Raw genomic sequence first — 72089 nt, 5'->3', positions numbered from 1 at the left:
TATTCAGTACAGTATCTATGGCTCTGTACAGACAGGTAACAATGTGCTGTGAGCTGGTATGTGACCATGGACCACATTTTGAGTAGCACTAGTCCAAAGAGGGCAAACAACAGGTAAAGAGGTCCCAAAGTCATGAGGATCCATTTCATCAGGTGGATGACACAAGGATTCCTGTGTCATTTCTGACTCAAGTCCTGCTGCTGATTCAGGGTACAGCCCCAGGGATGGTATCCCAAAGATATTGCCCACCTAGACTCGGCCCACCACCTTGGTGAGGGCCAGTCAGAGAGCAGGAAACTTGAGGCTGTCTGAGTCAAGGAGCCAAGAAGGCCTCTGAACAAGGCTCATAAATGAATATCGCATCAGGACAGTAACCGCTAGTTCATGGATCCATGGGGCACTTGAAACATGGTTAGTGCCAAGTGTTGAAATGGCAGTATTTTGAATATATTGTGTTAAACAAAAATATTATTAAAAATCAATTTCAATTGTTCTTTGAATTTTTAATGTAACCGCTAGAAAGTCTGAAATTACCTATGTGGCCTAGGGTATAGCTTGAGGGTAGCACACTTGCCTAACACGTGCAAGACCCTGGATTCATCCCAGCACCACAAAACAAACAAACAAATTATTGAAATTAGCTATGTGGTGCCCACTCTGTTTCTCTTGGACAGTGCTGCTCTGGGCTTGGCCCGTCTCCTCTCCCACTGCCAGCTGCCTAGAACTCTAGTCCACCCACACCATGTTCCTGCAGCTCTGCAGAAATGTCCAGCTACTCTGTGCTATTTTGAGAAGCTTTCTCTGTAGAAAGCATCTCCTCCTCCAGGAAGTCTCCCAGCAACCTTCCCACAGCCACCCTTCTTCCCTCCCCTACCTCCCATCCATGGTCATTCCTTACGAAGCCCTCCTAGACCACCATGACCCTTGCAGTTCTCTTATTATACAAGATAGGAGACTTCTAAGCCTAAAGACAAGATTCTAACAATCTCTGCATCTCTGGCACCAAAAGCACTGTCTGCCTAGTAGATAAGTGAAAACAGGTTGACTTATTTCATAAGTGAATGAGTTAGTCAGTGAATGAATCTAGTCCTAGAACTTAAAACTCCTGCATCTAGGGAGGAGCAGACTGTCAGACAGATTATCAAGACTAGAACCTGGGAACAAAGAAGCTCAGCAATGAGAACTAGGTGCCAGATGACAGGCTAGGCTCAGTCACCTGCTCCAGCAGTGAGTCCCTCCCTTTTACCAACCTTGCTGAGCACTCACTCCCAAACCAGGCTTCAGTAAAATCAGACACGGCAACATGAACGTCTGGGGTTACTTACACTACAACTACCTACCCAGGACCACCAAGGACATGCCACTGGGCCACCTCCTCCAGAGGATGCAAACTCGACTAGCCAGACAAACCATGACTGCAGATACAGCTGCATAGAGTCCAGGGGAGGCAGTGGCTGTGGGAAGTTAGAGAGGTAGGACATGCCCAGCCAAAAGGACAGTGGCTGCAGCCAACTCAGGCACCTACCATCCCAATCCTGTGATTTATTTGTTTGTTTGCTTTTATTTAGAGTTGAGGGTTTCACTGTTTTTTCCAGGCTGACCTTGAAATTGCAGGCTCAATCAATCCTCCTGCTTTAGCCTCCCAAGGAGCTGAGACTATAGGCATGAGCCATCATGCCCAGCCCCATGATTTTTAAAGAGTAGCCAGAAATCTAGAATTTATTGTAATGTTTCCCAACTTTTGTAATTCCATACATCATGCTTCTTGAAACTTACCCAAAGAAAATGAAAATTTACATACATAAACCTGCACACAGATGTTTATAGCAGCTTTACTAATAATTGTCAAAACTTAGAAGCAACCAAGATGTCCTTCAGTGGGTGAATGGATAAACTGTGGAATATCCAGGCAATGGGATTTCCATTCGGTGCTAAAAAGAAATGAGCTATCAAACCATGAAAAGACATGGGGGAACATTAAAGGCATATTACCAAGCGAGAGAAGCCAATCTGGAAAGGCAACAAAAGATTCCAACTATATGACATTATGAAACTTTGGAGACAGAACCAGGCTTGGTGGTGCATGCCTGTAATCTCAGTGTCTCAGGAGGCTGAGGCAGAAGGACCACAGGTTCAAGGCCAGTCTCAGCAACTTAGCAAGACCCTGTCTCAAAAAACAAAGTTCTCTACTTTCTCAGCACACTTAACTTACATTGAATTAATAATTTAAAAAAACTAAAGAGACAGTAAAGAAAAATAGTGAGGTTGGGAAGAGAATGAAAGGGTGGAGCAGGGAATTTTTAGGGCAGTGAAACTACTTTATATGATGCTGCAATAGGGGATACATGACATTCTCCAAACTCATGAATGCACAACACCAAGAGCAAACTCTAATATAAACCATGGACTTCAGGGATCAGTGTGGGTTCACTGATTGTAACTGCTCCAGCAGTGTACCCAGCCCCCACCTCATGCAGTTTTTGTCGTTCTTTTGAAAATGGAGTCACACTGTGTTGCCTGCACTGGTCTCATCATACTCCTGGGTACAAGTGAGTCTCCTGTCTCAGCCTCCCAACTAATTGAGACCATAAGCTATGGGGACTTTCAGGGATGTACCAAATTGACAAACTTCATGACCACTGATTAGGAGTCAGGAGGTCAAGCTCAGTCACCACATCATGTGTGACCATGGCTGTATCACCTCTTCTGAGCTACCTCTTCCACAAATATAAAAAACAAGAAAGCTGGCTGCTCTCTGAGGTCTTTTCTAAACCTAGCATGCTGTGCTTCTCTGGGAAGATCCATTGCTGCCCTCTGGTAGGGGCGGCCAGACTAGTGCAAACCAAAAGGAGAATCGGGGAGTCAATGGAAATGGGCTGTCCCTAGGGCTGCTTGGGGATAAGAAGAAATCCCAGGCTGGAGAGATGAGGGGAGGCTTCTGGAAGGAGCAGCCAGTAAGGATGCTGTGGTGGGGAGAGAAGCTGCAGACTGGCTGGGTGAAGGCTTTTGCTGGAACAGGAGGAGCCTAGAGGGAAGGGGAAAGAGCAGGACCCCAGACCAGCTCACCCTGCCCCGCTGTCTCTGGGCCCCTCCTGCCTCTAGTTAAAGCAAACCCACCTGCCTGAAAGAAAGTAAACAGCTGTGGGGCAAGGAGCAAGCACTTCCACCCAGCCCAGCCAAGGTGAACGGTCTGCAAGCTGTTGACAGAGAAAAAGTCATCAATTTTTCATTACCCAGCTAAGGCAACAGAGTGTCTCGGATGTCAACAGTTTCCAGGCAACAAAGACAAACCAAATACACAGTCCCCTCACCTGAAAAGATGCTTCCTTTACAAGCACCTCTGGGATGGGGGTGGGGGAAGTGACAGGCAGAAGCAGGTGAAGCCACTGGGCAGCTGTAGCACCTGGGGCCTGTGGGCATCTGCAATGACCCCATTAGCAGATCTTGTCTGATGATGACTCAAGGCAGAACCTGCCTTTGGGGAGGCTTCAGGCCTGAGATATCAGAGCAAGAATGGAGAAGGGCAAGGCTTACTCATTCATTTAAACAAACATTCTTGAGCGAGCACCAGACATGGGCTCAGGCCACAGCCTTGGCCTAGCTGGGGAGATGAGTGTGCAGATGACTTCCCCTCAATGTATGGATGAGAAACTGAAAGGCAGAGAGAGGAAGTGGCTGTCCCAAGATCACACAGCCACTTAGAGCCAACTTGTACATGAACCCACAGCCCAAGGTACCATGAGACTGAACCATAATGGTCCCCCAAAAGTCACAGGACCATGCACATGGAAGGAGCCTCCTCAAGTGGCTGACACAAACATGGTCTTGTCCAGAACTAACACAGGGGGCTTTCTAGAGACCTTCAGAAAAAAAATGTTCAGTTGCTGAGTCCAAAAACTGAAAGGAGATCGTTACAACCTCTTCTGGTGCATATGTTATTGTTGTTTTTAACTCTCAGGTGATTCTAACCAAAACAGAAAGGCCCTTGCCAGAGTTCTGTTCCCGGTGCAGTGTCAGGCCCCAGCTCTGAGGATGTCTCCTGTGTTTGTGTTAACGTTTCCCAGTGAATGTCAATGGAGGCTCAAGAATAAGTCAACACAGGTCTCCCCATAAATGCCAAGGCTTGTTAGCAGAGTAAACCGTGTGCTTAGCCTGTCTTAAAAGAATCTTTGCTGAGTAAACAGAAGAAAGGCTTTACTTGAGAGTAAACAGAGAAAGGAGCTGAAGCAGCCCCACAGGCGGAAGGTGACTCCACTGGCACAGGCCACAGAGAGCGAAGCCAGGATTGGTCGTGCAGGAGCCAGAGCGTCCTTGAAAGCCCTTCATGCCAAGGCAAGAAAACCAGGGGCAGAGAGGGCCTGAGGTTTGTCTAATGTCACACAGCTCACTGAAGCAGAGCCAGGCCTCTCTTCCCAGATAGCTTCTGCCCTCCCCAGAAGCCACTTCTCTTGGTGAGCAGGCAAAAACCCAGAGTCCAAAAGAATCAGCAGAAAGCAAGACCCATGATCATATCCTTTGCTCTGAAATTTTCAGAAACTGATGTCTTGATCTCCCCAGGGCAAATTTGTATTTAAAGAAGACTTCAAGGAAATGAAGCTCTAATTATGGCATGTCCAAAATGAAAGCAGTCAAGAGAATATTTTTGTTTCCAATAGGTCACCAACTTTTTGTCTCTAATGTTCAAGCTGATCCAATATTATCCTTGGTGGTGACAGATAAGAAAACAAGCCTTAGTAGGTTCTGATCTTTGAACACACCCCACAACTTCCTTGATGGCCTTATTTACATGAGCTTCTCATTTTCCCAAGTAAAGAAGCATCATGGTCTAAAATCTTTGACCCATAAACTTGTTAGGCTCAAAAATAACTTGGGTACAATCACTGACTTAAAATCATGTCAAATAACTTTTTTTTATGTCACACACACACACACACACACACACACACACAAAATTCTTCAACTATACTACTTTTAATTTAATCCATGGATTCCTTTCCTCTTCTAAAAAGTATTTGAGGGCATAGATCAAAGTACAAATATGCAGTAAAATCAATAAAAGAGCCACAGAATTTTTTAAAAAATCAGTACCAAATAGGGAAGGAGGAGGCAGATACATTATCCATTTGGGTTAGTTTAAATGCCTGGATCAGGCAACAAGCTAGGTGCTGATTTTCTCAGGATTTGAAACAGAGAGGAAAGTGCAACATGTGGTGGAGCTCTCCTGTTATCACAAAGAAGGATGACAAACAGGGGACAGACTTCCCCTGGGCCTCAATTTCATAAGAATTTTCCACACAAGACCTTATTTAGGGGACACAACAGCCTCCACAAAGTTTTGCAGCAAAAGTATTCATGTGGCCATTTCTTCCAACAACCTTGGAGGAAAGCCAAGGCTTCTCCAGATCACACAATGGCTCAGTGACATCCTTCTTTGTTTTTAGACAAGAAATGAACTTGAATGTATTAAGAGAAGTCAAGTGTGCTAAGTAAATGCCAAGGGAAGCAAGACCATGTTAAAGTGCACTTGGTTTTCCTCTTGTCTGGGTCACAGATAGGTATGCAAACATGCCTCTCCTTCTCAAGGTGTGGCTTACACTCACTCTTTGGCCACACAGCTGCCCAGTCCTGATTGCACAACTCACACCCCAGCCCAGGCACACTCTCAGTAAAGAGGCTAATCCTAGCTGCCATTCTCATGTCTGGCCACTATATGGCAGCACTGAGTCAGGATCTGGAAGACAAATTCCTTTTGTAAGCAAAGCTGTCCAGCATGTACACATTTCTGCCAATCTACTCATTTCATTAATCCTGAAAACCCAATATTTGACCTTCCTCATAAATATTTAAAAGGTGTAAAAATAAAACAGCTCCTCTAATAGTAAGAATTACTTCTGTGATTCCTTTTTTAATTTTTATGACAGCAGAGAAATACTAACTTTTTGTTGCTGTTTTGTCCTGCCAGACTGAACCCAGGAACTCAAGACTAGCCTGAGCAACACAGAGAGACCCTGTCTCAAAACAAACAAATAAGCAAACAAAAAAAGAAATTCAAAAAATTCAAGAGTCAGTGCACAAGTCAATCTTGAATTTGTGCACTTAAGTGATTCTTGTGCTTCAGCATCCTGAGCAGCCGAGACTACAGGCAGGTGCTATCTGGCTATAACACTTTTTGAACAAGAATTGTGTAAGTGCTGGGCATGGTGGCACATGCCTGTAACCCCAGATACTGAGGAGGCTGAGGCAAGAGAATGGCAAGTGTGAGCCCAGTCTCAGCAACACAGTGAGACCCAACCTCAAAACTTAAAAATTACAAAGGGCTTGGTGGGAGGTAGTTCAGTGGTAGCTCATTCCTGGTTCAATCCCCAATGTTTCCAAAAATAAAAAATAAAAATAAAAAAATAAGAAACAAGAATTTTACATGTATCATCCCATTTAATCCTACCAGAGCTGTTATACAGATGCTGTTATTATCCCACTGTACACAGGACAAACCTGAGGCAGAGAGAGGAAAATCCACAAAGTCCTATTTAGTGACAGTGGGATTTGAGTCAACCCAAACAGTCTGACACTAGAGCATTTAACTCCACATTCCAAAAGATCTATAGGATCTCATAGCCAGAAGAGATATTGCTATGGTTTGAATATGGTTTATCCCCCAGAGGTTCAAGTCCTTAAGTTTGGTCTTCAGCGTAGCCATGGTAAGTAGGTGGAATCTCTAAGAAGTAAGTGAATTGTCATGTCCACAGCCCAGTGTGCCAGGGAAGGGGGCAAATTGCTGAAAGGCCAAAGAAAGTGTCCAGTGATAACATGCAAAACATGATTTATTGAAGAAAGTTTACAAGAGATCAGTGGCTGCTCCAAGTAAAGTTCAGTGGTGACAGAAGAAACAGCTAGCACCTCTGTCCCTCACGGCATTTCCCCAAGCAGTGCCTCCATCCCTCTTGGCATTTTGTCCAGTGGCAGCCAGCAGGACAAGTAACAAGTATCTTTTCCACAGTGTCCCCAGTTCCACACCAGTCTCAAAGAGGGGTTTTACATGTTAGGCTATAGAATCAGTGATGCCATCAGCATTGCTTGCTTAGTTTGCTTATGTGACCAGATCCCAAGGAACAACCTTCCTGGTGTATGTGCAAGAACAGAGCTGCCTACGTATAACACTAACTTGCCCTAGCTGCTGGCGTGCATAAGAGAAGACAGTGTCCTTCAAGATCGTGTGTATCTGGGCTTTCCAGCCCAGGGCTCTCTTTGTTGGCTTAATTTGGCTGGGCTTTTAGAAACAGAAGGGGGGCATTCAGGGACATGGAGCTTTACTGTCCTCCTTTTCTCTAAAGAGGTGACAGTAGTGGAAGGTGATTGGATCACTGGACACCACCCTTACAGATCTTAGTAGAGTCCATTCCCAAGAGAATGGATTCTAACAACGTGGCCTGGTACTTCCCTGAATCTCTCTTCTACTTGCACTGCTCACATGTCATCCATGTCATCATACAAGCTACCGTATTATGATGTAGCCAGAAGGTCCTCACCAGAGCAGAACAGATGGAGCACCCAATCTTGGACTTCCAGGCTCCAAAACAGTGAGCTAAGGAAACCTCTTTTTTTAATGCTATCCAGCATCAGTTATTTTGTTGTAGCAACAGAAAAACAGACTGACACAGGCATGTAGTCATGTAGTCTACACTGCATCTCAAAGCATTGTCTTCCCTATCCCAGTCTCAGCCTAATATCAGGCAAATTTCTTTCTTGTTTTTTCTTGAGTTAAAACTGTCTCAAAATCAATCACATTCTTCCTTCTAGAACGGCCTGGAAGTTGTCTCTCTTCCATATGAAATCCTGTCCAACTTTTTTAACTATTAAAATTATTCTTATAAGAAATGCAGGGTTACCGTTTTTGAAAATTTAAGCAATATGGAAAAGATAAATTGAAAGGTAAAAATATTCCTCCCATCCTATTTAATCCCTATCCTCAGAGGTAATCACTGCTACTTATTTCTGAATCCTCCCAGAAATCTTTCTACTACAAACTTATGCATTTGAATCTTTTCTTCTTCTTGTTGTTTCCTTTTGTTTTGTTTTCTTACTAAATAGGACCATATTAAGCATTCTGGTAGTAACTTGCCTTTTTCATCTCACTGGCCCTCCTGGTTATCTTTCCACAGTAGTGTTCATGTAAATACATGAAGGCATCAACATTTACTCAACCTATCAGGTACTTTTTTTTTTTCTGCTACAATAATGCTTCGGTGAAATTGTACATAGGATGTATTCATACAATTAAAATCCTGAGTGGAAGCTAAAGTTGAAAGAAGATCAAATTGTCGGGCGCAGTGGCACACTCCTGTAATCCCAGCGGCTGGGGAGACTGAAGCAGGAGGATCATGAGTTCAAAGCCAGCCTCAGCAAAGGCAGGAGCTAAGCAGCTCAGTGTGATCCTATCTCTAAATAAAATACAAAATAGGGCTGGGGATATGGCTCAGTGGTGTAGAGTTCCCCTGAGTTCAATCCCCGGTACACACACACACACACACACACACGTTCAAATTATCCTCCTTAAAAAGTAATTTATACTTAAACCAACAGTCCGTTTCCCCAGTTTTGTCAACGTGGCCTGGTATACAACTGTTAAATCCTCTTTCAATATTGGAAGATCAGCACCAGAAACTGCACCACCATACAAAGCTAGACTTGGAAACTGTTACTCCCAGAACTGGCAACGAGCATACGCAAACGCCCGACAATAGAGAGACGCCCCTTGTGGTTCGCAGGCGCAGCTCAATCAAAACTTCGGCTTCCTTCGACACAATCGGCTTCTAGCCCCGCCTCCTACCCCGCCCTTTCCTTCCAGCGCGGACGTTGGTTGGCCAGCGGCAGGGCTATAAAAACATGAACGCATGCACGGGTCCTTTGTACCTAGGCCGGGAGTAGGCAAGCTTGTGGCTCTTCGGAGAGGTGAGAATGCCTCATCTAGTCGCCTAGCCCTGGGTGTCTAAGCCTTTCTCCATCTTTTCTCTCATCTGGGTCAATGTGGACATGAAGGAGAGACGATAGGTCACCATGAGCATGGGACCCCATTTCCTGAAGATTGCTGGCTCCCTGATGCCACCACACCTTTGAACCTGATAGAATTCCTTGTTGGCCCCCACAGCCTGACTCGGGCATCACCAGGAGAAATCTTCCCTGAGGCCCAGAGGGCTCTAGGCTTCTAAGATGTTCCAGTATAGTCGCCGAGTTGACTTGCGGGTTTGGGCATAAAGGAATGTGTCAATCCAGACAGCCTTCCAACCTCATCTGGGAGTGACTTTCCACATCAGGGCCTAATTACCCATACCTGGACCTGGCACCCTGTTAGGTGCTTACTGTGAATTTAAATGAATAAGGCTGTGGGGGACGGGTGTCAGGTCTGACACAGTGGAAAGATCATTTGCGATTTGAATTCCAGTTCTAGCTGTTAATCCATTGGTGCTGAACAAGTTCCTCCTATCAGGGTCCTTATTTTCTCACGTTAAATAAGAGCTTAACTCTGTAATAAATATATATTGAAGGTCAACAATGAGCCAGGCATTGGGATAAGGATTGGAGATTCAGGTGAGCAAAGCAGACAGCCAGATCCCCAGAGCATGTGGTAGCAGGAGAAAGATACTCAACCACCAACTAACTGTAATTACACATCTGTTTTAAGAAGCTGTAATAAAGGGAACTTAAAGCAGGAAATTTAATCTGTCCTGGTGTGGGCTTTCTCAGGCCTGAGGTAGTGGTATTAACTGGAGTATGTAGGCAGTATCACAGAGAGGATAGCAAGTTCAAAGATCTGAAGGGTGAAAAGGCACACATTTCTTACTTTAATTGGATATTATAATCCTGAAGTGTAGAAGCTTCAGGTGAAATTGAGTAAGGCTGGGCTTGGAGGCCCACAATTATTTGAAGCAGTTCTATGAAAATATGTGAAGGCCCCTGGCCCTGCATTCTGATTTAAGTATTCCAGAAGACTAGTGATCTGTGTTGAACAGTCCAAGACTTGAACATGCATGCTTTATCGTGTCCATGATCTGACCTTGAGGGATATCTCCTTGCCCTGTTTCAAAAGAACTAAAAATATCAATGTTCTCTTTAAAGCAACTCATGATCTCAAAACTGAATTATCCAGGCTTAGGTGCAAAGACGAGGAGATGAGAGAAATGACTTGTAAAGTAATAGAAAAATCAAGGCTGGTCAATGAATCTTACAAAATCATGTGTAGTGGGACACCTTGTCAGGGTAGAAGAAATTCTGGATTAAGGCAATGAGGTGTCAGGCCCAACTTTATTCTACACTAGCTAGCTCTGTGAACCCAGCAGGTTCCCAACCACTCTGAGCAAGTTTTTTAAAACAGAGCTAATAAAGTTCTCCCAATATGGTAAAGCTCAGAATGGGCAAACACATAATAAAAATTCTTTTTAAACTATAAAGTGTTACACCAAGTCAATCAACTGGATCAGAATTTTATGCATGCTCATTATGGCAGCACATATACCAAAACCGGAACAATAAGAAAATAGCATGGCCCCTTTGCAAGGATGACATGCAAATTCATGAAGCACTCCACATTTAAAAACTTTTCTACTATATGCATTCACTCAAAAATTATGGGGAAGAATGACATACTATTTGAATATGTAGCAATACAGATTTGTTTTGCTGCATTATTTTAATTCTTTTAATGAATGCTCATTTCCAAAATGTAGTTTTAAAATTTAAAATGTTTCTCTAAGCCATTTTCAGGGGTGAAAAAAGAGATTAAAGTTCATAGGCACTTTGGATGGCTACTCACTCCATTGTTCAACACATTCAGTGAAAATATATTTTTGTCGTGGTTCTTACGTGGCTCATTAGTGAGGACAATTCTATAGAACATGAGTCTTTTGTCTGAGTCTGGATGCCTGCTGATACATAGGATCATTAAAGTGTTGAGGGACCAGCTGTGGACCTAGGTATTTTTCTAGTATGGACAGGAGAAATGTGAACACAATTGAGAATGATGGATCTACTTAAAAATGGTTCAGGATACATATAGTTCAGTGGTAGAGTTCTTGCCTTTCATGTACAAGGCCCTGTATTTGATTCCAGCACTTCAGAAAGGAAAAATGTTTGGTACAGTAGCATATACCTGTAATCAGGATGCCTAGCATGAGCCTTGGCAACTCAGCAAAAATCTTATCTCATAAAATAAGGGGATATAGACATAGCTCAGTGGTAAAGCATCCCCAGGGGTCAATCCTCAGTACTATGATGGGGGTGGGGGGTGAGCAAGGTGTAAGCTTGGTGAAAAATCAGGAGTATGAAACAATGAGAAACCAAACTTGCTTGATTGGAAAGGATGGGATGGGATGGGGGAAGGTTGAGAACCACAAGATTTGGGCCTCAAGACTCTGGATACATCTGTTTTTTCTGACATGCACAAAGGACATAAAATCAGTGCCAACAAGCACTGATGGACATGTTGACTTACCTCTAGTTCATTCTCAATATGAAGTAGGTATTACCATTTTTCAGAGTAATTTTGAGGCTCAAAACTAAAACAGGTTAAACTTGCTTTTATATCAAGTGAATAAAGGTTATTTTTTATGTGGCTCTCCTAATTTGACTTCAGATTCTGAACTATAAAGGTCTTTAAAGCCAAACCAACCAGTGAGGCCACACACACTTTTGAATCTTGCTAGAGTACATTTTGATTGTACTGTTTTTTGGGTTTTTTTTATATTTATTTTTCAGTTTTTGGCGAATACAACATCTTTGTTTGTATGTGGGCTGAGGATCGAACCCGGGCCGCACTACCACTTGAGCCACATCCCCAACCCGATTGTACTGTTTGGTAGTTACATTCATAGTTTACCACTTCCTCCTTCCTGACATTTGCTGAGTACAAGGAATTCCTGACGTTGTCTCCTCTTCAGCTCTGAGTAGTATCAGCATTACAAAGGACACTTGATGGAGGAACCTGGGGCCATGCTGTCCAGAACTAGTCAGAGCTAGGATTTTATCTGTCACTCAGTAATTTTGAATTTCTACTTCCCCATCTGAAGTGAGATCTTACCACCAGTCTTCATTGGCCTTTTTTAGTATAACATTGTATACCTTTATATTCCTCCCTCCCATAATCCCATTTCAAAGTTCTAAATGGCTTACCATCCCATGTCATTTATCAGATATGCATGGCTCTTTTGTTTTGTGGAAAGTATAATGTGGTCACACAAACTACTACAGGTTTAAAATATAACCAACGTGAGGTGCAGGATTTCTAGGCTGGTGGTGGTGGCGAGATGACCAAGCTCCGGGCCTTCACGTGCGACCACCTGTTTTGCTTCAACATTAACTTGGACCCACTTACAGAGTACCTCGCACACTGGCCATAGTATTTCATTGTTGCAGAAGCACCTGGTGGAGAATTAATGGGTTATATTATGGGTAAAGCAGAAGGCTAAGTAGCCAGGTAAGAATGGCATGGGCACTTCACAGCTCTGTATGTTGCCCCTGAATTTCGACGCCTTGGTTTGGCTACTAAACTTATGGAATTAATAGAGATTTCAGAAAGAAAAGATGGATTTTTTTGTTGATCTTTTGTAAGAGTATCTAACCAAGTTGCAGTCAACATGCACAAGCAATTGGGCTACAGTGTGTTTAGGATGGTCATATAAGACAGTCATAGAGTACTATTCAGCCAGCAACGGGGAGCCCGATGATACTGCTTATGATATGAGGAAGGCACTTTCCAGGCACACAAAGAAATCCATCATACCAGGGCTGGGATTGTGGCTCAGTGGTAGAGCACTTGCCTAGCACAGCACCACATAAAAAAATATATAAAGGCATTCTGTTGTGTCTATCTACACCTAAAAAAATATTTTTAAAAAACATGCAGAGCCAAACTTCAGTAAGGGGCACATGTGATGACTGCAGTGAACACATGCCCTGCATAGGTCGAAAAAAAAAATTAAAAAAAAAAAAAAAAAAAAAAAAAAGAAATCCATTCCTGTGAGGCCTGAAGATACTGAATAACCATAGGCAGTGGTTCTTAGGCAGTTGTTCCAAATAGTTTATGGACAATATTATTTCCATTGGATGATCTTAGAGCACTATTAGGAGAAAAGTAATCATTTAAGACTTTAATACAGGATATAAACATATTTTCAATCTCATTGTTTCCATTTAGCAATATCACGTCTTAAAAGCTGTTTGCTCAAATAAAATTCAATCAAGGCAGCTAGGTCAGAAGGAAGCTTTCCACTATCATGATTCAAAATGTCTGCTATATGCCAGGAAGAGACTTATCCCAGCCTCTTAAATTCTGTGCCTGAGAACCACTGCTCTATATATATGGTATTGAACTATTTAAGCTTTAAAAGCATATATGAAATGTATAAATCTAAGATATATAATAAAATACATTGTTGATTCTATGAAAAAAAAATAAAATCTAACCAAACCACAGCCTAATCATTGGTGGCCTATCACTAGTAACCCCTCTTTAAAAAAAAAAATCTCTGCTTCTAACATTTCTGATAGTCTATGTAGTTTATTTTGGGTAATAACCTCATATTTGGGAAATAATTATTTTCTCAAATGGTTGTAGCACTATACACAAGGGCCATTCATTAGCACTGGACATCCTACTTATTACTAGTGACCTCATGTCCTCCTTTATTAAATTGACACAGATGTGGGTCTAGGATCATTCATTTTTATATGCCTGGCACTTTGAACAATAATCATGTTTGTAAATCTGTCATTGGGTGCCTAGCATCTTGAAATATGAATTTCCAGGGGCTGGAGTTCTAGCTCAATTGCAGAGCACTTGCTTAGCATGTGTGAGGCACTGGGTTCAATTGCCAGCACCATATATAAATAAATGAAATAAAGGTATGCTATCCACCTACAACTACAAAAAAAATTTAAAAATAAATAAATGAATTCCTAGCTGGGCATGGAAGTGTATACCTGAAATCCCAGCAGCTCGGGAGGCTGAGGCAGGAGGATTGCGAGTTAAGACAGCCTCAGCACTTAGCAAGAGCTTGTGTCTAAATAAAACAAAATAGGGATGGGGATGTAACTCAGTGGCCAAGTTACCAAGTTCAATCCCTGGTTCCAAAAAAAGGAATTTCTATTTCATATTACTGTTTAATGGGTAGGGGCCATATTTGTCAGCTTCTCAAAGAGGTTTGAATTCTGGTTTTGCCTGCTTTGAGTAACTGAGGACTAATCCACCCACTCGGTATTTACTAAGGACAAATCCTGTAATTATGAAATTACAAGGCATCTACTCTGATCCTTTTCTCACCCCCAGTGTTCAATATTAGGTGCCTTCCTAGTGTCAAGGCTTGTATAAGATTTCCCACTTGGTAATGGTGACAGAGGAAAAAACCTAGCTCATGTTGTGACTGAAAAGCAAAGGGCAAAAGCCAGCATAGCATTACAGAAGATTAAGTTTGTAGAAATTTCCAAACTATCAGCAAAGATTTAGGTTTTTTTTTTAATTATTTAACATGTTAAAAGAATTTAGTCAAAAAGACCAAAACCCATGTCATCATCAGACTCCTCGGATTCTTCTTTCTTTGCTTCCACTTTCTTCTCCTCAGCTGGGGCAGCTGCTGTGGAGGGTGCAGGACCTCCTGCGGGTGCTGCACCAGCTGCTGGAGCAGGCCCACCAGCCCCTACGTTGCAAATGAGGCTCCCAATGTTGACATTGGCCAGGGCCTGCAACACATGGGTAAAGGCTTAGTCCTCTTTTTTGTATAGCACTCATACAGCCAAAAAATAAAAATAAAAGTACCCCTCATTTCAATATAACAGTGACCAATCCCCAATATACTTTTCTTCCTGCTATACTGGAGATTTCCTTTCATTGTGTGTCAGTAACATCTAACTTTTCAACCCCAAGACTGACTTTTCTCAGAACAATGCATACTATTATATAAATGACATACTGTTCAACTTTAAATCTCATACAGTATTTACATTGCTGTATAGGTAGAAAGATACAGCTAGCTGAACATCTTCCTTTATGAATGAGATAACTGACCCAAAATAATTTGTTGGGAGAAAATTAAAGGTTCATGAAACACTCAAATGAAGATTCTTTCCAGTCAAATGACTCCCCTTAACAGTGCAGGCTGCTAAGGTAATTTAGGATTTTTATTTACTGGCATAGCTATAACATTTCCAATCTTTCCAAACTCTGTGGAGGACACAGCCCTAAGAGATGCTATTATTAGTTTCACTTGCCAGATATTAAGTAACCTGTACATGTAAGTCAGCCAGTTAAGTTCCTTGGGCAAGAACCTGTCATTTCTATCCCAACACATATTAAGTAGTCAATTAAAAGCAACTAAACTACCAAAAAAAAAAAAAAAAACCCTACCATTATACTGTAAGGATTTCCATGGAATAACATGAATATTATCTCATTGAGAGGATTAACTGGTTAAGAACTTTTTCACTATTTCAGAACAAAAGGAATGGGAAACCAGTTAAAATCACAAGTTAAAAAAACAAAAGGGGTGCTCATTAGCTCCTAAAGATAGAAACATGTCAAGATACTTAAAGGAGGTACATTGACATGTATACCTACCTGACCTAACAAATTAGTAGGCCTTCCCAAACATTTGTCATCAGCAACTTACCTTTGCAAACAAACCAGGCCAAAAAGGTTCAACATTTACACCAGCTGCTTTAATGAGGGCATTGATTTTATCCTCCTGAAACAAATAAAACGCCAATCCATCAGACAGCAAAGTGTAGGTAAATGTCTCGAAAATACTGCCCAGTTAAACTGAAGTCACTTAAAAACTCATCTTCACAACCAGTTCGGATGTTCTGTATTTCGTGAATGCTTCTTCTTAAAAGGTTTTTCCTTACACTACGGTTACTACCAGCCAAAGAAAAGCGCACTCGGCGCCTAGCCACGCGGCGAGCCCATGGCCACAGTTCGCATGCTGGGCCTTGCCCGAGTCACAGACATTTTGTGTCAGGAGACCAGGGAGCGCTCCTGCCCCGCCTCACAGGCCTATTACGACAGAAGGGTTTCAAGGCAAACGGATCATCTAAAGCAAAAATTTTTGTGTGCGCGTTGGAAGACAAGTGTGGCGCAGAATGCCCAAGCGCCGCAGAACAGGGATTCTATGGACTCAAAGCCGATGCGCCCAAACGCAGGCACACTCCGGGCCCGCACGTGGCCGAGACCACAGACCGGCCGGCACTGCGCCGGCCATGCTGCGCAAGATGTCGGCGGCCTGGGCAGGCCTTAAGCACCAGGCCTGTCCACGTGGAGAACTGGGAACCGGTCGTTCTGCCTAATACCGGGAGACGGCGAGGGTGGCCGCGACCCGACCGGAAGAGCTAGGCCTGACCGCCAGGAGGGCGAAATACGGGGCTGTACTCACCGTGACGGTCACCTCGTCATCGTGCAGGATGAGGGCAGAGTAGATGCAGGCCAGCTCGGAAACAGAGGCCATGGTGCTGACTGTCGGGCGCGGTGCTAGTCGCCGGATGAAGTGAGGGCCTCACCCCAACGCGGCCTTAGCTTCTCGGAAGGACCGAGCACCTTGGCGGCACCTGAGGAAAGAAGGTAGCGCGCTTGCGCGAAGTCTCTTATACAGCCGCGCGAACCAATCCGCACCCGCGCTGGGCGGAAGAGGCGGGGCCAGGGACGCTTGGAGGAGTCGGCGGGTTCTGTTTCCCAGTGCCTGTTTGGGCAGGCTTCCTTGATTTGTGGGGATCGTAGAGCTCGCGGACGGTAGGAAAAGTTCACCTAGGGAAACCCGCCGTGGTACTATAGAGCCTAGGCTCCTTGGCTTGGCGGAGCTCTACAATATTTATATGACGCTATTTGGGCAATCACTTATGTCTCCAGCCTACTCCAGCCAGTAGTGATCTACAGGGCAGGAGCTAGCTGACTTTCGGGAGGTCCAGGGACTTAACCCATCTTTCTGATAAACTAGATAAATATAGGAAGAAAGGATCTAAAATAAAATATTAGTCGGAATCCAGAACTGAATATAAAAATGTGGGATATCACAACTAAACAGAGTAGTTCATCGTAAGAAAACCTAAAAATAACTTAATCACGGAGGAAAATTTATATAGAGAGAGAATTCTTACAGACTTAAGAAACCACTTGATAAATAACTATTCACATAGACACTTAGAAAACTGGAATACAAGTTAACTTCCATATCCTGATAAAGGGTATCTTCCAAAATCCTTAAGCAAACACTATACTTAATAGTGAAATATTCTTGGGCTGTGGATATAGCTCGGTTGAGTGCTTGCCTGGCATACACAAGGCCTTGGGTTCAATCCCCAGTACCACCACAAAAAAAAAAAAGAAAAGAAAAATACTCAAAATGTTCTTTTCAAAATCAGGAACAAACATGCCTTGTTTCTATTTCAGTTTCTGTTTAAAGTTTAGACATCTCTGTAAGACAAGAAAAAAGTATGAAATTTTGAAAGGTATGGACTGTCATTATTCATTGATAATACGTTTACCCTGAAATTCCAAGAGCCCATGGACATACAGTTCAAACTTTTAAGTAAATGAGCAAAGTTGCTAGATTCAAGATTGATATACCAAACCCATAATTCCTGTATTCAGTCAATTGTAAGATGCAATATTAAAAATATGCCTCTGCTTAGAGTGGAGCTTACTGGTAGAGTGCTTGCCCAACATGTAGAAGGCCCTGAGTTTCATCCCCAGCATGGAAAAAAAAAAAAAAAAAAAAAACAACTTACATAATAACAATAAAAACAAAGTGAATTCTAGAAATAAGTCTTAACAAGATGTGAGTGACTTTTTTTCTTTTTTGCATGCTAAGTAAGCATTTTACCACAGAGCTGTACCCCCAGCTGTGACCAGTATTTTTAAACTCATAAAACTTAATGCAATATCAAAGGCAACTTAGAGCAATATGCAGTGTTCACATATAATACCCTAAAGTGAATAATTCTTGCCAATTAAATCAAAATTAAATTCCAATCAAAATTTTATTAGAGGTTTCAGTAGAATTTAACGGGATGGTCAGACATGGCAGCACACACTGTAATCCCAGCAACTCGAAAGGCTGAGGCAGGAGGACAGCCAAGTTGAAGGCTACCATGGGTAATTTAGAAAATCCCCTCTCAAAAAGACTGGGGATATAGCTCAATGGTATAGAGAGCTTACCTAGCATGAGTGAGGCCCTGGGTTCAATCTCCAGTATTGCATATAAGAAAGAAAAATCCTTCTCTCTTTTTTTTTTTTGAAACGCTAATGTTAAATATTTTTTCTTTTTCTTTTTTCTTTGTTTTTTTTTTTTTTTTGTTGTTGTTGTTGTTTTTTAAGACAGCGTCTTGCCAAGTTGCTGATGCTGGCCTTGAATTTGCAATCCTCCTGCCTGAGCCTCCTGAGCACTGGAATTATAGGTGTGCTCTACCATGCCCAGCCTTAAAGTTTTTAAATTTTATTTGTTTAATTTGTTCCTTTTAGATATACATGACAGTAGAGTGTATTTTGACATATTATACATAACTTATTCTAATTAGGATCCCATTCTTCTGGTTGTACATGATGTAGAGTCTCACTGGTTGTGCATTTGTATATGATGGTCAGAAAGTTATGTCTAATTCATTCTAATTTCTTTCTTATTCCCATTCTCCCTCCCTTCCCTTCATTCCCCTTTGTCTAATACAATGAACTTCCGTTCTTCTATCCTCCACTCCTTGTTGTCTGTTACCATCTGTATATCAGAGAGAACATTCAGCCCTTTTGTTTGGGGATTGGCTTATTTCACTTAGCATGATAGTCTCCAGTTCTATTTACCAGCAAATGCCAAATTTCATTTTTCTTTATGGCTGAGGAATATTTCATTATATGTATATATTACATTTTCTTTATGCATTCATCTGTTGAAGGACCCCTAGATTGGCTCCATAACTTAGCTATTGTGAATTGATGTGACATTGATGCGATTGCATCACTGTATTACGCTGATTTTAAGTCTTTTGGGTATATACTGAGGAGTGGGATAAACTGGGTCAAATGGTGGTTCCATTCCAAATTTTTTGAGGAATCTTCATACTGCTTTCCAGAATTTTCATCAGCAATGTATGAGTGTACCTTTTCCTGCACATCCTCTCCAACAATTATTGTAACTTGTCTTCCCTTTTTATTATTATTATTACTTGTATTCTTGGTAATTGTGAAATGGAATCTCAGTTTAATTTGCATATCTCTAATTGCTAGAGATGTTGAACATTTTTTTAAATGTATTTGTTGACCACTCTTATTTCTTCTTCTTGAAGTGCCTGTTCAGTTTCTTTGCCCATTTATTGATTGGGTTATTTGTTGTTGTTTTGGTGTTCTTTTGAGTTTTTTTGTATATCCTGGAGATTAATGCTCTGAGATGCAGGTGGCAAAGATTCCTCTCTGAATTCCTGTTTCCTTTGCTGTGAAGAAGCTTTTTAGTTTGATTCCATCCGGTTTATTGATTCTTGATTTTACTTCTTATGCTTTAGGAGTCTTGTTGATGAAGTCAGTTTCTAAGCCAACACAATGGACAGTTGGGCCTATATTTTCTTCTAGTAGGTGCAAGATCTCTGGTCTAATACCTAGGTCCTTGATCTACTTTGAGTTTTGTGCAAGGAGAGAGAGAGGTTCAATCTCATTCTGCTACATATGGATTTCCAGTTTTCCTAGCACCATTTGTTGAAGAGGCTATCTTTCCTCCAATATGTTTATGGCATCTTTGTCTAGTATGAGATAATTGTAGCTAAGTGGGTTTGTCTGTATGTCTTCTATTCTGTTCCATTGGTCTTCATGTCTGTTTTAGTACCAATACCATGCCTTTTTTGTTACTATATCTCTGTAGTATAACTTAAGGTCTGATATTGTGATGCCTCCTGCTTCACTTTTCTCACTAAGGATTGCTTTGGCTCTTCTGGGCCTCTTATTTTTTTTTTTTTTTTTTTTTGATTTTTTTAAAGAGAGAGTGAGAGAAAGAGAGAGAGAGAGAGAGAATTTTTAATATTTATTTTTTAGTTTTCAGAGGACACAACATCTTTGTTTGTATGTGGTGCTGAGGATCAAACCCGGGCCGCACGCATGCCAGGCAAGCGTGCTACTGCTTGAGCCACATCCCCAGCCCCTGGGCCTCTTATTTTTCCAGAGGGATTTCATGACTGATTTTCTATTTCTATGAAGAAAGTCATTGGAATTTTGATGGGAATTGCTTAAATTCTGTGTAGCACTTTTGGTAATATGGCCAATTTGTCAATATTGATGCTGCCTACCCAAGAACATGGGAGATATTTCTATCTTCTAAGGTCTTTAATTTGTTTATTTTTTTTTAGTCATAGATGAACACAATACCTTCACTTCCTTTATTTTTATGTGGTGCTGAGGATCAAACCCAGTACCTCACACATGCTAGGCAAGTGCTCTACCACTGAGCCACAAACCCAGCCCTTCAGTTTCTTTCTTCTGTAGTTGTAGAGGTCTTTCATTAGATTGATTCCCAAGTATTTCATTATTTTTTTAGGCTGTTGTGAATGGAATAGTTTTGCTATTTGCTATAGTTCAGTTGATTCATCAAGGGTGTATAAGAATGCAATTGACTTATGGGTGTTAATTTTATATCCTGCTATTTTCCAGCCTTAAATTTTAATGGAAGGGTCAAAAGCCAATAATAACCAAGAGACTTTTTTTTTTTTTTTAAGTAATAAAGGAAGGTTTACTTAAATTAAGTTCCATTCAGGGCACAAATTTCAACTTGCCCCTGCATTCCTTGAGCCCAGATGCCTGGCACATAGAAGGCACACATGTACATACATATTGGATACATTTTAAAAAGAATAGAGCAGAGAACCAACAAATATGCTCTCAGACATGACTTGGTAATGTCAGAAGTATAGCTTTACAAATCCAAGGCTTTTCAAAAAATTGTTAACAATTATGTAGCTCAGTGGTAGAGCACTTGGCTGGCACATGCAAGACCCTGGGTTAGATTCCCAGCACCACAAAAAAATTAGCCACAACCAAAATGAAAAAAAAAAAAAAAGTTATACATTGGGAGATGTCAAGCTTAAAATGTTAAAAAAAATAAAGAAGTACTCTACACCATAAAGAAAAAGAACTTAACTAGTTACAATGCAGATACCGGGAAACAATCCATCGAAACCAAGCCAGTCACTTTGACACAGACAAGGTGCTCAAGCCAATCAGGAGATATACATTAAATTTTGGAAGTTAGCAATTTTGTCAATATTAATGTTGCTTATCCAAGAACATGGAAAAAATTCCATCTTCTACAGTCTTTCCGTTTCACATATATCAAATCTGCAGAAATTACAGATGACATCTAGTGTACAAGATATAAGGGAATTTATGTTGTGTTAATGGACATTCAAATTGCCAAATCACTTTAAGGAACAAATTTTCAAATTTTGGTTAAAGCTGAATATATGCATGGCCTAAACCCAGCTGTTCCAGTTGTGGTTTCTATATTAGAAACACTCTGAATAATATGCACAAGGGTACACATTGTGTGCAAGGCTATTTACTGCAGCACAACATATAAAAGGAAAATTGGAAACATTCCCAGAAGGAATAAAGTGTGGAATAACATTAAACAGTGAATTTAAGATGTGTCAATGTAAAATCTCAAAAACAGTGATAAAGCAAGTTGAACAAGGAGTCCAGTTATGCCTTCCTCAATCTCTATGTGACTTTTCTTGGGGAATTCTGTTGCTGTGGACCTATTCCCTTAACTACTCTTGGGTTGTACAAATAATTATTTAAATGTTTGGAAATGAAAACACTAAATTTTCAACTAAAATTAACCATCTAAAGCTAAGAAATTTTAATTTGTGCTACTGTATCAAGACAATTAGCATAGTAATGTTGAGAGCTTTAATATCAGACTTGGGCTTACCGAAGGGGACTCAGGCTACTGAGCAAATAACTTCATCTATAAATTAAAACACTTTTTCAGGGTATCAGACAATGATCACCCAACTAATCACAGCTAATCCTCAAAACTATGTAAGAGATCTATGTAAGCAAAATATTGATTGCCTAAGTAGTTCTCGAACCATGTTTCTTGCTTAAATGTCTAGAACATACTTAATATGAAGATATTAGTTATCACAAATGGTATTGACTACTTAATTTCAAATTATTTTCTGCTTTCCAGTACTTTATTTTCACTCATCCCACAAATGATGAGTGTCAGGTAAATACAAGTTACTATGCTAGGTGCTAGGAATGTGTTGAATGAATAACTACCATACAACTTTGTATTTCTCAGTGCTTTTTATTTCAGTTCTTTTGACTTATCTGTCAGAAAGTGAATATATACATATAAAATTGTAGACAACTTTTTAAAATGGTTTTATTGATAGCCAGTCACTGACATCTTTATTTTGAAAGTTTGAATTGTCCAGTATGTCTAAAGTGCATTCTTGCAGCTAATCAATAGCAGCATTTGTTTTGCTTATAAAACCTTTAAGAAATACTCAGACCAGAGCTGAAAAAGATCAGAATAAAAAATAAAGTATGATCTAGATATATTCTTCCTTAATTACCCAAGACAAACACTTGCTTGAATTAGAGTTCATAAGTATACAAGAAATGTACAAAAAAAAATATAGTATTATAAAAAAGTTCATACAGCCATGAGAAAATGGAGGGGGGGTCTTCTATTAATATTAAATATGGCAAGGTATTTAATATACAAAGTTTGCTGAATCATAGATGTCTTTGGATCCAAAGGGGAAACTTTGTTCTAGGCCAGTGTATGATATAGCTGAGGTCTGTGACGTTCCACAAAGCTGGAATTCTACAAGATGTCTCAAGACTGCTTCTGGCATGGCTTTGAAATTACCAACACAAATGACAATGTTCTTTCTCTACTGGGACTGTCAGTTCATGGCTTCTTGCGCCTAAAAACATAAAAACCAGCATTTAGTGTTGAATTTTGCAATTAGTTACACATTCACGACAAACAAATCTTAAGAAAAAATTCAAGTCCTTCTGAGAAAGCAGTTATTATAGAAAACAGGATTTCCCATCCTTACCTGTTGAAACAATTTTTCAAATTGCCTTAGGAACCCAAGGGTTACAAATGTTATTTGTAAAGAAGGGGTTTTACTAAAATAGGAGAAAAGAATAGGTCAGATTCCCTAGGAAATATTTGATAGAAGAGGAAAGAGTGATTGTTTTTCTACCATGAATTTGGGCCTTTCGTTTAATTTATTTATTCGTGAATTACTCACTCCTATGTGAAGAACAAGAAGCCAGCCAGGAAAGAAAACTACACAAAGCCATTATCCTCAACTAAAGCCTTCAGTCCTTCCTCCTCCCAAGTGCTCAGTTCAGCCTCAGAAAGCTTTAGGAGCAGTGGTAGAATACGAACAAGAGTCACTGGTCTCCTATCACCTCCTGCCCTTGCTGCTCTAATGGTGTCAATAGCCCTCTCAGGTGCTCAGCATGTGGATGCCTACTGCAGGCTGCCAGGAAGACCCACACAATCCCAAGAGAAACTCAAATCCACATCTGCTCTTGAAACCAAGGGGACTATTAGGAGGGTGCTGAGGTGGAAATTCTAGCAGAGGAGGACACAGAGCAGGGCCAGCCACAGTGCTCACTTAGGCTGAGCGTGATGCTGATATCCAGGTCCCAGCTGAGATCCTGCTCTCATCTCCACAGCCACGGAACACTGAAAGGAAAGTGACAAAAGAGGAAAAGGTTAGCTCCTCTTAACAGTCTATAAACATACCTGTTTAGATGGGCTCTCCAAGGTGAAAGCCAACATTGCTCTCTAGTTCAGCAAAGACATTTGGATTAGACAAAGACACAGACACACACTTGAGATTACTTCTGGCATAGGCCACAAATACTGGGAGCTGGAAAGTCTTCGAAGGTTCTCCAGGTAACTTCCTCTCATTTTAGATAAGAGGAGTTCTTATCTAAAAGTCAGTGGCCAGAGTGAGAGCATGGCCTCCTGACCCCCACCTTCCTTCCCTCTCCTGAGGGATAACAGTCAAGAAGGAACACCTGACAAGCTGCTTCTAAGGAAACTCCCATCCATCTGCCGTTATTCCCAAGTGATATTCTTCGGCTCAATGTTTTTTGTTGTTTTGTTTTGAGGTGGACTCTTGCTATGTTGCCCAGGCTGCAATCCTCCTGTCTCAGCCTTCTGGGTAGCTTGGATTATAAGCATGCACCACCGTGCTTGGCTCCTTTGGCTTGATTCTTTCCTTCTTTTTATTTTTTATTATTTTTTTTATTTTTTTGCTGGTACTGGGAATTGAACCCAGGGTGCTCTATCACTGAGCTATAATCTCAAACCTTTTATTTTAAGACAGGGTCTCACTAAGCTGCCAAGACTGCCTTGGACTTGTGGTGATCTTGCTTCAGCTTCTCAAGTAGCAGAGATTATAGGTGTGCAACATCACACCTGCCTTGGCCTGATCTTTAATTCTTATCCCCCTATACTGAAAACTGGGGTTCTGAACTGAAAGCTCTAGTAAGACCAGAACTAAAGAAATGCAAATGTCCTGCAAGTGTGTTAGGAACAGGCCTCCAGGCTATACTGGCAACAGGATATGGTGCCTCAGCATCTTCTCAGAGCATAGAGCTATAGTTGCAGAGTTTAAAACATGACATGCCTAATTTTTAGCAAGCAAATATTTAATTTTTACCCCTACCCTTGTTTCTACATCGGTCCATTCAGACTCTGTACCATCTGGTTGGGCAGGTGCTACTGTGGACGATCTTCGTTTTCGACTACTAAAAAAGGGGAAACATGATGCAACAATTATTTTTGCATCTAAGAACAAGAAAAATATTAGAAATAGGGAAAACCACCTATACCCCTTTTGAGAATTAATGATAAACTTCACAGGATATTCTGTCCATCATGAATGAGCAACTAAGCAAACAACAGCCCTTTAAAGAGACATCATTGATGATCACTCACCCATTTGGTGATTCTTGTTTCAAGGTCTCAATCTCAGTAAACTGAACAGATTGTCCACCACCCCTTGTTTTATAAACATCTCCCTAAAGCCAAGAGAAAAGGTCACTGTTACACTTTGATACATCCAAACCATAAACACACATGTATAATGGAAACTCCCACCCACAAAAACAGATGGAATGCTGAATCTATACTAATCAAAACATTAGAAATTTGAATATATCTCTCATTTTAAGAAGTACAATATGATCAGTAACATTCATAGTTGTGGGGAAAAAATTATTTTTTACTTATATTTTAAAACCTAAACTTCACCAAAGATCAAGAAATCTGTCAGGAGTTTTTACATGTTCTTAGACACTGAATTTTCTCCTCTGGTGTGCCCTCTATTCACACAAAGTACAATCTTATTTGTAACTACCCTCTAAAATGAATTTGAGATGAAAAGCTTTTCCCTCACAGTCTTGTCTTTTCCTTCCCTAATTATTCACTGACTCCATGATCAAAGAAAAATTCTCTCACAAGCGGGCAAGTCTCTTTCTGGGAAAGGGCTTTAAGTAGCTCAATACTGAGTAATTTTCACAAGTCAAATTTTATTGTAGGTTTTTTTTAATCTTGAACTGACAGCAAAGGTAAGAGTTCGTCATTTAGGTTTACTTTTTGTATAAGTTAAAGCTAACTATAAAGTATATTATGGATCTGGAATTCTAAGAAACCCAAGAATCTATGCCTATTTAAGCAGATTTAGTCCCAGTTTAGCAGATTTGTAACCTAAGCAGTTAATTTTCTGCTAATAAAAAAGTTACATCAGATGCCCACTAATGTTTCAATTGACACAGACTGTGACATCAAGGGAGTAAAAGAGCAAATAGTTCTTGTTAAGATGATTTTTTAAAATATTTTTTTCTCCTGTGTAAATTCATTTTTACCTTAATTAGTTTAGTTTCAATCTCCCCATCGGAGGCTAGTTCCTGGTGAGTCAGCATGTACTTCTCACACTTAGCTAGTGCCTTTTCATTTGCAACAGATACTGTGATGGCATGAGGGACATGTGGCTGCATGACTGTTTCAGTTTGCACGTTAGAGGCGGGCTTATGATCTACCCATCTGTCCCCTGCAGAGCGTGATCGTCTGTGTCTGAGACGGATTGGTGGTGCGTTCTGATCAGGTTGAAAGAGGAATTGAGAAACAAGCATAACCCAGAATTAATTTAAGGGCACTGCTAGAAGTGCAGCAGGTTTGGCTGTTATTTTATGACAGTATCAAGTCAAATCTTTTCAAAAGCTAAAGGTTATCTAAGTAATTTAAACATTCTCTTTGTACTTAAACACAAAACCTACAAACATCTTTTAATAGAAGCTTGTGTATTACATATTCTACCTGGGAGCTTCCCTTTCAACAGAGGATGAAAAGAAAAAAAATCTGGCAATGCTGCTAATTCTTCCTGTTCAAGAAAAACAATTCATATTACATTCTTGATCAAAAATCAGTCTTTATGTCTGCTTTTGAGAGGCAATCTAGATCAGCAACTCTGCTGAAAGCATTGATATCAATAAAATCCCTACACATCTCCTAGGCATCTAAAGAAAACACTCCTTATACAGAGACAAAAAAAAAAAAAATATATAGCTGATAAAGCTTTAAATAGCTAAATACTAAAGAAAGTAAGGTATAATAAGAACCTCATGCAAAACATGTTAAAACAATATAAACTACTGAGTTAAAATATCTCAAAACAACTTCTTGAAAGTTCAAATACAATAATGGCTAAAACTTACCAACTAACTTTTTCCCAAAACATTTCTAAAGGTTCCAAGAATCAAATAAAAAATATAGTGTCAAATCAGTTTCTACCATACAAGAAAAACTAGTTACTTCCATTCAAATGCCATATAAACCTAGTAAAGTTACATACATGACAGTTATTACAGTTAAGTAATTTTGTGAAATCTCCCATTTATAAAATTGAAAGCAATGGAAAAAGGTCTACCATAGGCCAAATTCTTCAAAGCTGGTCAAGTATGAAGATCAATTTCAAAATGCACATCTGAAGAACTAAATCATTTTCCCTATGTAATTACAAGAAACAAATGAAGTAGTAGTGACAATTCTAGTTATATACTATATATATGGTATACATGGTATAAATACCATATATTTTATATATAGAATGGTCAATATAATTTGCTGCTAAAGATGCTGCTGGGTTAACTCAGGCAAGAAACTTTCCATTCTTGAAATGCTGTGATTAATATTGAATAAGAAAGACTGGCTCTTAGGATCTACCATTTAGCAAAAGTGAGTCATCGTCTTCTTTTTTTTTTTCAAATTGGGGTCAGCACATCCTGAGTGCAATGGATAAGCCTCGCCCTGGGAAAACCACCTTCGTGATCATGGTATCTCCCCTGCCAGCTAAGTATAGAAGTGGGTCTTCTTGAACATATTTATCAATAATACATCCTGAAAAAGGCTTGCAAAGATGATGGTCCGTATAATCTATTAGTGTTCAAGACAGACATTTTAAATTTTATTCCTCACTAAAGTAAAGTTCAGTCCACCTGACAATCTTTGACCAATAAACCTGGACTCACAGATACCAACCTAAGATTAACTTTTCTGCTGCACTTCTAAAGAGATTTTGATTTCAAGTGAGAAGTCAAAGTATCTCTAGTAAATCCTCTTAAGTATTTCATTCTCAAATTAGATAATTCATTACTGCTGACCAGGTGTAAACAAGCTTTGAATGGTTTTTGGTTTATAAACATTCATGAAATAAGAGGATTGACTAGAGTTGATCAGAAAGACCATTCACCATGATTTGCTCCCATAAAGACAAGGCAAAATCTGCAGATTAAGAACTAAAGAGACTAGAATTATCTGTAGCCTTGATCAATACCTTGGGCTATGTCACCATCCATTAGTAATCAGGAATGCAGGCCACCTAAATGAACTTTTTTTTTTTTTTTTTTTAGGGTGTGTGTGCTGGGTATTGAACCTATGGGTACTTTACCATTGAGCTATATCCCCAGTCATTTTTTTGGTTGTTTTGATTTTTTTCATTTTTTAAAAATTTTTTTAGTTATAGATGGGCACAATATCTTTATTTTATTCATTTATTTTTATGTGGTGCTGAGGATCAAACCCAGTGCCTCATATATGTAGGCAAGCGCTCTACCACTCAGCCACAACCCCAGCCCCTGACTGTTTTTCTTTTCCTTTTTTTTTTTTTTTTTTTGAGACAGGGTCTTGCTCAATTGGTGAGGCTGGCCTCAAACTTGCAATCCTCTAAGTCCCTGGTATGATAGGCATGTACCACTGCACCCAGCTATACCCCAAACTATGCATTGAAAATCTAAAGCATACTTACTGTAAGTTAAAATTTGCTTAGAAGAAAAATACTAAAAGAGTTATGTGAAGATTTTACTAAATTTAATTCACAATATTAATTTGGCCATTTATTCAGATTCAAAGGCACTCATCTTTAAAAGAAAAATACAAAAGTGAATTAATTTTAAACACCCTTTAGTGAAACAAAGTCCTTATAACTTGTGACAAAGGCTTGGATATTAAAAGCAATTTATTGGACAGGAAAACAGTAGTTTCAAAACAACTGAACTAGACTCTTCAAAACAGCCAATGTCATAAAAAAATTAAAGGGGGAATCATTTTATATTAAAAGAGATTTGAAATATAATTGCCACATGCAATACATTCACCTTGATAATATTATTACAGATTAAAAAGAATAGCTATCATTGAGACAACTGGGGAAATTAGAGGATATTTAGCCAATTAACGTTCATTCACTTCCATAGGTATGATGAAGATTGTGGTTACACAGGACATTATCCTTATTTTTTAGGGGAAAAAAAAGCCTATTACTTTGAAAAAAGATTCATGGGAAAAACATGTTTATATAAAGTAACAGTGTTAGGTCTAGGTAAGGGGGAAAAGAAGTTACTATACCATTTTTTCAACTTTTTTTGTTTGTTTGAAAAAGTGTAGTTAAATCTGAGGAAAGGAACTAAAAGAAAAAAATGAAAAGTATATACTAAGACATCCATATTTGGGCTGGGGTGCAGCTCATGGTAGAGCAGGTGCTCTCCAATTCTGTGCAACAAAGCACAGACTCCCTTGGGATGAGCCATACTGGCCTGCATTCATGAACTCACAGGGCATTACTTCTGTTGTCAGATGTGTTTAGGCTTTTTCCAATAAAGAGCTCATGTTCAATTTCAGGGTGATTCAATCTTTCAAATTAAGTGACAGAAAATTTAGACCTTGTTCATGTTGGAGCCCATTCATCTTTCCATGGAACTTCTGGAACAGTTATAAAAAACCCAAAGAAATAAAATCTATTATTGTAATGCTTTAAAATAATACTGGAACTAACCCTGCAGCAATGATCCTCTTCTACTTCTATCTCATTTCTGAATGTAGGAACCACCTCCCTGCCTTCAGTCCAGTACATCCCTCGCCTTCTGTCTGACACGATACAAGTTTTACTTTGTCCTGGCTCCTGCTGCCTACGCCTTGCAATAGATGTAACATTGACAGGTGTGTTGTACGGAGGAATTTTCTGCTCCCATTCCGAAATACAGGAAGCTACAGAAATGCTGCTGCAAGAGTTAGAGCGCCTATGTAGCTGTGGCTGGCTCATGAGTTGCTGGCCGTTGGAAATCTGAGCAATATAGTTACTAGAAAGCTAGAAAAATTGGAGAGAAATTAATGAGTAAGACTGAAAAATGAAGAGAAACAATTCAATACTTTTCTATAATTTTACCATATGAAGATTTAACATTATAAGTACTTGCACTGTTATTGAATTTTTTGTACTACATTAATGTTTATACTAGATTTAAAAAGTTTTAAGTATAAGTTTAAGAAATATAATAAATAATATAAAACAAAAAAGTCAATTCTCATAGAATTTTTCTAGCACTAAGCTATGATACCACTATAGGAAACTTACAGGCACTGATGATGGAGAAACAGATCTTTGAGTAACTTTCTCTCGATCCCGCTCCCGAGAGGGTCTCTCAGGTTTTTCAGTTTTGGGTTCAGTAACAATAGCCTTCAGCTGTTTCAGTTTTTCATCTTTAACCCAGAGTTTATTCTGCATCTCCAGCTGGGTGGCCGCCACTCGACGTTCCTACAGATTACCAATGGCGATTTATATTCTAGTTCAGTCACACCAGAAAATGCACCAAATTACTTAATTTCCTAAAACATGACAGTTCTTCAATACTTCCAAGATGAGCAAATACCACCAAGTCTACCATAAGTACAGTAATTTACTTGACTAATACAATTTGAAAAAAATCATCCAATTCTAAGATAAGCACTATAAGAATGACACTCACACATTCTTTCTGCCACTTCATTGTTGTTTCTGTCACCATGCCTTGCAACCTGGCTTCTAATCTGCGTTTGTCAGAAAACTGTCTTTGAAGTTTCTGATTCTGAGCTTCAAGTTCCTGTTGTAGATTGCGTTTATCTTCTTCATAGATAGTAGTTGTTTTCTCTAAAATCTCAATCTGGGAAGGTGGACCAACACATTTTATATTTGGTATACAGACATTTTATGTAGCCATAAAATAATCTTTCTCAATTTGCTCATGAAAGTACATCTGAATTCCCAGCTCCATTTCTGGAAGTAAGAACTTATTATACAAATTCCTTACCAAAAGACAAAACTATAGCTAACTTCAGGTGAAAATTCTTTTCCCCTAAAACTAAGGCCTAAAACTCTAATTTCTTAGGCTGTTTTCAGAGAAAATTGTATAGTGAACACTATTGGTTGAGACTCATTTATCTCTAGTATGCACATAAACTCCCCCAAACCTTTAAGTAATCTCTGTAAATGAGCGAACTAAACATTACACAGCATGGCAATGCACCCCAATAGGACTGTTTTTCATTCTACCCCATAGGAAGTTTGTACTCTTTTTACAACATGACTCGTAAACCAAATTCAGATCCAATTAACATTCACTGAGTATGCATTATATCCAAGGCACCATTCTGGCACCTTTATATTATCTCATTTAATCATTTATTTCAACTTTTTTTTTTTAAAGCATATAGAGGAAATATTTATAATAAATTGAAAAGCTCTATCACCATAGCTGAACTCTGTAAGTTCACTTACACTTGTTTGGGTCACAGAACATTCTCTTCAATGGCTACCTCTAACATAAGAGTACACTATTTCTTTTCTCCTTTCTATGCTTTCATTCACATTTCCTCCTCTTTGGGGTGGGATAAAGATAGTAATAACCAAATAATAGCAAATTATCAAATGATAACTTAATAAGCAACAATAACAGGTACATGGAGCAGAAACAGTCAATCAGACCAGAGCTGAATGACCAACACTTATAACATTATAATAACACAAACCTTATATTCCAAAGTTTTATTTTTCTTTTCCAGTCGTTCTATTTCCAATTTCTGTCCTGAGATCACCTTTTCTTTTTCATTTAGTTTTCCTTGAGCGTAATTTTCTTTATTTAAAACAGCATTGTCAAATTCTTGTAACAAAGTTTTAAAAGTATTAGCTGAAACAAAAGCATGCAGGCTGTTTTACTCCAATTGCAAAATAACCAAGGAAACCTACTTCTCTTAGCAGACACTAGATAAAACAGAGCTATTCAGCAAATCTGTGAGAATCATCTACAAGGAGAAAACAAGTTTGGAAAGAAATAAGAAGCCTGTTACTCAAATCTGTAAGAGATGTCCATAGAACTGTTTAATACTGAAAAAAGTCTTCTATTTTGCACTGTAGTATCCCCCTCCCAACACTTCCAGGTAAATACATATGTATTTGCCTTTGTAATAATACCAGATTTGAGAGAGCTGGACCTGAACTGAAATCCCTGGTACACCACTTGCCAGTTAGGACCCAGGCTGGTTACTCAGATACATTCACTTACTGTGTGCAAGGCTATTCACTGTTCTTCAAGACTTTCACACATTATCTCTTTTACCTCACAACTTCCTGAGATAGAAACAACTACAATCCCCATTTTGTAGGCAGAGAAATTAAGAAATATTCCTTTCTGGCCATCACTGACAATAAAAGGAGGGGGCAGACCAACTTTTTCTTTGGTCTGGAAAAAATTCCTGTCACTCTAATTATACAATGACTTGAGTACTACAAAATATAGAGATAAATTCTTCCTTAAAAATGCATCCTACTTATGGGGAAAAAGGCACATTCATACATTGCTATTGGGATTGCAAATTGGTGTAGCCGACATGGAAAGCAGTATGGAGGATCCTTGGAAAACTGGGAATGGAACCACACCATTTGACCCAGCAATCCCTCTCCTCCGTCTATATCCAAAGGACTTAAAAACAGCATATTACAGGGACACAGCCACATCAATGTTTATAGCAGCACAATTCACAATAGTTAAACTGTGGAAACAACCTAGATGCCCTTCAGTAGATGAATGGATAAAGAAAATGTGGTGTATAATGCAATGGAATATTACTCAGCATTAAAAGAGAATAAAATCATGGTATTTGCAGGTAAATAGATGAAGCTGAGAATATATGTTAAGTGAAATTAGCCAGGCAAAAAAAAAAAAAAAAAACAAATGCCAAACGATTTATCTGATTTAAGGATGCCGATCCATAATATTGCGGGGGGGGTGGGGGGACAGGGCTCGGGCGCTGCGGTAAATGAACTCCAGATAGGGCCAAGGGGAAAAAGGAAGAGAGGGGGTATAGGGGTAGGAAAGACGGTGGAATTCGATGGTCATCATTACCCTAAGTACATGTAAGAAGACATGAAGGTTTTGACTCTACTCTGTGTACAACCATACATGTTCTTAGTGTCATATGAAAAATTGTGCTCTATATGTGTAATATGAATTGTAATACATTGTTATCATATAAAATTTTAAAAATTAAAAAATTTTTTAACAATTGCATCCTTCTACAAAACTTAAGCCCATTACAAACTCTTTCAATTTCTGAAGTTAAAATGACTGCACACAGGTCTGCCCTTACATTGCTTGTTAAACTCATCAATCATCATTTGTCGTAGGTGATGCCGCTTCTCCAAGGCTTCTATCAGCCTTGGAAGGGTCTGCTCATCATTGATATCCAAAATTTCACATGACGGCAAAGGTGGGAAACTCTGTAAAACCACTTCGGCAACTAATGGTTCTGTATTGAATTACAAAAAAAATTTAAAAGTTACACAATAGAAAAAGATATTAAGCAAGTTTAATACTATGATTAGAGCCCCAGAACAATTAACCATGGAATTTCTTGAGTTGTCATATATTTCTTTAATTGTATGGACACAATATCTTTGTTTGTTTATTTTTATGTGGCGCTGAGGCTCAAACCCATTACCTCACACATTCGAGGCAGGTGCTCTACCATTGAGCTACAGCCCCAGCCTCATCTTACTTTCTTAAAAATGAGAGAGAATGCAACAAAAGAAATATCATTTATATTTTGGTTCAAAGTTTTTTGCATTTGGTTCTTGAGAAGAAGGGATATAAAAAGTTCTCTTATGTGAAATAGATTTTTTTAAAATTAGAACAGATCAGTGGGTAAATGTACCAAATCATACCATCTCCAACTGGGCCTCCTCGAGCCTGGTTTCTATATCGTCTCCCAGGGGTTAAACCACATATCACCTTGTCTATAGGTCTAGCTACTTCAACTTCTTGGGTCACTTCTGCAAATCTCATGACTTGCTAAAATATAAAACAAATGGAGTTTGTGAAAAATAAGCATATCCAAGTCATTCTTCATATATGACTAAATGAAGCAATAATAGGTTGGTTATTAGTAAACTTCTGTACCCATTGTTTCTGTATTAATTGATAAAATGTTCAAAATCTCATTCTTCACATCCAAATAACTGCTTTTCCTAGGGAAATTTGACTTTATATGATAAATAAGTTAAAATTACCAAGCTTTCTTCATAGTCTTCAGCCTTTGGATTCACACACACAATCATACGTACTTTTCCTTCCCCATCAAAATAGTTCTTGAACAGATGGGTTAACTTTGAATCTCGATATGGAACCATCTATAAATACATGCAAATGTAAATTCATAAGACAAAAATCCCACACAAATAAATCTATACAAGTAACAAATGAAGGCTGCTGCTCACCTTGTTAGTTCCATACATTTGGTTCTCTCTCAGAACTTCCATACATGTTCTTAGTGTCATTAGTGACTGATTAATGTTACCTGATAGAAAAATAAACACAGAAGATATTTGGGATGGGGAGGACACACAATATAGTAGCTAAAGTTTGTTCTGTTTGCCTATATAATCTCAACTTCACGTAACTATTAGATGGAAATTGCAAATTTTCATGGCTTCATCTAAAGAGCTGCCCATCATGGCTCAGGCTGTCTTTCAGTAGTACTATTTCTACATAGGTTAAATAGGCAAACTTCAGAGATTCTATTAAAAGAATTTCCAGCAAATATAACATTACACTTTATGCCCATAGTTTCTTCCAAATCCTGTAAAAGAGTATGTCAGATGCAGACACTGAAAATCTCATATTAAAATATTTTCTTCAAAGCATGACCATTTCAGGCTTCAACTTGCTCCATCCCAGGGTCTGACCCTTCCTGTACCCAGAGAGCATTTTTCTTACAGTCAGGCTAGTGTCTTAGAAGCCAGCTAATTCTGTCCCTTCTACATCCCTACAAGGATTTCTTAAGCAGCAGACTTTATGACCAATCTTAATTGGATCAGTCAAGACAGCCCGAAGGCTTGATTAAGCCTCCAAAAATGCAGATCTTCCCTCAAAGTGCATCAGAATGTGTACATTTTGGAACTCTGATTAAGGTCACCTAATTCAATCATGTTTTCATCAGACAGATGATTTAGATTAATTTAGAGGCTCAGTTTAATGGTCAATGCTATTTCTTTAGTTATACTGGTTTAGTATCAATCTATATTCTCTAAACTAAAGAAAATCATGCTTGAATCATTCACTCCTAAACAAATAATAAACTGACTGCAAATTTTCAAAAGCTGTAGAAATACAAAAGTACTATGTTTTTACTTACCAGCTTCACGCAACCTGTTCCCTTCTGCTTTAGTTCGGTTAGTTCTTTCACTTCCAGCAAGATCTACCAAGGACAACTGGCTTATAATGATTTGTTCCTTTTCCTGAAAGAGATCACAAAGTCAATGACCTAAAATAAGTTAAAACTGGTTTATAATTCTTTAAATAGAATCAAGCCAACAAGTTATTATGTCTTAATGAATATTTGTATAATACAAAATGCACAGGAGGGACAGAAGATATGTGTTTTAGAAAGTTACTAAATATGAATATGTTCATGACATTAAGTGATCACTTGACCGTTGTCTGTTCTTCCTTCTACATCAAGCCACAAACTTGCAAAGAACAGGGACTCTCTGCCTTTTTTTACCACTTTGTCTTCAGTACCCTGCACAATGCTGAGCACTCAAGAGGAACTCAATAAATACCTGCTGAAGTATCTTAAAATTTTCTATAGTCAGGTTTTAATAACCGAGGGCTGGGGATATAGCTCAATGACAGAATGTTTGCCTAACATGTATGAGGCACTGAGTTCCATTCTCAGCACCACCACCAAAAGGGGAAAAAACCAAAAAAGTAGTACCAAGTATTTAATAATCTAATAATTTCACAGTACTCTAAATAATTTTTATAAAAAGAAATGAAAGAATCAAAGTCAAGAGGTACCTAATTGATATTATAATATTAGAATTTAAATTCCTCATACCAAAAAATAATAATAATTCAAAGGAAATCAAGTATACACAAATGGTTTATTTATAACCAATTTCTAGCTGGCATTTATAAAGTGGTGACCATAAGCCAAACAGTGGACTGAGACCTTTACATCATTACCTCCCTTAAGTCTCACAACCCTATGAGTAACTTCTATGATAGGTCAGAGATAGTAAATAAATAAAACTTAGAATTCAAATCCTGGTGCTCCTCAGTAGCACCTTCTCTGCCATCCACAAATCTTCAAAATGCCACAATTTCATGATAGAGTCTGAATATGATTACATTTTAATAGCTTTAAGTTATTAAATTATGTGCACTTGGGCTCAAACAATGTTTAGAACTAATATAAGTCTGACAGCACCACAGGTCTAGAGATCAACTGTTGGCCTATCTACCAAGAGGTGAGCAATTCAGAACCCTGGCCACCTATTGAAGTGTGCCTGCCCTAAAGTGAACTGGTGACATTTAAAAACCATTAACTGAATTTACGCATACAAAGTAAAATCAGAGATAAAACAATCAATGGTACTTTCTTCTTATTTTAAAATATATATTTTAAGATTTGTAAACCCCTTCCACAGCAAAATTTCAGGTTCAATAGGCAGTTTCCCAAAACTACACTAATAGGAAAAAACAAAAAACAAACAACAACAAAAAAAACACACAACATTTTTGGTATCATTAGCTACCTACATATTAATTTTGGAGCAACATTCATTGCAATGACACCTCCCTAATTTAATTGTAATTCCAAAAAATTAAGGACTGAGTTAGTACAAGACAAACTCCTGACATTATAACTTTACCTGTAAGACATTGTCTCCATCTGCATCCAAGGGAGCCTGAACTAATTTAATGTTGAACACACTGTGGGAACGGCTGGATTCCCGATTCAGATGGGTATTAGCAATACGTCTCTTTTTCTGTCCTATGATGGCAGAGAAATCATTGATTATACTTGAATTCAAACATTTCATTATACATGCTTTCTAATAAAAAAGGACTTGGTCAAATTATAGTAATCATTCTTAGAGCTAATCCATCATTTTATATTTTTCTAACTCTAACCTCTCCAGAAAACTTCAAAGGCCTCCTCAGTAGATTTCACTTCTACTTCTGTACATCCTGCAACATACATGTTATGGTTCTTATCTTCTCGAAGCATTTTAGATTGTGGAAGTCTATGGCAAAGAAAAAAAGGTTAGCTTCCTAAATTATGAGAATCTAAGGTATTCACTTAAGACCAGAACTAAAATGCCAAGATACAACACACATTTTTGATGAGATAAGCCTACTTAAGACCCCAGACAAATAATTAATGAAAATAAAATTACAAGGATATACAGTCAAGATTAGTTACATAACCAAATAGGAACCAAATTTGTTTTAAAAGCTTTGTTCTAGTTTACCCTAACAAAGCACATGAAACAACACTTATAAACAATTAAAAGACCATAGTAGTATTAAAGCAATATCACATGCATAGGTTAAGCATCACAATTTAGTATTTTCCTAATCTAAAAAGATTAGCAGATAGAATTGGTTCTGACCTTTGCAGCAACAGCAGAAAACAAATTCATAAAGAGTTCGGTATATATCAGGAATGACAATTTTTTTTAAAGTGGCTTGTCAAGTGTTAGTCTGTATGGTATGAGGGCTGAGTAAGAGTACCATTTAGATGCAGTCTATGTAGAGACATAACAGCTAACATCACTGATAGTCAGTAGCAGACTTTTCTAGAAGCAAGGAGGGCTTGAGGTAGCAGTCAGCCCAGAGCCAATGAAAAGCAACCTACATGCCAACATGCTACATATGCCAACCACTAATATAACTATACCCTTCTCCTTAAGAAAAGAGCCAATCCCATCACATACATAAATTCTGTGTTCCTCATGGGTGTGCTGCAAGTGTTCCACCTAGCAAAGGAATAAGGAAGAAGTTACTGTTTCTACTGCAGCCACCTCACAGCAACGTGGTCAGTCCAGACTAATGACAGTCACAAGAGTCATATATTTAAAACCCTCCACTTATAATATTTTTTCTTTGCATTAAAGACCACTAAAAGTGAAGGGCTCAAAAAAAGCAGTCCTAACGCCACAATAACGTATCAGAATTTAGTGCCAATTAAGCACCTTTATAAGTTCATTCAAGGAGTACAAGGAAGGCAACAAGGTACATAGGACAAGATAAAATCATTTAAAAGCAATCTCAATTAAAACAGACCAATAAAAACTTGGCACATGCCCAAACATGAAAGTTATCGGAAGCAATGAAAGACATGACAGAAACTCGGGAAAATAGGCACACTCAAAACCAGAGTCAAGACAACTCATAGTTTGAAGCAAATGAGGAAGTAACTAACAAAACAGAAAAGTTATTAGATATAAAAAGCAATTGTCCTGTAAGGTCCTTACCCTTTCATTTTTCTCTCTCTAACCAAACCCAAGTATTTTTTAATACCAACATTTCAAGGGAACATAAAGACAGGTGACTCCAGAAATCAATTCCTTTGTATAATTCTCAATTGAGGAAGGGAAAAGTAGAGCAAAAGAAAACTGGGCAGTCTTCCTTCACAGAAAACTTATAGAATTAACACTGTGATATTCAGTTTGCTTAGCAACTTTGTAAATGTTTTTACAATCCTTGTGAAACTCAAAGATTCAGAATGAGGCTCCTCCATCAAAATATGGTTCAGGAAGAACCACAGAAATATTTTCATCAAGTATACCCCCCCTTCAACAGAGTTTATATACTTTCATATAAATGGATATAATGACACCTGTGCTCAGTCTAATAGTTTTCTAAATCCAGCTATTTCTCCAATGTTCCATTAGACATATGAAAATTATGTGTAAAATACAGGCCTTCATATTATTTATGTCCTGGGAGGCCCTAATGAATATAGCTTTGAAGATCAACCTTTAGCTAAAGAACAAAACCATCAATTTAGGAACAATACACTGATATTAGACACAGATTCCAGAGTCAACCCTGGCACAAATGCAAATTTGTGATGCCAGAAGACAAGACCCAAGGAAATCTAAGGTGTAGCCTTTTGACTGGCAGAATACAATGCAACGTCACTTGATATTAATGAAGGATGGTCTGAGAACTACTTGTGCAGACAACAGCTCCAGGATCCGATCTATAGAGAACATATAGAGAACACAAGAGATGTCTGAAGAGGCTAGCCCCAGAGCGCACCAACAGGAATACTTTCTCAATGAATGTTCAGGACACTCTCTCCTGATGCTTTAACCCACAGGTTCCCCAAAACAGCTACTATTTAGTTAATGATAAAAACACTCATTAAATACTAACTACCTAATAAATAAATTATTTCACTTCATCCTGAAAATAAGTGCAAATATCCTCATTAATAGCTGAAGAATCAAAAGCTCTTTGGGGTACAGTCACTTCCCCAAGGTTAATAGCTAAAACAGGGGGGCTCTTTTTACTACTTACTTGGGTTTGATGGGATCAAATGGTACCTCTTCCAACAGATCATATATGTAATTATTATATATTTCAATATAGGAGACAAATACACCATAGACGCTATCTTCATCAACTTCTCCTGCTTTGCAGAATTCTTGGACGTTTATCATATCTGCAAACTCTGGATCTATTTGTCGCCTAAAATATAAAAAACAAAACAAAAAAACCAAAAAGAGTGATTTTATCCATTGTAATTATCAAAAGTAAACAATCCCAAGGGGAAATAAAAGATTTAATACAGGGGCTGGGGATGTGGCTCAGTGGCAGAGTACTTGTCTAGCATATATGAGGCACTGATTTGAGTCTCAGCACCGCATATAAATAAATGAATAAAATAAAGGCCCATCAACATCTAAAAAATATATATTTAAAAAAAAAGAACACAAATGATTTGTCATCAAAGCAGATATGCACAAAGCAATTTTATTCATACTCAAAGATTGCCAAAAACACTACCCCTATATCCTCCCAGATTATCCATAAGCTTTAACCCTCTCTAGAGAGGCACATTTCAAAACAGTGACTCTCATGGTATTCTTAAAACACAAATTTAACTTAAGAACACTTCTTAATTTTGACCTCACAGAGGTCAACTGTCAGGCCAGGCACACTGCCACATGCCAGCAAATCCAGTGTAACAGGAGGCAAGGACTACAAATTCAAGGCCAATCTGGACACCTTAGCAAGACTGTTTCAAAATAGAAAATAAAAAGGGTTGGGAGTGGAGCTCACTGATAGAGGATCCTAGGTTCAAATCCAGTAATGGCCCCACCACCAAAAAAAGGAAGGTCAACTGTCAGACCAACTTATCTACATGTTCACCATTCCCCAGGCCTGCAGAAACCACAGGAAAGAACCCTGTGTCCACTGGGTCAGTGCTACATACAAATATAATTACTTACTTGCTAGAGGGGGTCTTTGGATTGGGCATGGCTTCTCTTTTCTGGCGTTCTAATAAGGCATCAACCTCACACTGTATATCCATACTATTTCTATCATTAGATTTAAAAACCTGAAGTAAGGGTGAAAATTAGACCATGTTTTTTAGAATTTGACTTAAATAGTAAGAAACACATTTAAGAAATAAGAAGTATTTAATATTTAAACATATTTAAGGTTTAAAAATGGCTCCAACACTTTGGTTTTTTCCTTAATACTATTATGTCCATAGGTATCTTAGTCTTGAGTCTACAGTGAAATACTTACAACATAAAAGAATCATACTTACATATCGTTTAGCTTGAAACGACCCTATACTATTGAAGATCATGTCCAAACACCGAGGAAGGAGCCCTCCTTCCCCTGTAGAACCAGTCATTGTGTGAGTTTTTCCACTCCCTGTCACACCGTATGTAAAAAGAAGACCTAGAGCACAGTAAAGTCACAATGAGTTATATCTTGAAGTTTTCCACTTGTAACATTTTATATTAAAGACACTAAAATTAACCAGCTTAAGAAAAAACAGGTCCACTATCACTCTAACAAATTAAATCTGAGTTTAATGCAAAGCATAAAACAAATATATAAATATCAAAAGCTTTATCAGGAGAGAGAGGAAAATCTAACTTAACTCCAAGAAACATACCATTTTTGCCATGAATGAGGTCATCTACTAAGGGATTAGCCACAACATCGAAAAGCTCCTTTTGGGCTGTGTGAGTACCAAATACTTGCTTAAATGAATACTGAGTCTGTGGAGAACAAATAAAATGTACTTAAATGGAATCCCTACATCTAGGCTAGAAATACCTATTTATACTTACAATGTTTCTTTAAGAATATTTCAGTTGCAGGCACACAAAGAAAGAAATATGAATGGCGTTTAAACTTGGGACTTTTTTTTTTTTTTTTTTTATGGTGCTGGGGATTGAACCCAGAGCCTTGTGCATGTGAGGCAAGCACTCTACCAACTGAACTATATCTACCTGCCCCTAAACTTGGAACTCTTAGTAACCCACTAAAAAGTCAGTACATACTTAAATTACAGCAATTACCAATTGGTATAGAACTCCAAAAGCACAGTTAATGAGAACAAGAACTGACAAAAGGGATTACATTGAATTATACTGAGTTTGTAGACAGGTGAATGGATAAAGAAACATGGTATATACAGACAGTGGAGTATTCAGCCCTAAAGAAGAATGAAATTGCATCATATGTAAGAAAATGAATGGAACTGGAGGAAATCATGTTAAGTAAAGTAAGTCAGATTCACAAAAGCAAGCAACACATGTTTTCTCTCATATATGGAAACAAACAAAACATGACCTGACAGTAGCAGAGAGACTACAAGGATACAGAAAGGGAATTGGAGGAAAGAAGATAGAGGGAGGGCAGATATTATCAAAGCACAACATAGCACATACAGGAATGTCCACAGCGAAACCTATTAATCTGTACAATTACTATGGGTTAGTAACTACAATTTAGAAAAAAATAGCAAATATTTTCAGCCCCAACTACTGAAGAGAATGCAGAAAAGTCTAAGTCCACCAATGTTTCATAGACTAAGACCTACTTTGTTTTAATTAAGTGACAAAGAAGAACAAAAGGTGTTGTCATGATTCATAGGCATTGATGTGTGAAAATCTTCAAGTCATTTTTCCCATTTTCCATTTTTTCTTTATAAAGATGTCCTTAGGGAAATGAATACCAATTGTTTTTTTACATACAGCATTTTAAAACCAGAAATAAAACTATAAATATAATCTCACGTCTGAGTTCTTATGCAAAGTAAGTTTTAAAAGACATCACAATTGCTCTTGCAGGTTTCCTGAATTTATTATAATTTTTCCTTCATGAATTTTAGAAAGCTATTTATTTGCTGTAAATAACTTAGTAGTTGGTGAATATTCACTAGAACTTATTATGGATTACAGACTTTGCCAAATGTCTTTCCCTGTTTTACAGTTTTGACCTTAAATTCAACCTGCTTAGTTATCAATATTATGCTCCTTTGCACTTTTTATTTTTTTAAATACTTATTTTTTAGTTGTAGCTGGACACAATACCTTCTAAATGGTGCTGAGGGTCGATCCCAGGGCCTCACACATGCTAAGCAAGCACTCTACCACTGAGACACAACCGCAGCCCCGCCTTTGCACTTTTAAATTAGAAGTTTTGTTCGCCAAAAGGAAACGTGGACAAATTACTATTCAAATATATAAGAATAATAATAGTAACTGAAAATACCAGGCACTGATGACATTCCAGGCACAGTTAAAGTAGTAAATCATTTTGTTCTTAAACCTCAGATGTAGGTATAGCCATCCCTCAATATCAGTGGAAGATTGGTTCCAGACCCTCCAGATACCAAACTCTGAGGTCCATTTATATAAAATGGCATAGCAGTTGCATAAAACAAACACACATCCTCCCATACACTTTAGCTCATCTCTGGGTTATGGTAATGCATAATACTATGATAATGCTATGTCAAGAGTGACACTATATTGATTAAGGATGGATGACAAGAAAGAAAGTCTGCCCATTTCAATAGAGATGTATTTTATTTTCCTAAACATTGTCAATCCATGGCTAGTTGAATTCACTGATATAGGACCAAAGATCCAGGGCCAACCGCTAAATCTTATAAATGAAAAATCAGATCAAGTAACTTGTCAAAGACCACACACCTAACTCAGCTAGGCTAACTCTTGGGGCAATTTTCACTCTATTCACAAAAAGAACAACAAATCTTGGAATGGGAAGGATACACACAGGACAGTGCTGGGGGGTCAGATAGATGTCTTCCAATTCTCAGGAACAATACCCTCCCTTGAAAGTAAAGCAAACTGAGGCCCAAAGAAGGAACATGCACAAGCCCCTAGACCACTGGAGACAAATCCATTTCCACTACAATGCTTTTAAAAAAAATTTTTTTTAAGTTGTTGATAGACCTTAATTTATTTATATGTGGTTGTGAGGATCAAACCCAGTGCCTCACATGTGCCAGGCAAGAACTCTACCACTGAGCCGCAACCCCAGCCCCACAATGCTCTTTTAATTACAAAATGCTCATGAGGCAGTAACAATTTTGAATCCTCACCACACTTTTTTTATACATATTTGAAATCTATTTATACTTTCTTGAAATACAGAAAGCCAGTGTTCAACTCTATTACATCCTCAAAGACCTACTGTTCCAAAAGCCTTCCCAGATCATTCATTCATGCTTAATCCAAACTTACTGAATGTTTGACAGACAGGACACATAAAATGCACACCCCCTGATGTTTACGTGAAAGTAGAAGAAAGAGACAATGAAAAAGTACAGTTGTACACCTTATAATAATATCTCAATGGCAGGTCAGTTAAGACAGTGTCCCTCTAAGATTATAATGGAGCTGAAAAATTCCTGTTGCCCAGTGAGATATAATGAAGTACAGTGCATTATTCACATGGTCTGTAATGATGCCAGTGTAAATAAACCTGTTTAGATCTGTGTAGATACACAAATACTGACCATTGTTACAATTGCCTACAGCATTAGGTACAGAAACAGGATATACAGGTTTGTAACCCAAGAGCAACAGGCTGCACCATGCAGCCTAGGAATATTTAGTAGGCTATCCCAGCTAGATTTGTGTAAGTACACTCTATGATGTTCACATAACAATGAAGTAGCCTAATAATGCATTTCTCAGAATGTATCCTCATTTTTAAGCAACACATGACTAAATAAGCAGATGTGGTAAGTGTTATTTCTGAAAAGACGGTATGAACACACAAAGGAGATGATATTTAAGCTGAAACCTAGGATGAGGAGTCGTCCATGCTGAGATCCAAAGGAAAGAGGCCCAGGATAAGAACAAGAACTTTTCTGTATTTCTGTATCAGGCAGATTCTAGTTTATCCAAGAAACTAAAAAGATTAGATTAATACTAAAAGATGAGGGTAGAGAGACAAAGGCAAACTAAGCAGGATTTTGCCCATTTAAAGACTATATTCCTTGAAAGTTATGAATAAGGGAATTATAAGATTTCATTTATGCCTTAAAAGATAATCCTGACTGCTCTATGGAAATGGATTAAAGAAGAATTCAAACAGAAGCAGAGAGTCCAGTTAGGCTTCAGCAGACTTTTAAATGCTACTCAAAGCATGGTCAGCAAATAAACCAGTGTCTGCCTAAGAACTTTCTGTCACCAGTCTACTTAAACATTAGAAACCTTTCCAGCCATACAGCTGCCTGTGTTCAATGGGCTAATTTCACTGAATAAACCATAGAGAAGTTCTCTGTCATCTCACTCATATGGTTAGTTCTATCTGGCATAAGTTGCATGCACTAAAGCATCCACTGCTGTGTATCAAAAGTAAAAAAAAAAAAGAAGGAAAAAAAATCACTACTCCTTTACTACAGACCATTTGGGAAACAATGGTATTAACAATTAATAACCAGGCTGAGAATAAGGTAGTAGAAATAGAGACAGATATGGCAGTTTCAAGATATACTTTGGAGTAGACCTGATAGGATCTACTAGTGACCTTAATATGAGCAGAACCAATGAAAAGTAGGCTGCAGGTTTCTGGCCTTAGTAACTAGACATTGATGGTGTCATTACTTGAGAAAATAAGAGAAAGTGACTGAGGTGAATCAAGAGTGCCCTTTAGACAGGTAAAAACTTAAGATGCTTAAATGACATCCAGCAGAGACAGAAAGTAAGTGGATGAATGCCCAAGTTTACAGCTAGAGAAAGCTTTAGGCTAAAGATAAAAATTCCAGAGCTCTTACCATAAAATCAACATTTAAAGTCATGGGGAACTTATATGCGAAATACAGCCCTGGACATAGCCTAATTGAGAATTTAGAGTAGGAAAAGGAGGAGAAGCCAACAAACGGTGGTCAAGCGCACAAGGAGAATTGGAGGAGAAGGGTATCACTGAGAGACTGAAATAAGGGAGGACAAAGAGGTGAGCATCAATTTTATAGCAAAGAGGTCATGTGTAGTCATCTAAAGAGCAATGTTACTGCAGCAATATGCACACACACACAAAAAAATGTATAGCTGATAGAAAATAGGAGACCATCTGGATCAAGCCTCCTCCTGCTGAACTCCCATGCCCCCAGCTTTAGCTCAACTGGCCTTGCTACCTTGCCATATGAGGGTTACTTGTCTACCACTTGTCCTAATTAAGCTGTAAAGTCCAAAAAAGCAAGGATTGTCTTAACAACTCATTTTTAAAAAATCTCCTTCTACCCTCAAGCCACTAGCTTAATGCAACATTTGTGAAACTGAACTAGTTCAATATTTTTGAGTTTACTCAATATTTTACTAAATATAAAAATACTGCATAAGAGATTGATACAAATACATAATGCTAATTATTAAACATTACTTTAATCTCTATCCATGAAATAGTATATGTAAAACTGCCTAATAATCATTCCACATTAAACTACCCCAATATATCTAGTATAACAAATCCTCTGAAAGTAATCCTCTAACTTCAGCATACCAAAACTGTGTCTATACTTTCTAGAAATCAAAAATACTGTAGGGAATTGGGAGTGTAGTTCAGTAGTAGAGTGCTTGCCTAGGATGCATGAGGGCCTAGGTTCCATCCCCAGTGCGCGCGCACACACACACACACACACACACACACAAAAGTGGGATCACATACGAACTTCATTAAATTTAAAAATGGAAAAGTCATTCAGGAAATAACATTTCAAGTAAAAACAATTTGGTTGTTTCACCTCCTTATAGTCTCCATTTCTGTTAAGTCTGTAACCCTCAGGAGTGTGAAGCTGCACAGTTGTATTGTTGATCACTTCTATGCAGCACTCTTGATCAGGAAAGCTCAGTGGGCGCACCCTACAGTATACCTGCAAAAAGAAAGAAAGCACTTAAAAGAAGTCTTACTTTTTTCCCTAATTTTTTCATTTAAGCTTCCCATACATTCATTCACCAACATTTGGTCTCTCAATTTAAGAGATCTATATAAATTTAAGAGCCACGAAAAGCAAAATCAAGCTAAAATTTATCAAATGCAAACATATATAATAAATATGAGAAAAGATTTAAGATACACATGAAATCAAAATAAACTTGGAGCTTGGTGCAGTGGTGCATGCCTGTAATTCCAGTGGCTCAGGAGGCTAAGGTAAAAAAAAAAAAGGCAGCCTCAGCAACTTAGCAAGACCCTGTCTCAAAAAAAAAAAAAAAAAAAAAGTGGGTGGCTGGGGATGAGGCTCAGTGGTTGAGTGTGCCTCTGAGTTCAATCTTCAGTACCAAGTAAATAAACTTCGATAACAAAAATACTAAATATGCAGCTTCTCTTCACCATTATATCATGTACAAATGATAAAGCTAAACTACTAATAATATAAAAAAAATCTCTCTCACAGGAGCAATGGTGGACACCTGTAATCATAGCTAACTGAGAGACTGAGGAAAGAAGGATTTAAATTCAACAACAGCCTAGACAATTTAGTGAGATTCTTAAAAAAAAAAAAAAAAAAAAAAAGCAGCAAACTAGGAATGCAGCTCAGAGGAGCATGCTACTGAAGTGCATGCTAGCACTTGCCCAGCAAGCTTGAAACCTTAGCTTCATTCCCTGGTATCACAAACAACAACAAATAACTAAATGGCAAGTAGACAAGTAAAAGCTGTTAGAATTCTTCAGAATAGGGTGTCAATTAAAACTCTGCCAAATTAATCTAACATTTAACAAACAGTTTAAAAAAGAAAAAAGGAGCAGGGTGTGGAGGAAGAGAAGGTGTTTGAAGAAAATCTGTGTGTAAAGCACCTGGTGCCTTCGGCTCAGACCTAGAGACCCACTCCAGTGGCAGGGAGGGGGGATTTTAAAATGCCTCAGAGCAAACCAACCCTCTTTTATTTGCTGTTGCATTTTAAAAGCAAGTTCCTAAACTTGAAATTAGTGAAGTACTTGCAATTATGAGGAGGCATTAAGCTATTTTTTACAAAAGTCTTTATGAAACTTGGAATCTGGGGCTCTCCTTGGAAAGTGTGGCATCAATTACTACAGGCTGGTGGGGGAGGATATGTTTCTGAGCAGAAAGTAGCATGCTAAAGACTATCTGTTCTTTGACTTCACTGCCATATCTCTTCTTCCTTGTTTTCCAAACATATATATAAGACAGAAAAGAACTGAAGAAACAATACACAAACAAATCTACAGAAAGACCTTACCCCAACTGGGTCTTTAAAGTTTGTTTGGGATCCTTTTTTCACCAGAGGTTTCCTAGGTGTCTTAGCTCTCCTGGTCATAAATAAAAAACATTTCAGTTCAACATAAACAAAAACTTCACATATAATTCATACAGAGACAAACTTCCTTCAGTTTATTTATTCCTTACAGTGCCAAAATACTACAACCCAAATAACATTAATAATCATCATAAATTGCTCTAGTAGAAGAGTATTTGTAGCATACATAACCTAAAAGCAATTAAAATTTGGTTCAGAACACATTTTTGGTACTAAATGTACCTATTTTTCATTCTATATTTTAAATAACTTGTAGATTTTCTTGACCAACAATTTTACAAAGGCACTACAAATTTGAAACATCTACAAATTACTGACCACACTTATCTTTAAGGATATTTATATGTGTGCACAAGCACACACAGTGTCAACAATCATTATCAAGGCAGACTGACAATATACTAAAATAAGTTGATAAATAATAAAAATACAGGCATAAGAATCCATTCTTTCATCAATATTTTTATCAATACTGCTTTCTAGGAACAAAATGCTCAAAATTATTACCCTCAATCTGAAAACAAAATGTGGTCCCAAACTGACAATGTCTTGCTCTCAATGTCTTTCTCAATAGAAAAAGATAATGTGATTTATTTCCCTATCGTATCACATTTTTACCTTCATGTTTATCTAGAGACTAGAAAAATGTTTAACAGTGAAATATTGGCCTTGACTGAACATTAGTAAATATTTTTCTCAAAACACATTCTCAGATGAAACAGAAACACATTAGAGTTCTAAATGCATAATACTGTGTCAGGTTTATGTACTAACATGTCTTTTTTTTAATATAAAGATTTTGATTTGGTTAAAATCAAGAATCAATAAATGGATGGACTCAAACTAAAAAATTTCTTCTCAGCAAAAGAAACAATCTGTGAGGTGAATAGAGAGCCTACATCTTGGGAGCAAATCTTTACCCTTCACACATCGGATAGAGCACTAATCACTAGGGTATATAAAGAACTCAAAAAGCTAAGCACAAAAAAATAAATAACCCAATCAATAAATGGGCCAAGGACCTGAAGAGACACTTCTTAGAAGTGAACAAATACATGAAAAAATGTTCATCATCAGTAGCAATTACAGAAATGCAAATCAAAACCACTCTAAGATTTCGTCTACTCCAGTCAGAATGGCAGCTATTATGAAGACAAAAACAATAAGTTTTGGTGAGGATGTGGGGACAAAGGTACACTCATACACTGCTGGTGGGACTGCAAATTGGTGCAGCCAATATGGAAAGCAGTATGGAGATTTCTTAGAAAATTGGGAATGGAATCACCATTTGACCCAGCTATCCCTCTCCTTGGTCTATACCCAAAGGACTTAAAAACAGCATACTACAGGGACACATCAATGTTTATAGCAGCACAAATCTCAATAGCTAAACTGTGGAACCAACCTGGATGCCCTTCAGTAGATGAATAGATAAAAAAAAATGTGGCATATATACATAATGGAATATTATTCAGCACTAAAAGAGAATAAAATCATGGCATTTGCAGGTAAATGGACGAAGTTAGAGAAGAAAATGCTAAGTTAGCCAATCCCAAAAAAACAAATGTCAAATGTTTTCTTTGAAGTAAGGAGGCTGACTCATAGTGGAATAGAGAGCAGGAGCATGGGAGTAATAGAGGAACTCTAGATAGGGCAGAGGGGTTGGAGGGGAGGGGACCTGGGGTTATTAATGATGGTGGAATGTGATGATCATTATTATCCAAAGTGCAGCTATGAAGACACGAATTGGTGTGAATATACTGTGTATACAAACAGAGATATGAAAAATCCTGCTCTATATGTGTAATAAGAATTGTAATGCAATCTGCTGTCATATATAAATTTAAAAAAAAAGATTTTGACTTAGGCTTCTTTTTAAAACAAGCTGCCTTTTGCAAACAACTAGCGAAATGGTAAGCGCTTGAAAAGTCAGCGCTCTTCTTTACAAAAAGTACTTCCTTAACCAGGAATGATGCTAGGCTTAAAATAAGTCACGGACTTGTAAGGAATGTGGGCGTGGGCGTTTGTGGATGGGGGCGGGGTTGCCTGCGGACAAAGATAAGGAGAAGTAACAGTTCTGTGAGAAGTGAAGGGCTTGACCTTAGGGCCACCTCACAGGGCTAAGGAAAGCATGCAGTGATCAAGGATGTCAGAGCTGTCCCGGGACTGAAACCACCTGACCCACAAGCGCCAGCACACCACACTACTCTGCACACGCTCGACGACCCCAGACAGCACTAACTCCACAAAGTGCACTGTGGGAGCGGGGATAGCCAGGGAGGAAGAAGGGAACCCTAAGAAGGGATGGCGTGGGGGACGGTGCCGGGGCCCAGAGGATGACAACCCTGTCAGCAGGAGACAGGGTGACGACAGAAATCCCAAACTTCGGGCCGACCTTCCCCAGCAGCGGGTTGCCAGGGGTGGAGGTGGACACCGGGCGCCGACGGAAGCCGGGTCTCAGAGCCCGGGCCCGCCAGAGCGGCCCAACGCGGAGACTCCCACGTAGAGGCCGCGGCAGGACTGCGCCGGGCTGGATGCAGGAAAGAAGCCAAGGGAGTCCCCACCCCGCGGCCGAGGCCCCCTCCGCCGAGACCTCTCTCGGGTCCCGTACTCACGCTGGCTTCATGGCAGGAGGTTTCCTGCTGCCCAAACTCGTGCGCGGGACACCGGGCTCTATCTGACCGGGGAACGAAGACTGCAGGGCGCAGGGCCACGCCGCCGGGAGCTGTACTCCGCCTCTCAGGCGCTGAGCTCCGGAAAGCCCGGCGGCGCCGCTGCAAGCCCAGGTGAGCTCCCGCCCGGCGCATTTCAAACGGACCAATCAGCGCCCGCTCACGAGAAAGGGGCGGAGCCTCACAGGAAGTGAAAGTTCTGCCGGAAGTGATGCTCGTCTCCTAGACGACGACGCGGAAAGGGCTAGCAGGGTGTGAGTGGTCGAGCTGGAAGGAGATGTGAGTCCTGAAACCCAAGCCCTTCCGTTTTCCGATGAGAAAACTGAGGTTTCCTTTCGGAAATCACAAGAAGCTCTGTGGAAGCACTGTCGTCCCGATCCAGGAGTATTCTGTTATTGGACTGTGCCCTGCTCGAAGACTCGGGCTGTCTCTCAGGCTTCCATGCCAGTACATTGTCTTGGCTTTTCTCTTAGCCACCTTTCCTGGGTTTCCCTCCCTGGTTCCTCCAGCCCTTTCCTATATATAAATCAGTTTATCAAATTCCTTTTTACCCCGCTTTCTTTCCCTTTTTAAGATGTCCACCCAAGTTCAGAGCAGGAACAAGTTGGAAGTTGGGGTGGTGGACTGAGGAATGTGCCCTCCAGTGAACTAGGCAGAATCAAATGTTTTTGTGTTTGTTTTGTTTGGTGGTGCTAGGGATGGAACCCAGGGCTTCATGCAAGCACTCCACCACTGAACCACATCCCCAGGCCCAGGTTATCAAATAGTTGATTTGTGCTTGATTCTGGGCATACAAAACTGAATAAAATTTGGCCCTTGAGGAGCAACCACCAGAACTTACTCTTGTCTTAACATGGACTGATTCTATCCCACTTCAACCTTCACCCCTAAGCTGATGACTATCAAACATCCATCTACATCTGTGCTCTTAGGAATTCTAGCCCCTTCTCAGATTCCTACAGAACCAGCACTGGTAAGTACAGTCATGATTTAATATCCTTGGCTTATATTATTGGACATTAGGCTGGTTCCAATATTTGCTATTACAAACATAGCTTCAGAGAATAACTTGGAAACACATCCTTTTATACAAGTAAATACTTACAATAAATTCCTAGACACAGAATTGCTGAATGATGTTAGGAGACTGTTCTTCTACCAGGCCTTGCTGTTGCCATCTTCCAAACCAGTTTCCATTTCATCCCACTCACCTCTATAAATTGCAGATCTGATCATGTTGTTCCCCTGCGTAACATCCACAGTGATTCCCCATTGCCCCAGACCCTCAGGGGCCCTGAGGCTCCTCCTTTCCAGGAACATCACTCATTCCTACCCCATGTATCCCTCCAGCCACGTGGAACTGCAGTGTCCTCACTGTGGGCCCTCGGCCCACACTCCATTCTCTCTGCTGTCACTCTCCTCCCTCCTTTCCTCTGACAACACCACATCTTCAGCAGTTTCCTGTAGATCTTCCAACTACCCTACTCACTGGACCTGTTGTTTCCGCAGTTCACATCCTAATTTTATTCTTCTACCAGAAGTACCCCCACAACCTCACTAGATGGCATCATTGTATGCCTAGTGCCTAGCAGTGGTAGGTACTGCACTCAGGTTTTGAAGGGATGAATTTCATAGAACATTCCAGTGGAGGATACAGTCACATTTTACCACCTCCAGGGCTTTTTTTCCAGACAGGTCTCCCTCCCTAGCTCCTATCCTTATTAAAGCTCTTGTTTTATTAATTTTCTTTAAAATGCCAATTCATTATATCATTTTTGTATTCCAAAATGGCCAAAGGCTCCCCAGAGCCAGCAAAAGATTTGCATTTCACTCTCAAATTAGAGATCTAGACCAGGGATGAGGACACGAGAATAGAAGTAGAAGAACTGGGAGGCTTCTTTTTAAAGTAAAATTCACCCCTTTTAGTTGTATTGTTCTGTGTATTTGACAAACATATACCATCCTATAACCATATACCACCACAATCAATTGTATATTTCTTTCTTTTTGGGGGGCGGGATTGAACTCAGGGGCACTCGACCACTGAACCACATCCCCAGCCCTATTTTGTATTTTTATTTAGAGACAGAGTCTCACTGAGTTGTTTAGTGCCTTTCTTTTGCTGAGGCTGGTTTTGCACTTGCAATTCTCCTGTCTTAGCCTCCCCAGCTGCTGGGATTACAGGCATGCACCACTGCCCCTGTATTCAATTGTATATTTCTATCCCACCAAAAAATTCACTTGCACTGCTCCTTTGTAATCTTCTCTTACTCCCAGATCTTGGCAACTGCTTTACTGATTCACTTCACTATAGTTTGTTTTTTCCAAAGTGTCTCTTCTTTCACTCAGCATAAGGTTTTTGAGATTCATTCCTGTGTTGCATGTCTCAGTAATTTATTCCCCTTTTTGTTACTGAGTAGTAGTCCATTGTAGGAATGATTGACAATTCATCCGCTCACTAGTTGATGTGCATTTAGGTTGTTCCACATTTTTTTATCATTATGAATGAAACCAATATATAATTACCTATATAAAGGTATTATGTAGACATGATTTTATTTCTCTTGGGTAAGATTGTGGGGCTTGTGATAAGTCTAACTATATAAAAAAACTGCCAAACTTGTTGAAGGGTCTTAGACAAATCACTGAAAAAGAGCTGACACCATCTTGATCCTAGAATGAAACCTATATTAATCCAAAGGTGGGTTAAGCAAGTCCAGCTGGTGGAACCTAATAAACACCAATGAGGAGAAACAGCTGGAGCAGAGAGTGTTTGAGGGAAACTGGTAAAATAGAGATAGCACTGTCCTGGGGACTGGAACACATTCAACAAACTTGTGCCTCACTGTTTGCCCAACAGCCTTGGAAACATTGTCTCCTGTTCCAGGCTATGGAATTTTTCTCCCTAAGCCATCTGCACAACCAGTGATTAGATGTTTATGTTTTACATACTCAAAAGTAACCACTTAATAAAATCATTAGGTTGGGAGGGAAAGTAAAATTCAAACAAAAACAAACAAATGTTCTGAACCATATTTCAAATTAATCATATACACAGAAAAGGGGAAATAACTACCCCCAAATAATTTAGACTATTTAGACTATATGCCCTCAGGCTCAAGACAAAAGGAATTTGAAATATATATTGAATTTTAATTAGTAGGCTCCTTAGGGCATAGACATGGGTTAGTAATTCTGAAACAACATTCAGTACATTCTAGGATCGAGGAAATAATATATTGCAACTAATGGGTTTGGGTTTCTCAACTGTTGAATTAACAATATCAAAAAGTGGAAGAGACCTCTGGAAAATCTGTTATCTTGCAACACTTTTCTAAGTCTGAAATTATGTGTGTTGGAGGAAGAGTGGCTGTATCAGTGCTTCTTAACTGCCTTATCTTAAAAATCACCTGGTGCTTTTACTGAAACATTCCAAACTCCAGGACCCCTTCCTTGAATATTATGTGTCAGTATGTTCAGGCCTTACTATGCATTTTACAACACAGAAAATTTTAGACAGGCTGAACTGAATGATCTTTGAGTTTCTTTTATGTTCTACAGAAAGCAAAAGTTGAGCGAGTAGTAGAAACCAGTTCTTGACATGAAGACAACAGAAGTGACAATTGTCTTGCCCTAGATACATTTATTACTGAGTTGAAGCATTCCACACAGTACAAATAGCCATAGGAAGCCCCTTTGGCAACCTCTCAGGAAGAAAATTCAGAGAAATTTCAGAATTTTTCAAGACTCAGGTCATCCAAATGTCTTCCGGAGTTAAACATTTCAGAAACAATTGGCCGGATTTCTATCCTTCCAGTAAGAAAATCACCTGTTGGCCTCCGGGCCTTGTTACTTAACTGCTGTTTCTGCTTGAAGAGGGCCCCCACTACCACACTAACCAGCCTGGCTCCTTCTGCCCCTGGAGCTCTCAGATATCAATTTATCAAAGTGGCCATCCAATTCACCAGCCACCGCTCCAGGCTTATTTCCTTTTTTTTGGTTTTTGTAGTAATATGGGGATTGAACCCAGAGGTGTTGTAACATTGAGCTACATTCCCTGCCCCTTTTAAGTTTTGAGACCTTTTTTATTTTGAGACCTCTTTTAAAGAGACAAGTTCTAAGTTGCTGAGACTGGCCTTGAACTTGCAATCCTCCTGCCACAGCCTCCCAATTAGCTGCTATTCCAGTCCCCTCAACTCAGGCTAATTCTCTTTATAGAATTTAACCATTTATTTGACTGCCTCACCAGAATGCTAGTTCCACAAGGGAACTAGCATTCTGGCATAGACATGATTAGTAATTCTGAAACAACATTCAGTACATTCTAGGATCAAGGAAATAATATATTTGCAACTAATGGGTTTGGGTTTCTCAACTGTTGAAAGAGTTAATATCAAAAGGTGGAAGAGTGAAAGGTACCTGGGAAATCTTCTATTATCTTGCAACACTTTTCTTTTTTTTTTTTTTAAATTAATTTTTATTGTAGGTTGTTCAAAACATTACATAGTTCTTGATATATCATATTTCACACTTTGATTCAAGTGGGATATGAGCTCCCACTTTTACCCCATATACAGATTACAGAATCACATCAGTTGCAGAACCATTGATTTACATATTGCCATTCTGGTGTCTGTTGTGTTCTGCTGCCTTTCCTATCCTCTACTATCCCCCCTCCTCCCTCCCCTCCCCTTGCAACACTTTTCTAAGTCTGAAATTATGTGTGTTGGGGGAAGAGTGGCTATATAATATAAATTATACACAGAAAAGGGGAAATAACTACCCCAAATAATTTTGGGTTTTATTCACGTCTGTCTCCTCAGTTCTTAGGACAGTGTCTGTACTATACATACCAAGCCCTATTTAGTTGGATGATTTACCAATGTACACATGTATAGGAATCTATTTCTTGTGATGAATGTATTTTCAGTGCAGCAGGTGAAACATAACCAAATCAAATGGAAAACAGGCAACTTTATGATATTGAATATATTCTTTTAATTTTTCTCACACACAGTTCAAGAAAACCAGACAGCATAAGTTGGGGGAACATGTCCAAGTCAGGAAATGGGTGTTTGCTGTGATGGTCTGTGGGCTAGAAAATCAGGGGCTGGCATTCAACTCAAATGCGATAAAGTATTATTATAGAGGGTGGTAATAGGTGTTTCATTTACAAGGAATTCACACAAAGGGCTTCCTGAGTGTACCCGACAGTACCATTCTGCTCCACCCCACGTTCCTCAGAGCCTAGCAGGTGAGCAGAGTTCTGCAGTAAAGCTGATTCTCCTACATATTCTACCAACCATCACAAACTAATTCTTCAAAAGAAGATGGAGAGTTATTGTCTAAAAACTGAGTAACAGAAAATGAAACCCTTCAAGGAGTGAAGGAAGGTAAAGTGGACTACGTGACTTATTTCAGTAACATCCAGGCTCCATCACAAAGGCAATGTCTGGAAAATCCTAGAACATGCAAGGGGAGGAGAAAGAGGTGCATCCCATTAGGAGTGTGCCTCCCCCGACAGTCACCTGAGTCATTATGTAGTGAACAGCTGTTACCAATGGGAGTATGTGACATATTGCAAGTGTATTGAGATATTTTTTAAAATTGAGAACTGCTGCATTAAAAGACATCTTGTCAGTGAAGTCTTCAATTGACTCCCTGTCAATATTTTTCACTCTGGGATGGCTTGGGTAAAACTTTGCCCATGTTAGACATCTAATGTCTATTACTTTATAATGACAACCTATGTGAACACATTTTCATTTCACTTTAGAATCTTCTAAAATCAGTGTGGTACTGAGAAACTGTTATGAAATTGTAATTGATAGCACTGTTCAAAAGTATACAATAGGACGACTAATCAAACTCGATCTTGCTCTGTTGATTTAATATTTCATTTCCATCATCACACATGATGAGAAAGCAACACCAGCAAAGAATCTAAAAATCCTTCATGCTGATCACCCACAATCTTCCAACTATGTCTAAGCCTAACCAGAGAACATTATTTATTACTTATAAATAAGAAAATTTAAAATATTGTTGTCTCTGACATTACTAAAAAAGTATATTTAAACTTTTTTCACTATAAAATTGAAGCTGCAGTAAGATGAAATGGAAGCCCACAGACACTGCTGATGTGAATTCCACTAATAATATCAGATTCTTGCCAAAAAGCAAAATTTGTTGTGCAGTTTGCAATTAATGTAACAAAAATTTACCAGCCTGTATAATTTTATCTGCCTTCCCTAGAGGAAGTAAACTGATAATAAAACTAATGAAATCATATTTCTTGACCACTTTCATCCACTATAAGTTGTTACTTGTCCTTAGAGGATTAGACTATTTACAAGGCCATTGAAGTGTCTGGACTAGCTAATGGTAAAGGCAGTATTATAAGATGTGGGGGTATTCCTGAGTCAGCAAAGATGATCCTGCATTGTGATGGAAGCCCCATAAGTCATTACCAAGAGCAGATCAGGAGTTGATGAGCCTCTGTTAGAATTGTTTTGCATCAGCATTTCTGTACTCCCTGAAAACACCATAAAATACTGAACTTTAATTAGTAATTCAACAAATGAGAAAATGCTTGATTTCAGTACTGTCAACCTAAATAACAGAAATGTTCCAAAGATAATGAATTTATTCAGGAATGGGCACTACAATGGGAATACTCATGTCATTGATTACATGTGTATTCAAGGAGGTTGAGGCAAAGGTACATTTTTTAAAGGCAAAATGAGGATTATATAAGTTGTTTTTGCAATAATAATCCTTGAGTATAAGGATCAATAATAAGAGTAGCCATTAGTTCAAGGCTGAACAGGTATTTGTCAGAGGTCCTTGCAGAAGTGTTTTCTGTGTAAGGCTATAGTGTTTGTGCAAAGCTGTGGTTCTGGCAGAGTTTTTAGTGATAGTTTTTGTTGTCAGGATTCATGCATGAGATCCCCTTCTTCATCACCTCCCAGCTTTATTAATCGTTGTTGTTGTTATTTTTTATCTAAGGTTTGACCCACAAGACTCTGACAACTTTCATAGTATTCAGAGTAGAAAACTCTGGAAAATGGGGGATATGATGTTAGGCAGTGAGTTGCTAAAACTTAGATTAACCAAAACAAAACTGTTAGGGCCAATCAGTGCCTTCTGGAGAGGTGATGCCAGCTTGCTTCAAGCTTGTCCCTTGGCCTTTCTGCACAAGAACCACCTGGAGGACTTGTGATGCCCTATAGATTTCCTCTACAAAGCCTACATTTACTTAGTAAAGCAGAATCCTGTCGTTCACATCAGGAATCTGTATTTGTCACAAGCTTCCTTGGGGTTTCAGACTCACGGAAGCTTGAGGTTATGATATTTGACCATCTTGTTGGCAAGGTCTTTTAACGTCCTCTGCATATGAATAATATATTTGGCAGCATATTTGAAATGTTGTAAAAAATATCAAATGTATGATATCTCTAAACATAGCACTTCTGTTGCTTTCAAAGTTAACAGATGAATACAACCAATTGGAATTAGCTCACCCAGTTCCATAGTTTAATACTTCTTACCTGTACTGCATAATACTTTGCAGCTAAAAATGGCAACAAGAGGGCAGAACATAACAGAACACCTGACATCCCACTATAGGCTGTGGAGTTAAAAAAAAACAAAAAAACCTATATACTCCAAATCAAAATGACATGGGAACTTGTGTAGGGCATGACTTGCTGCCCGCTTCAGGGTCTTGGGGCCGCACATGTGGCTGGGGTGTCTCCTGGTGATCAGCCAGGAGGTGGTGCTGTGGGTGGTGACGGAAAAGGTGGACCACCTCCAGGATAGGTCCAGGACTCTTCTGCCCTCATGGATAGCTTGTGCCTTCCCTTAGGGACTATGGGATGGGTGTACATGTGAACTCGCTCCACCCCTCTGACCTTTATCCTGATCGGCTCCTGTGCAGTATATAAGCTATGTGTACTTCCAGGGTGACTAGTCTCCCTGGCACGTCTGTTGTCCTCCAGTGAGGGAGGGCTGGGTGCCAGTCGACCTTTCGGGGAGTGTGGGGCGTGCGTGCTTTCCTCTGCTTCTCCCACTGGTCAGGAGGAGATAGGGGCTAAAACCCCCCACAAACTTGCACCTTGAAAACAGAATGGACTTGTGGGAAAAGGACTTTACAGTTCATTCCCTTCTTATTCTGGAATGTTTACCCTGTCCCCAGGGGTCCCAAAGATCCAACTTCCTGTTTCTCAGATCTCCTAAAGATCTTTCCTGCTCATTCTTTCGCAGTTGACAGGCTACTACTAGGCTCTTGGAAGAAGCTTTGCTACATGAATTTCATCAAATGAAGCCATTTATAAAGGTTCCATTTTTAAAAAACTATAAGGCCAATATGCTTAATTCAGTCATTTAAGTTGAATTGAAAACTTTGTTTTAAACACACTTAAAACTTAATGAGATATGAACTTGCTTGATTGAGTTCATGTTCCCCTTTTAAAAATCATACATTACAGAATCAGTGCACATTTGGAGTAATGTCTCCATTTAAGTGCCTTTTTGACATAAACCTACTCAAAAATGCCAAGACACCAATCATTATAACTGTTTTTGGCCATCATAAGCCAGCACCATGCCACTGGCTTATGGTAGTTGGGGTGTTACAGCTTAATGTTGACATCTGGCACAAAAAGCTTACAGTCTGAATCATGTTTCTTTTTTATGTAATTCTGGCTCAGGAATCCGATACAGAGCAGCAGAGAAATAAATTATGTTGCTGAGGCTGAAGATGAGGCACAGCATTACGGCTACAGCTATCTGAGAGAAAGAGAAGGGCCTGAAGGCGGTCATGAGCCACTCCTTCCTTAGAGTCTTGTCCAGAAGTATGGCTTCCATCTGCAGGTGTGTGGCCAGGATCACGCACACGTGAAACAGCTGGTGGCTGTGACCTACAGCAAACACACAAAAGGCCTTTGAGATCACTGAATGTTAGAGTCTGTAAACAAGTCAGGATGGTGCCTGGCAAAATGCCAGAGGGAGTGGTTTGTGAAGTAACAAAAGTGAGCCATTAAGTGTGGAGATTCCTTATTGGTTGACTGCTGTATCTATTTTATGTTAATTAGATAAGCTGTGTGGAATGTATAAATACCGTTCCTGTCCTACAATAAAGGGCTTCCACTCCTGTTGTATCAATCTATACAAGTTGTTCGTGCCCGCCCCCCAAACTATGACATGTTTGCTAAAAAGATGCCAAGTGAAAGAAGCCAGCAAGGGCACATATAAGATCCCATTTGCATGAAGTATTCAGAGTAGGCAAATCCACAGAGACAGAGGAGATTCATGGTTGCCTCGAGCAAAGGGTGGGAATTGGTACTCACAGTGCATGTTCTAAAATGGATTTATGGTGATGTTCAGGCAACTTGGAAAATTTACACAATATAACATTGAATTGTACAGTTGACTTTGGGAGACTCTTTTTTGTTTTAGAGAGAATTTTAATGTTTATTTTTTAGCGGACACAACATCTTTGTTGGTATGTGATGCTGAGGATTGAACCCGGGCCGCACGCATGCCATGCGAGCGTGCTACCGCTTGAGCCATATCCCCAGCCCCTGGGAGACTCTTTTAATATATAAAGTACACCTTAATAAAAGTATTTTAAAGAACAATGTGAGGGGGCTGAATGCATAGCTCAGTGGTAGAGTTTGTGCTTAATTCACACATGGGCTCTGGGTTCAATTGCCAGCAATATGAGAAAAATATGAAGACCATCAGAGCAAAATTCTTTTTCAGAACAACTTATTTACCACACTCATTTTCCAGATGAAAAAGGAGAAAGTTAGGCTGGCTGCATGTTTTTCTTGGACTGCTTACCAAGTGCTCTTCTCCTTCCAGCTGGTTAATCAAAAACATAACCAGGAGCTCTTGTTCCTTGAAGGCAGGCTGCACCCAGCTCACATATCTCATCAACAGAGGGTGGAGCCCAGCAGAGGTGCTGGGAGTAAGCTGGGCCATGTGGTGAGTGGTGAGAAAAGGAGTCCAATGCCCAGGGTCAGAGACTACTTTGGGTATGGGCCTCAGACACCAGGAGTGGGAGGAGAAGACCATACATGTTATGGTTTGAATATGTTGTGCCCTGAGAAATCCATATACTGATATCCTCAGAATGTGACCATATTAGGAAGAAAGGGTCTTTAGAGAATTGAGTGATAGGTCACTAGGGTGGCCCCTAATTCAGTGACCAATGTCCTTATAAAAATGGAGATTAGAACATAGACTTGCACCTACACATAGAAGAAGATCACATGAAAACAGGTGGAAAAAATGGTCCAATCCAAAGTAAAGAGAGAAAGCGAGGTCTCTGAAGAAACCAATCCTACCCACACCTGGATCTCAGACTTCCAGCCTCCAGAATGTGAGAAAATAACTTTGCGTTGTTCAGGCCATCCAGTCAAGGGTATTTGTATAGCAGCCTTAGCAACCTTATACAACATGAGAGTTCAAAAATGATCCTCCAATTGAAAAGAAAAAAGTTCCATATTGTACCCTCAGTACCTATCCCAGAAAAAGTATTCAATAAACAAGTTAGAGATATAAGCTCAGGAGGGTTGAAGATTTGCAAGCAGATGTCTACTGAATTCTTTAAAGCCCCAGTCTCATTCCCAAAAAAGAAGGTGTTGAGAGGTGCCACCCTGGCCTCACTCAAGCTGAACACATTGGCTATGTATGATTCCAATCAGTATGTGACACAGCAAAGCAGCTTGGGGGTGATGCTCCCCAAGGACATGGCCAAACAGAGAGCAGTTACTATGTTCACCAGCTAAGGCTCACACATGTCTCCATGAGGCCCCAAGAGAAAAGACAGAGCCACCAGCATCAGGTATACCCCAAATTTGACAGCAGCAAGGAAAAGTGACTTCAACTTCAACAGTCCTGCCTACCAGGAATTGGGGGGCTTCCTGCAGTCATGGCTAATCAGGCCAGGCCAACAAGTCCCATACAAGTTGGGCTCAGGGTGCTAAAAGAGAGGGATTTCCACCCCAGCAGAGTCAGTTACTTAAGGACTGAACATACCCATCATAAAGTGGTGTGCTGGTGAGTTCCCCCCTCAGGGGAGATTTTCTGCTCTGTTCTCTTAGGCCAGGGGAACAGGATAGAGGTGAATTAATAGAATTCTGAGGAGCAAAATAATGCCCCTCACTATTTTTCCTGCAGTCCCCAAGACTTCATCCATACCACCTCTACTTCCTTAAAGTGGGTCTGGAAGTAGCCATGGTATGCAGGGGCCAGTTGCCACCTGTTTCCTGGCCTCTGATCCTCCTCTCTTTTAGAAATCTGACCTCTAAGCATTTTGCTAGTTCCTACCCCTTCTGGCAGAACAGAAGAAGAGGATGGAGTTTTGTCAGATCAATCAAAGCATACCTGGTCACATCTCTTAGCTGGGAGGAGGTAGAAATTCAACCAGAGACCAAACGGACTTAGAGAAAACCAAGGGTGTTTGCCATGTTGGAGACAAAGACTGGCCTGTGGTTTCCATGGACCTGATTTAAGGAACTTTCATCCCAAAGGCTTGTCACCTTCACCAGAAGTGACCCAAGGGAAATATCCACTCAGCCAGCCTCAAAGCCAGGATGGGACATGAAGTACAGATCCCCATCTTGCCTTCTCAAGGCCATCTTTCTTATTCCTCTCCACAGCTGCCCCCAGTGTTCATTTAGTGATGGGAACCTAAGGTTCCTCCTCCTAAGGCTTCAGGTCTAGACCCGCCTGCTCTCCATCCTCCCCGCTCCTACCCAGCAAAGCACGGTGTCACATATGCTGGCCTCTGTCACCTTGCAGTGGCATTCACTTTGGCCTGAGCTTCCCCAAGATTTGCTTCTCTCCCTGCCCTTGCCTGTCCACCCTGCCCCCATGGGCCTTTGCAGCCACTACACTGGTGTCAGATAGGTCCCCTCCCTGGCCAGGAGATCAACAAGAATAAATAATAACAGGGCCACAGTGCCCACTCACCGATGTAGTCAAAGCATCCAGGGGCCAGGCACTCCGGCAGGTGTGCAGAGTACAAGACTGAGGCCAGGAGGGTCATGACAACGTGCTTCTGGTGGTATAAGGTGGCTTCATTTTCAATGTCCTCGTCTGGGAACAGGAAGAGCTGCAGAAAAGAAAAATCCTATTAGATCTTTTGCTACTCTTTCTGGGGGTGAAATATAAGTATAAAAGTGGTCTGTGGACATATGAACTTTCTTCAGCCCACACAGCCCTGGAACTGATGGCCCTGATTAAGACTTTAAGGCCTGAAGGCCTCTGAATCATTAAAGAGTATTAAGTACACCATTTCATGGTTTGAGTGTAGTTTTTGTGTTATATGTAAATAATAACAGTAGCTACCACTTATTATGCCTTTTACATGCATCATTTAATATAAGTCTCAACAATTACCATAAAGCAGACTCCATTTTGCAGAAAAGAAATGTGGGCCAGGAAGGGATTCACAAATCTCTAATAAGTAGCAAAGTCAGGATCAGAATCCCAGCAGGCTGGTTCCAGGACCAATGGTACCATTTCGAATTAGACACCACCCCTCTCCCACTGCCCCACTGTCTGATGCACCAAGAGCTAGAAGCGCACAGCACTGGTGACAGTGCCAAGCCTGTGGCACACTATACTGACTTTAAGAGTGGGTCTGCACACTTACTTAAAGAAGGAACAAAAGGAAGGGGCTGTACCCCATCTCTAGGTCTCCCCCCGGCCGTATAGGGAGAGCACAGAACAAGCACTAGATGCCCGAGCTGGCAGGTGGAGCTTTCCACTCCCCTTCCCAGCCAGGCCTCGCCTGCTGGGTCTTATCATGGCACCCAGACACTGGCTCTGGGAGAGACCCCCTCCGTATGGGCTGTGTGCCAGGCATTGCTGAGCCCACCGGATCCACCGTGTGGATTGATCCTCATTACCTCCAACGAAGGAGAAATGTTAGTCTCACTTCCAGATGAAGAGCCTCAGGTTCAGAAAGTTCTGTTCACTGCCCAAGATCACACAACCAAGGAGTAGTGGGACCAGAAGTTGAACTCAGGCCTACTTAATTTGAGAGTACATGGACTTTCCCCTTCTTATCCTACCTAAACCCTCCTCTCCTCTGTGTTCTCTGCTTAATTCCCATCTTCCTTGAAGACCTTCATTCATACCTTTTCCTTCAATTCTAAACGAGCATACATTAATCAGTGATAAGATACAATAATGCATTTATTGGACTCCTGCCATCAGTCAGCACTACACATGTCAACTCACATAATCATCCTCACAACCCACAGTGGTGTTAATATCTGCCCTTTTTATAGATAAGGGACATCAAGGTGCGGAGAACTTGCCCAAGGACTGGCAGCAAGGATTAGCGATTGGCCTCCAGAGCCCACCCTTGCTCACTCTACCAAACCCCAAGCTTCCTGTCCTGCCCAGCTCTGGGCCATTGCTCCTGAGCCCCCAGGCACATTGTCTCTCAGGGCCTCCATGCTCATGCCATCTCTAATCTCTGCATATGCCATCCAGGCAGCGAGATCTTGCCTCCTGTGTGTCATATGGTGTCCAGTATGGAGTTTCGACCCCCAGAAGCTCAGGAAATGACTGCCTCCTAGGTGTGCCCACAGAACGGGATGCAGCTAGGCCCTTACCCTGTAGAAGATGGGCAGGGAGTCCCAGGTGTAAGGGTAAGCAAAGGCGAGGACGCGAAGCACCTTGCAGAGACGGGGCTTCTGGATTTCAAGAAACCTAAATTGGGGAAGGAAAGGGGGAAGAAATGGAAATGAAAAGTTTCAGGCAATCACACGTGTTCACATACATGTGCACACCGAACGTAACGGAAAGGCTGGTAAGCAACAGAAGACGAGCAGTTTGCACCTCCTCCTGTGACCAGCAGCTTTCTCACCAGCCTCTTCCCTGGTGGAAATGACAGACCCGCAGATTGAAAAAGATGTCTGCAGAAACTTGTCCTGACACCATGAGAATCAGTGTGTCCAGACCAAGCCAGGGAGGAGACCCCTGGCAGAAACTCTACAAGTGCCAAGTTACTCAACTGCAAGGAGATTTCCAAAAGTCCAGTCACCTCCAGGACCAGGAAGGGAAGGCACTGCCATGGACCCTGTGAAGCATGCTCTATGGAGGTGAGAGGCACCTGACTCCTGCGAGCCTCCCAGGTGAGGACCATGAGGAAAACCTGGCTTCAGGTTGGTAAGCTGGCAGGGTTTCCAGACTATGATACCACACCCAGCCGCGCTGGCCAGTTTGCTCCTTCTCTCCTTCATCTCCAGTCTCACCTGTCTCCAACCCAACATGAACACTAGCGACACTGGTTGTTGCAGAGAGGCAGGTCCCCCCGAGCAGACCATGATAGGGCCTCAGTGGGCCCAGAGAGGGACAGCAGCTAAAGGTGTGGGAACCAGCAGCACAGCTGGCAGGCTGGACACCAGGAGGACATCGATGGCCAAGGAGATTTCACACAAAACCATAGCTTGGAACTGATGCCCTGGTAAGGAAGTGCTCATGTGTCCCTGCTGGACTACCAAGGCCAGGTGTCAGGGGCCAGTACCTATTTCAATACTGCAGTGTACTGCACAAGGCTGGGTTTCTCCTCAGGGACCCATGCCCTGCAGTGGGGCTGAAGGCCCAGCAGGGTGGTGTGCAGAGATTTGGCATCAAGGCCCTCGGGAGGCAGTTCGGCTGCAGTCTGAAGAAATAGTGGAAGCACCGGGGCCCTCCCAGCCTTGGATCATCATGGGCTCTGCTGGGATGGGGCCTGTGTCCTACCACTATGCCCATCTCTGCTCCCCAACCCTCTGTCCCAACCCAGGATTTGCTAAAAATTAGACTTGAAAGGTGTTTAGAACAGCAAAGCACAGTTACTAAAATGCAGTAAATGTGTGTGGCTCTACCCCCACCCCCATCTCAGAACCATGTTGGACCAGCCCTTTCTCCCTCACTACCTACTCCTACTGAGCTAGGCCCACCTCCCCTGGACAGGCTGTTCGTGTTACTTAAGAGCCAGCATGTACACCTGTGCCTATCCCACTGCTGTCCATACCATCCGACAGACTCACTTCTGACTGGGGAACCTTCTTCTAGGGCAGACACTGGATCTGGTCAGGTCGGGATTCCCCAAACCCAGCCCAGAACTGTGCCTGAGGATCAATTTCTAGGCCAGTGTATTCTTCCCAGTCCTCGGGGAAGCCGGGCAAATTAGTCTTCATGAGGGCCCCCTGCTTGAGGGTAGGAGGAGGACACCATGGGCCCTGTGGAGCCCATAGCTCCAGAGACAGCTTCACTCAAGACCACAGGCAAGTCTCTTCTGTCTGTGCCCATAAAACAGGAAGCATGTGGTAGGTTCCAGGTACAGAAAAGGGATACTTAGGGAGAAAGAAGAGAAGGAGCTGGAGGAGAAGTGCCCTTGATTCATCATCAGCTTATCCAAGAACCACAGCCTTGGACAGCGCTGCAGGCATCTGGGGAGGGGAGGCTGCACAGAGCTGTGATCTCGCCCCTCAGGACCCTGTGACTATGACAGGTTTCCTGATCTTTGTGTGCTTCCAAGGCCTTGGGCGTAGTCTAGGGTCAATGACTTCCTCCCTCACAGTTTAAGGATTTGCTAAAAATGAGGCTTGAAAGGTGTTTAGAACAGCAAAGCACAGTTAGTAAAATGCAGTAAATGTGTGTGGCTCTACCCCCCGACCCCAATTCTCAGAGCCATGTTGGACCAGCAAACAGGAATTGGAGGAAAGTCAGGCTGGGTGATCTGCATAAAGTCAGATGAGCTAATAAGAGACAAAGCTAAGTTTAAACTAGGACTGTGGACCTCTCTGGTTTCAACCTGCCCCCTGCCTGCCCCAGAAGGCCCAGCCTTTGCTCTTCCCAACAGCCTCTGCCCGCCCTCCCCAGGCCAAAAGGAGCACACTCACACTGCCCTAATGGCCCGGGCACCTGCCCCTGCTGCCTTTCCAGTCTACCTGGCTGTGCACTGCCACCACTTGCCAGCTCTGGGGAAGAGGCTTGCCCTAAAGTGCATTCCTTGCAGCCACTTACGAAGAAATCTGGCTCTGGCTGGTAAGGGCCATCCCCCAAAGCATGGATTTCCTGAGACTTGAGACAACATTTCGCCTCCCCAGGGGCCAGGGGCATCGGACCAGCCTCTCCAGCCACAAATCCGAGTCTACAGGAGGGGAAAAAAAAAGGAGAAAAAAGCAGAACAGGAGAGAGAAGGCAACAGAGGAAAAAGCAGAAAAGCAGAGTACCTCCCGCTACAAGATGCAATTCCACATCAGGCCACAGGGTGCCGCCACAGCCAGAGATTCCAGGAGTGATGCCAGGCATCCTGTGAGCAGCCACAGAATCCTCCAAAGCCTCCAAGCCCCACAAGTGTCCAAAGCCCACCCTGCGTAACTTCCTGCACCTCAGGGTCAAATAGATAGTAGGAATTCAGGAATATCTTCCCACATGAGACCAGCAGGAAATACTGGATTTGGGGAGAAGCCTGGCTTAAAGGGTTAGGTCAATAAATGTGTTAACAAAGCTGTAAGGAATTCTGGAACTAGGGCCTGGAACTAATGGGGATTTATAAAAATCCCTCTATTGCAGAAGGGTGTGTGTGTTTATATTTTGTGACTGTGTGGAGGGTCAGGTCCCTCTTTGCCTTCTGACCAAGGCTCCTCGGCCTCCAGAAGTGTCTAGAACTATGTCTGCTGAGTCTCTACCCTGGGCTCTGGCCTCCAAGCCACTCCCAGGCCAGTTCATGCCCCTGCACTACCACAGCCGCCTCCTCCTAGCATCACTCTCGTGGTGTAGCTCACTGTGTACCCGGCACGAAGATTAATCTCTCCCCTCATAGCACTGACCACAGACCATTTCACACAGCAACTTTGTCAAATAAATAAATAAAAATCAATGGCTGGACGTGCCGGACAGATGATTCACAGTGACTTGTGCTGCGTGGCAAACACTGCATAAGTAGCATTCCTACAAGGAGTGAGGCTGTGCTGTTGGGCTGCTGGGCAGTTGGCAGGCCAGCATCCTGATCTCCCCGGTGCAGAGAGGGTGCACATTCTCCCACCACCCCTTCAAATGCTATAGAATGGGAAAGAATGTTCTTCTGGAACATGCTTCCTTGAACTAAGTTCCTTGGTATTAAGAACCAAAACACCACTCAGGGCACTACAGTCCCCCATGTCGAGATGGGCCCTAATGGTCTGAACAGCACTGGAGCAAGTGCCATGAACCCACGATCTCTGCTGGGCCTGTGAACGCCCAGGTTCCTGGTCCCGTTGGTGCTGTGGGAGGGGAAGGGGCTCAGCTGAGCTCTGCTAGAGCTGGAGGGAGAGGCAGGGCTGGGTCTGGGGAGGAAGACACTGTGGCACAGGCACTGCAGGACACCCAGCCAGATGGAACCTGCCCTGGTGAAAGGGGAGCAGGAGGGATCCAGACCCTCCTCTCTGCCTCCTTAACAGGAAGTCACTCAGGGCCAGCGTGTCTCTCCCCAGTACCAGTCATCTTCCTTACTCTCCAGACTCTTATGCAGAGTGAGCCAATGGGGACTGAGGAGGTTAGGCCTGTGAGTGCAGGGGAACCACCATGGATATGGGAACATGGGAAGAGGACAAGGTGTGATAGAACCCAAAGAGCCCTGCTGGGACGCCCATTCTCCGTTCCTCTTCCTGCACAGCCCCAAAGCTGCTCTGCAGCAGCTGCAGAAGCCAGAAGCCAAGCAGAGGAAAGTCTCTTCCCAGGAGATCAATGTCTGTCTTGAGCAAAGGAAATGTCCTCAGAGGACACAGCTTGTGTCCTCTCTGCAGCCTGCCCTCCAGGCCCTCCTAGTGCTCTCCCCTCCCCTTCGAAAACTCCTCACCTCTTCCAATCTGTCCTGTCTTTTCCATGACCACCACCCTCATCCAGGCTGACCCTCCTTTCCTCCTCTCCAGTTAAACGAGCTTCCTCCCAGGCTCAGTCCTGAGGTCACTCCCTAGGGCCCTGTACAGGTTATTTTGCATCTGCATTACTGTTTCCCCTACCCTGTCCTGCTGCCCTAAAGGGCTTTGGGGGAGGCCTGTAATCTGCCTCTCCTTGGTACCCTCTGAAGCCAGGGCAGCCATTTACTCCTCCCGGTATTCCCAGCCTGGCAGGCTTTAAGGAAGGTGGGGTGGGTGAGTGGATGGGTAGAGGGGAGGATGGCTGGAACAGCCGCAGATGTGCTCCATTCATAGACAGAATAAACTATTCCCTTGTCAAGGAGGGAAGGCCCCAAACATGGGCATTCAGGAGATTCTTGGCCCAGCTGCCAGGCAAACAAGCTCATCCAAACACACCAGGCATACCAAATCCAAAGGCCATCCACCGCAGCTGAACAGTCAGGGAGACTGGGCTGGAAGGAAACAAACTCTCCTGGTGGTTGCAGGTGAATGATTAAGAGAGTTAAAAAAAAAAAAAAAAAAGTGACGAATGATCCAAGAATTTGCTTTCTGAGTTCTTGGAAAGCAGTTTTGACCCATTAACTCTGGGGATGTTTCTTCCATGCCCATGAAGCCACCTCTGTCCCCTCATCCCGTGCTCACCCTCCTCTAATGCAGAAGTCCAAACACCTCAGTCTTCAGGAATCAACCTGACAGGAACAGTGATGTATGTGTCCAAGGGCCAGGCCCCAGGTGTGTCCCTGAGGGGGTATTACTTTATTCTCTGCCTCTGTGGGTGGACACTGGCTCCTCACAACTTTAGGAGAGCTCTGGATTTCCAGGAAGGGAAGGAAGCTGACCCCAGCACACACTCCTGCTCCCAGCAACTCCCTGGGGAGGAAGCCACGCACAATCCAGTGTTGAGCCCGTGCCAGCAAGGAGCACCCTCTCCCATTAAAAGCAACTCCACACCTCTGCCCCATCTCAGTGCAGGCAAATGAAGTCAAGTTGGGGCGGATGTTCCTGCTGCTGCTGCTGAAGAATCTATCCTTCCACATATTCAAAAAACCTGTTTGTCGGGTTTGTGAAATGCCTACTCTCCCTGGATCCTACAAAACCCAAGGAAATGGGAGCCCAGAGAAGTTACAAGGGCACACCTCACATACCTGCTCTTCCTGGGGAGAGACAGTGGAGGGCTTCAGGTGTTCCAAATGGAGCGCAATGGCTTCCTGGGATTGTAGTTGGGAGACAAGAACCAAGGGGCAATCTGCAGCCTACCTTGATGCCTTTCCTGACCTGCTGCTGCCTGGGACCTCAGCACTATCTGGACAGGGCTGTCACCCTGATACAGCCCTGTGGAAGGTCCCCTGACCTTCCACATTATTACAGGGAACCTGAGCTTTTGGACAACAAACTTTTGCCAAGAGGTATAGAAATTAGTGTACTTGTCCCCATAACAACGCCTCTCACATTCACATCCCAAGGGGTTTTCTTGAGCGAAAGGGAAAAGAACAATGGGAATTAGAGGCAGTGAGCTGGGTGTGATCCACAGCTATGGGGATGAGCTGGGCATTTGACTATCATGCGTCATCCACCACACACGCAGAGAGGCAGGCCCCCTCCGTTGCTATTAGAAGTAGATTGCCTGTTTACAAGGCACCTCCACCGTCTGGGCTTGTGAGAGTCATCCTGGAAACGTTACCTGTCATCCTCACGTCCATTTCAGAAGGTAGATGAATGGCCCGGCTTTATAAATGAGCAACCGAAGTTCAAGGGAACTAAGTGACTTGCCTAGTAAAGTCAGCTACATCATTTATAGGAACCAGTACAGTATCGGAGTGGGGGACACTCTTGTTCCATAATCACTAAGAATTTCAGAGCATTAAACCAAGCATGGGCTCTTCTGAGCAAGGGGCCTTGTGGGGCAGCACCTGTGCACACCTATGGTGCTCAGCAACAGGAGATCCACCTGGAACGGAGCCAGGCTCCCAGCCAACCTCCTCCACGGACCCCTCAAATGCCATGGAGTTGCATGCTAAGCCCCCCTCCCTATCTGCCCATCTGAATTCAGAGAGCCTGGTACCTGGAGTAGCAGGAAAGGCCGGTGCTGAGGATGGTGTTCAGCACGGCCAGCACTATGTAGTAGTCATGGAAGGGGGTTTGCACCAGCGCTTCAGGAAACGTATACGCAGAGTAGGCGATGGCTGAGCCTGGGAAGAAAAACCAACATTGGGAACAAAGCCAGGCTTCAGCACTGGGTGAATTCCTAGAAAGACTATCCCCCACCCCCACCCCCGTCTTAGCCCTCATCATCCCACAGACCCGTAAGCAGGCCTCCCCCTGTACCCTCCCAGAATGCTCACCCCTTGCTCCTCTTCTTACCTAAGTCTTATCCTGAGACTTGCCTGTAATTTAGTATTCCTCCATTTTTGCATACGTTAACTCATTTAATCTCTATCCCCATCCTCCCACATAAAGCTTACACTTATCCTCAGTTTACAGATGAGAAAATAGAGGCACAGAAACGTTTAGCAATTCATTCAGGATCACACAGCCAGAAAGTAGCAAAGCCAAGCTTCAAACCTAGGCAGCTGGGAGAGAAAGTTCCAGATTTTTTGATTTGTTTGTTTGCAGTGTTGGGGATTGAACCTAGGGCCTCATACTTGCTGGGCAAGTGCTCTACCACAGACCTACATCCCCAGCCCTTTTCATTTTTTAATTTAAAAAAGGCCTTGCATAGCTACTGAGGCTGGTCTTTAACTTGTGGTCCTCCTGCCTTGGCCTCCCAAGTTGCTGAGATTACAGGCATGTGCCAATGCACCCAGCTGTCCCTGCTCTTAACTCTGTGCTATTGCTGGTGAAGACAGCCCAGAGTCTCAGCTTTTCTCTCAGAACATGCATACTTCACTTGCCCAAGGGCAGGTGCTTCCTATGGGCAGGTCAGTGTGAGGGGGCAGACCCTCCCTGAGAAGAAGCTGGAGACTGTCCGGCTGAGAGGCTAGATAAGGTTGTTTTGTTGTTGTTGTTGTTGTTGTTTTCAGATGTTGCAATCTGTGTGAGGTGTGACCCTAGGACCTTCCAGAGACCAATTGGCTGAGAATTTTATTTGCAACCACAGGGGAGACGACTGTCCTTCACCAAGGGGCCAGCACCTGCATGCACTCACTTGAGGGTATCCCTCTGGAATGGGTGACCACAGGCCTGTCAGGCCAGACACTGAGGGATCAGGTTCAAGGACCCTGTTCTTCCAAGACATTGAGAACCTGGAAATTCCAGCTTGGGTCCAGCCCCAGCCTCTCAGGTCCAACCTCTGCCTTTTACCACGTTTGGCTGATGGATCCAGTGAAATTGGTCTCACAGGTGGAAAGGGCTGAGAGTTGCCCTCCTGGTACCATGTAGCACGCTCCCCGGGGCAGCAGCTGCCTGTGAGGTGTTAACTGGGAACCACTCCAGGGGAGCACACAGGGCTTTTTCAGGCTGACACTAGGAGAAGACGCCCACCTGGACCTGGATGCCATGAACTCAGTGGATGCCAACTGGAGCCCAGGGTAGCACCAGCCGCGTGGGCAATACAGGAGCCAGGGGGCTTCAGACCCTGCCCAGAACTACAACAGCATGCAAGGTGGTTTCCCATGTGGGGTGGGCACTCAGGATGGACAAAGCAATAGGCCAAGAAGCTGACCATGGCCCCACCTGGAGTTGAGGCTGAGGTGTCTCTGATAAGCACCTGAAGGCAGGTGCCTGTCCGGGGAGCAGCTGTGGATGCCAGTCTGAAAAAAATGAACCTCCTCTTGAAGAAAATAGGGAGTCACAGAAGGTTGCTAAACAGAAAATGAAGAGGGCCAAAACCTAGCGGAAGTACACAGGAAGCCCAAGGGAGGAAAAGCTGGAGGCCAAGGAAGTTAAAGTAATTGCCAACGTTGAGGAGTTGAGGGCTCTCCAGGGTGGGAGGAGGAGAGCGGGGAGGAGAGGTGACAGTGGAGGGCAGAGCTGTGGGTCTGAGGTGAAATCAGTGGTTTCTCTCAAAAGCCTA

At 41.1% G+C, this 72089-nt stretch overlaps 3 protein-coding genes, 1 non-coding gene and 2 pseudogenes across 5 annotated transcripts in view; 2 read left to right on the top strand and 4 right to left on the bottom strand.

Moving 5' to 3' along the window:
* The first annotated feature begins 10485 nt into the window (after positions 1-10485).
* Positions 10486-10588, top strand: LOC143396034 (U6 spliceosomal RNA). The gene has a single exon (XR_013090927.1). It is a non-coding gene; the product is annotated as a U6 spliceosomal RNA (small nuclear RNA).
* Positions 10589-12296: 1708 nt separating this feature from the next.
* On the top strand, positions 12297-12800 carry LOC143394781 (N-alpha-acetyltransferase 20-like; annotated as a pseudogene).
* A 1684-nt stretch (positions 12801-14484) lies between these two features.
* On the bottom strand, positions 14485-16598 carry Rplp1 (ribosomal protein lateral stalk subunit P1). The gene is made up of 3 exons (XM_076851009.2): positions 16413-16598; positions 15654-15728; positions 14485-14727 (listed from the first exon to the last, which is right to left on the bottom strand). The coding sequence occupies exons 1-3, from the start codon at positions 16482-16484 to the stop codon at positions 14530-14532; spliced, it is 345 nt and encodes a 114-aa protein (XP_076707124.1). The 5' UTR covers positions 16485-16598; the 3' UTR covers positions 14485-14529.
* Positions 16599-22921: 6323 nt separating this feature from the next.
* On the bottom strand, positions 22922-45973 carry Kif23 (kinesin family member 23). The gene is given in 19 exon segments (XM_076848669.1): positions 22922-22944; positions 23650-23720; positions 24712-24793; positions 24984-25066; positions 29377-29688; positions 29956-30135; positions 30347-30520; positions 31386-31543; positions 33003-33161; positions 33577-33703; positions 33922-34041; positions 34129-34208; positions 35046-35148; positions 36568-36689; positions 36830-36942; positions 39227-39397; positions 40162-40271; positions 40845-40950; positions 45957-45973. Coding segments are annotated over 19 exon segments (2304 nt in total). The 3' UTR covers positions 22922-22928.
* On the bottom strand, positions 27252-27403 carry LOC143396095 (U1 spliceosomal RNA; annotated as a pseudogene).
* Positions 45974-58841: 12868 nt separating the features above from the next.
* Paqr5 (progestin and adipoQ receptor family member 5) overlaps positions 58842-72089 on the bottom strand; it is an 18825-nt gene continuing 5577 nt past the window's right edge. For both annotated transcript variants that reach the window (XM_076848667.2, XM_076848668.2), the window contains 4 exons: positions 70140-70266; positions 63800-63896; positions 62145-62286; positions 58842-59083 (listed from right to left, as the gene is read on the bottom strand). In XM_076848667.2, coding sequence (XP_076704782.1) covers positions 58842-59083; positions 62145-62286; positions 63800-63896; positions 70140-70266 — 608 coding nt within the window. The remainder of the gene's footprint in view (positions 59084-62144; positions 62287-63799; positions 63897-70139; positions 70267-72089) is intronic.

This window comes from Callospermophilus lateralis, chromosome 3 (assembly GCF_048772815.1).
Source record: "Callospermophilus lateralis isolate mCalLat2 chromosome 3, mCalLat2.hap1, whole genome shotgun sequence".
Lineage (NCBI taxonomy): Eukaryota > Metazoa > Chordata > Mammalia > Rodentia > Sciuridae > Callospermophilus > Callospermophilus lateralis.
Note: the sequence above shows the minus strand (reverse complement) of the source record. Positions and strands in the feature narration are given on the sequence as shown.

What these genes read in the sequence shown, in the direction of transcription:
- Rplp1 (XM_076851009.2), bottom strand. Translation starts at nt 16,484, where the DNA reads ATGGCCTCTGTTTCCGAGCTGGCCTGCATCTACTCTGCCCTCATCCTG. An exon ending in ATGACGAGGTGACCGTCACG is followed by an intron (nt 15,729 to 16,412) that starts GTGAGTACAGCC and finishes TATTTGTTTCAG; the next exon opens with GAGGATAAAATCAATGCCCT. An exon ending in GGCCTGGTTTGTTTGCAAAG is followed by an intron (nt 14,728 to 15,653) that starts GTAAGTTGCTGA and finishes CATGTGTTGCAG; the next exon opens with GCCCTGGCCAATGTCAACAT.